The sequence below is a fragment of the Leguminivora glycinivorella genome, chromosome Z (genome assembly GCF_023078275.1).
Source record: "Leguminivora glycinivorella isolate SPB_JAAS2020 chromosome Z, LegGlyc_1.1, whole genome shotgun sequence".
Classification (NCBI taxonomy): domain Eukaryota; kingdom Metazoa; phylum Arthropoda; class Insecta; order Lepidoptera; family Tortricidae; genus Leguminivora; species Leguminivora glycinivorella.
The window spans coordinates 41071190-41143278 of NC_062998.1; the positions used below are offsets into that span (position 1 = coordinate 41071190).

The 72089-nt window shown below is 37.1% G+C and overlaps 1 protein-coding gene across 1 annotated transcript; it reads right to left on the minus strand.

Annotated features, from left to right (window-relative positions):
• Positions 1-499: 499 nt before the first annotated feature.
• On the minus strand, positions 500-59610 carry LOC125241343 (EF-hand calcium-binding domain-containing protein 1-like). The gene is made up of 5 exons (XM_048149764.1): positions 59370-59610; positions 49737-49806; positions 37305-37485; positions 36737-36847; positions 500-762 (listed from the first exon to the last, which is right to left on the minus strand). Exons 1-5 carry the CDS (start codon positions 59488-59490, stop codon positions 577-579), a joined length of 669 nt encoding a protein of 222 aa, XP_048005721.1. The 5' UTR covers positions 59491-59610; the 3' UTR covers positions 500-576.
• Between the last annotated feature and the right edge of the window lie 12479 nt (positions 59611-72089).

Below are 72089 nucleotides of genomic sequence, written 5' to 3' on the forward strand. Positions count from 1 at the left end.
GTAGGTAACTTGACAAAATGCTGAAGGAGACCTTTTCAGTGACGTTAATATCAATACCTATTAATAAATGCGTATCATAATAGACATAAGGAATCTTGTCAACGTCTTGAATAAATTTATTTTCTTTCTTTGATTCTTTCTTTCTTTCTTTAAATATATATGTTATGGACCAAGTGATTAATAAGGGTATTATGTATAATTGTATAATGTCCGGACATTATGAATAATGCCTAGCTGTATTGGGCAAAGTGATTAATCATTGTGTAGACGCCATTTTTTATTACATTGCCAGGTCATTATGATACTGCTACGTGATCGTTGGGCAATTTGATAATAAGTTTAACAGGTGATTTTTATTGAAGTCCCGATATTTCGACGCAGTTGCATCATGATCACGAGATATAATGTAGCTGGTTAAGAATATGTTCTTTTAAATCTTTATAATGATATGTAATTTAGGCAATAAAAAAATACCTACTCAATACCAAATTAACTTTTATGGAATAAAAATATATATGTAATTAGAATTTTCGAAATGTGAAGAGATATAAACCGTTTTCAGAAAATAAAAGTAGATCACATTTTTCCCCACGTAGGACACCAGGTGGCGATGAACGAGTAAACCGCAGTGCGCTCCGGCAGGCAGTAGCCCAGACTCTCCAGCAGCGAGGGCGTGTTCACCACGGCCGTGTGGAAGTCCTGGAAGTTGATCACCCCGTCCAGGTCCATGTCCATTCTCTTCAGCATTATATCCACGAATTCCTATAAAATCGGACTTGTAGTTAATAAAAATTCTAAAAATCACGCGCTTCTACTACTTGGTTTTGCTTCGTCTCTATCATAGTAAGGCGGCGGAATTGAAAAAAGTCGTCTAGTTTTGAAGTTGATGTGACTGGAGAGTATACTACTGACAAGTGGTATCGTTGTGATCGGTAGACTTTACTGAGTACGAAATAATGACTTGTCGCATTCTCAGACTGTGGGGGGGTTAACTATGACGTCACAAAGATCGCGGTCCCAGGTTTCAATTTTTTGCCAATTTGTCTAGAACCCCTTATCCAATTTTGAAAAATGAGGTGTCGATTGAAAGCGTATAACATGCTGATTAAGATTTCTTATATGTGAAAAGTATAGTTTTGTTAGTTATTTTTTAATTAACAATAAAGCAAAAAATACTTTTTTTTACTCTCTTTTTTGATTTTTGTGACTCAAAAAGGCAATGAAAACGGCCACTTAGCTAAAAAATATGTTATATAAATCATTTAACTACATTATTAAGCTATCTGTTGCTTTTTAAATTTCTACGATCTGATAATAAATAAGCAAACTACAACCACATACCTGTAGGCGGGGAGTACCGCTTGACACGCGTTCCCATACATTCGGCGTCTATCAAATTACACCTCGCGCAAAATTCGTTTCAAGCAGATATACCTCTAATCTTATTCATCGTAACCTACCAATATTGGTATCATTTGAAAGGACAATTAAAGTACTTTAAGAAACAATGTCAATCATTTTCTTAAAATCAATAATCGCCAGTCTGCGGTGGTTACAAAGGAAAAAAGTGGGTATGCAATTTGACTGGTTTCCTAGGTTTGATACCCTAGACGAGTTTAAAAGGGGAGGTAAAGGTGACATATGGGTTGTTCTCTGGCCTAAAAGCTATACAGAGGGTCAGGGAGAAAAAAACTAGGGTTTAAGTTTAGTTTTAAGTTATTTTTTCTTTTATTTGTTGATTTTATTGTGTTTAATTTTTTTGTAATTTTATCAAGGATACACGTTGGTTTCTTTTGCTGAAAATTCCCTTTTTTATGAGAAATGTTATAAATTTCATGGCATTTTCCGATAGAGACTAAAATTAACTTTCAAATAAAGCCACATAGTCATACTGATACATAGTCATACCCTTAATATTATATAAGTAAAAGTATGACTATGTGGCCTACTGATACATAGCCATACCCTTAATATTATATAAGTAAAAGTATGACTATTTGGCCTTATTTGAAAAGTTAATTTTAGTCTCTATCGGAAAATGCCATAAAATTCATAACATTTCTCATAAAAAAGGGAACTTTTAGCAAAAGAAACCAACGTGTATCCTTGATAAAATTACAAAAAAATTAAACACAATAAAATCAACAAATAAAGGAAAAAATAACATAAAACTAAACTTAAACCCTAGTTTTTTTCTCCCTGACCCTCTGTGTAGCTTTAAGGCCAGAGAAAAACCCATATGTCACCTTTACCTCCCCTTTTAAACTCGTCTAGGGTATCAAACCTAGAAACTAGAAACTACTTTTTTCCTTTGTAACCAAATGGCGATTATTGATTTTAAGAAAATGATTGACCTTAAAGTACTTTAATTGTCCTTTCAAATGATACCAACAGATAGCTACGATAATAAATTGTATATCTGTTGAAAGAATTTTGCGCGAAATGATTTATATAACGGTATAGGTATGTTTTAGCTTATTTAAGTGGCAATGAAATATTGTCTTTACGTTCCTTAAAATGGGCTGGGAAGTATCGCTTTTTGGGCGCAACAACTCGAGAGGACTGTAAAGGGATTTCATATTATTTTTTAGGCCTAGGCCTGCAAAGTAACTTTTTTTTATAAAATATTGTCCTTTAGAGCATTTTTTTTTATTTCATTGTATGTTTGAGAAAAGCACTTTTCATTGCCTTTTTGAGTCACAAAAATCAAAAAAAAAGAGAGCAAAAAAAAAGTATTTTTTGCATTATTATTAATTAAAAAATAACTAACAAAACTATACTTTTCACATATAATAAATCTTAATCAGCATGTTATACGCTTTCAGTCGACACCTCATTTTTCAAAATTGGATAAGGGGTTCTAGACAAATTGGCAAAAAATTGAAACCCGGGACCGCGATCTTTGTGACGTCATAGTTAACCCCCCCACAGTCTGAGAATGCGACAAGTCATTATTTCGTACTCAGTAAAGTCTACCGATCACAACGATACCACTTGTCAGCAGTATACTCTCCAGTCACATCAACTTTTTCCGAGACCCTCTCGCCGCTCTACTACTATTTGTTTCTTCAAGATTTTATTCATATTCAACTAACTATGAAGTTATTAATAAATAATACGATTTTGTTTCATATTTGTACCTCTTGTTTTTTTAAATGTTATATTAACAAGGCTAGGTTGTTGTATTGGAATATTGCTCCATATTATTTTCTTAATTTAAAACTGTACCTATATCTATTTAAAGTCACACACAGGTCGAACGCGATTAATTAACATTATTTTTACGTCGTGCGGTGGGAAATAAACAATAACTAAAAGCGGGTAGATTATATTTATTTGTCTACCCCGAACATTTATATAAATTAATATCGGGTAGTTTTGTGTTGTTTACATCTCCGGTGACACTTTGCTGGGACGTCAGTCTTCCGCGACCACGGCCAGTGCAACCTGGCCGAAACGTTGGGAAAAAAGGTAAAAATAATGTTAATTAATCGCGTTCGACCTGTGTGTGACTTTAAATATGTGTACAAAGCGCGAGAACTTAAAGTGTACCTATATCAATTCTTAAAACTTATTTTTTGTTTATTTGTTACTTAGTACCTAAAATTATTATTCCGTCAACATTTTTTAAATACTTACTTAGTAAATTAATTTTATAAACTATCAAAATGAGTTTAGGTAAGAAAACTAAAAGCTAGCTCGACATTTATAAAAAACTCAATGCTCTGATACCAACCGGTTAAATGAGCATTTCTTTTTTTTTCGCCACTTTTATGAAATGTGATATTTTTGGAAAAAAATATGCTACTTCTACTCAGAATCACTAGCTTTTTCAATCCTAGTACAATAGTTAAAAAAATTGTCCCATACGACTTTTCCTTATTTTTTTACCATTTTCCGAAACATGTCGCAGCAATAGCGATATAATAACGTGAGTACAACCGTATTTCAATTAATTATTTGAATATGTCTCACGGAAGTTTAACGTGCATGTTGTGTGGGGTAACAGAAGAGGAAAGTAACAAAAATGTATGGAAATTCTGGGACACTTTTTGTCTCCCAGTGAGATTGAAAGTACTCGTGATTCTGAGTACAATTGACCTAAAATTCCCTAAAAAATCAAAATAAAAAAATTTGATTTAAAAAAATAATTATATTATTCATACAACAATAATACTTAGAGAATAAATAGACAGAAGATTGAAATTACAAAAAGTTAGGCAATATTCACATAAAAAATGCACAAAAATATTTTTCTAATTAGGTAATAAAAAAATTGTCATAAGTGTAGAACGGGTGCTAGACCAGCCAAATTTTTAAGCGATACTTAAAGTTCGACACACTAGGCGCTTCAACCACATATTGCGGCAATTCACGTGTTTTGTCCTTCAATACCAGCGGGTAAAAACGCATTTCATCCACTAGTGGATAAAGTAATTAGACCTTGAATATAGTCATTTTTTATGCTTTAAAATTAATAAAAGTGAGTGAATCTAGTGATGACGATGATTTACCACCCGTGGAACTACTGGAAGCAGTGATAAACGCGCTTTTTGCGTTGTACTTTCCTCGCTATAGTGAGGGGAAAAGTTTTGTGTTACACTCGGGTGCAAATGTATTTTACTTCTCGTGTGTTAAAAAACTCGCAGGTTCAGGATTCTATTCTCGAACCACTCGCTTCGCTCGTGGTTCAACTATAGAATCCTTTCACTTACTCGTTTTTCAATTCCACACTCGCCGTTAAAATACAACTTTGCACCCTTGTATAACAAATAACTAATAGACGGCACATGTTGTTCGTTTTGTCACAGAATATATAATAGTACAAGTACAGAAGGCTCACTCCTTTGATGTTCACAAAATGCCGCCATTCTAAATTCTTACCTACATTAACAAACGGACCGCACGCGAGCAGCCAACATTGAATTTTATTGCGCCGCGCGAAGGTCGTCGCCAATGAATGGGCCGCGAACTCGCGGCCGCTGACATGTACACTGACATAACTCTAATACTAAATTGAATATACTCTAAGGCCGTTTTCACATTATCCGATCCGATATCGGATGTCGAACCAACATCCTACAGAGTGTCAGGCAAAATAAATAATTTTACATTCAACTATATAAATATATATATTGTTATATATATATTCAATATTATATATTGTAAATAATATTGCTATACTTGTCAATAGTTGTCATGCTTTCTAAATTTATTTTTCTCACTGCACCCACATTCGCGAATTTCTGTTTGGCCCTATGGTTGACTGGTAGAGAATGCCTTAAGGCATTAAGTCCGCCATTTGTACTTTTTTTCCAATTGTGCAATAAAGTTTAAATAAATAAATATATCTACTAAAAGATGAAAAAACTAGTATCCGCAATTCGGACCGATGCATTACAACCTTTTTTTTTTCAATGGAAATTGTCAACTAATTTGAATTTCGATCAATTAACAGCTGTTTAATAGACGCCATTTTTGTCACGCACACTACTACATACGTATACCTACATTATATACGCACACAAACAAATATTATCGGCCGACAACTGGCGGGGGGTCCGGCATGCCAAAAATACTCGGAAGCGTCCTGCCGATATCGGCAGTTCGATGGTGCCTCGGACAAAAACTGTTGTAGGAGAGTGCCATCGGCATTAAATCCGCAATTTTTGCGTTTTATATCGTTTTTTAGTAATAATGATGTATTAAATACATAAATGAAGACCTGGAAGCGCATAAATCTTACATTTTACGTCCTTCCTACATCCGATATCGGATCGGATAATGTGAAAACGGCCTAAGGTAGAGCAGAGTCTAACTGGGGAAGTATACCTCCGCTTTACAAAAGACCGCAGTCAAGTAGCACTAGTCCTTACTCATTGTTGTGTTCCTGCCGGTGAGTAAGGCAGCCAGAGCTCAACGAGGGTGCGGTATGCTGACAACGGAAGTAATTAGGACAATAGATTGTCCTTTGAGTCGTCGGCACCCAGGCCCCTTCTAAGTACATATTTGTACAAGTTTCTAATGAGTCGAGTCGGCAACGCATATGTGCCACCTTGAGTGGCAGGCGTCCATAGGTTACAGTGACCGCTTTCCATCAGGCGGACCGTATGCCTGTTTGCCACCTACGTGGTACAAAAAAAAAACTCGACGAATTCACCTTAAACATTAAAAACTAAATCAAAATCGATTGATTCGTTCGGGAGCTTCATAGCCACAGACATAACGCCGTGTGCCTGCTATACGGCCACAATTCAAAAAACCATTTTTTCGAGAAATCGCGTCTCAAAGTTTTGAGAGTATAGTTGAGGCTGTTAAATAGGATCTTACTTCTTGAGTTTTAGGTCTATGAATTTGAAATTTAGCTATTTTTACTCGGAATGATATAACCCTCCATAAGATCATGCCACTTTTCGCAAAAAAAATCTTTTTTTTGAGATACAATGCCTGAAAGACAGGTATTTAGAGTTATGGCTGTATTGCAGAAACGTTTTTTTATGATTTTGAGATGCGTCCAAAATTTAACGATATTACTCGATAAAGGTATCATGCAAATATATATGAAAAAACACCAAATAGTTAAAATAATTTTATTTACGAACTTTGACAGTAACGATAGCAATAATTATGTGTAACTAGCTTATAATCATCAACATTATATTACGTCATTACCAAATAATATTAATTATTTAAAATTGAAACAAATAAAACTTTGTAGCTTACGTATCTTGGTGTCACCCTGGATAGAAGCCTGAATTTCAAGGAACACCTGACCAGCCTCTGCGAAGGTCAAGACCCAGAACAGCATCATTCACAAGCTTACTGGAACTACCTGGAGTGCCAGCGAAGCAACATTTCGGACAACCGCGCTATCCCTAGTCTACTCCTCTGCCGAGTACTGCTCAGCGGTGTGGCTAAACAGCACCCATACTACCGAGGTAACGCCCAGCTGAACCAAACTATGTGACTCATCAGAGGCTGCCTAAAACCAACTCCCACACACTGGTTGCCGGTGCTGACTCATATTTTACCTCTAAACTTCCGCCGAGAAAAGTGCCTATTTCGTGAAATCGCCAAGATTCGAGCAGACACAAGTTTACCCATCCACCGAGACCTCGACGCGCTAAAGGCTCTCAGACTGAAGTCTCGACTACCCCCTCAAGGCCCCTTAGAGGCATGGATAATGGACTGGATAGCCAGAGATCTTCCTACAGAGCTGTACGAGTTCGATACTGGGGCCCGACCGGTGTGATTTAAGGAGCCTCGACAGGTTTGGTGTCGGCTGAACCGTATCAGGGCAGGCATCGGAAACTGCTCATCTTTGTGGTGCAGATGGGGATGGTGCGAGTCTGTGGAGTGACAGTGTGGCCACCCAGATCCGACGGTGCACCATATAGCCTTCGAGTGCCCCATAACCAAGTTTAGCGGAAAAAGGGCTGATCTTAAGACACTTTCGACAAATCATCATCCTCCTTGCGTTATCCCGGCATTTGCCACGGCTCATGGGAGCCTGGGGTCCGCTTTGACAACTAAGACACTTTCGACAAATGCCGTTGAATATCTGAAGTCTAGTTTTTTAATAATTTAAGTAGAGAACAACGTGTACTGACTGGTAAAAATAATTATGACCCTAGTAATGAGACATATTGAACTGCACTTGTAAGAAAACAAAGTTGAGATTTGTTTAATCATTTTGTGTAGTAGTTTCGGCGTCGGGCTGGTAATTTTGTAATAATAAAAGTGATACTTACTGTTTGACATAATATTTAAAGGGATTTATCGCAATTATCACTCAAGTTTTTAGGACGCAACTCAAAACTTACATTTAAAACGTGTGCTATACAGCCACAACTCAAAACGGCCGTCGGTTTACATGCGAACAAACTGGCAAGTGGCCGTATTGCAGGGAATCTTCTGACAATTTATGGTCAATTCCATACGGCCACTTGTGAGAAAAAGGCTCTTAAGGACCTTTTTTGCTATGGCTCTCGAAATAAGGTCGTAAATTGAACAATTTTGAATACGAATCTGCAATAATCCAGAAAATTAAAAATTTTGAGTTGTGGCCGTATAGCAGGCACACGGCGATAAACACATGTCAAGCGTCAAACCTATTATTATTATAACACTCCGTCGTTTTTGCGTTGGTGGTTATAAACAAGAAACCTCCTTCAAAACTATAATAAAACACAACTTTCTAAGAAAATTGGTCAAGTGCGAGTCGGATTTCGACATTTCCATACAAAAAGGTCATGAGCGCCTGACGAAATGTAATGGCAACGTACACTAAATTTCGTACTTTAAAAATTTTGCGTATATTTTGAAAACTATAAGAGATAGAGCAAATAGACTTCAGATTTTGGTTGTCGGTGGCACAATTTTTTTGTTTTCGTGTATATACACCTTTTTTTGGACCTATGTGGGCAATATTATGGTTAGTGAAGTTCTAAACGGTCTTAAGTGCCTCCTTTTTAGTAGGAACTTAAGTCATTTTGGAAAATGATTTTTTTTTTTAACAATTTCTTAAGCAAAACGAAACAAAAATTGATTTCTTTATACCTGTCCAACGCGCTTACACAATTTTAAGACGTTTAGTAACTACTTGCAGCGGCAGTGAGTGAAATTCGTAATCTGAGTTTTTTTCTCTTAAGTCCGACTTACGCTTGACTGTGGATTTCTAATAGGTTTTCCTGTAGTCTACAGGTAGAGGGCTATCTCGTGTATTTTTTTGAAAATTTTACGCTAAGTAGTTTCGGAGATAGGGTGTGCAAACCGGTTAACCGGTTAACCGAAAAACCGGTTAACCGAGACTTTTTGGCCTATGTTAAAAACCGGTTTTTATAGTCTCTAACCGGTTAATAACCGAAACTGTATTTATTTCTCAAAATTTGGAAAATTAGCCATAAAAAGGTTCAAAAATACGTAATTATTTAATGTTTTGTAATAATAAAGATTTATTCATTATAGCCTGACAAGATTTTATTTGACCCTGAAAGAGTGTCGCTACAAACCGCTTTCATATGGCAATAATGTGCCGAAGTCATACGTATTGGGGACAGCGTGTACTGGTTACCCGTTAATATTTGTAGAAAATTAAAACATGGTTTTAGAGAATCAAAATTTAAAAAGCAAGGTTTTAAGACTCGCTACTTCTTTCCGCACAGCCTAAAATCCATGAATCTTGTGCCTTAATCGAAGTCATCGATGTTTATTTTCTTTTTTCGTGGGACCTTGTTCTGTACTGGTGGCAGTTATGGAACGGCCTCCTTATTTCTATACATATTTTTCACGGCAGAGCTACAGACATCTTAAATTAGAACAAAAAATATATTAGGCTAAACGCGAAACCAAAAAATTAATACAGGAGAACCGCACTATAAACTGTCAGTCCCGGACTTGTCAATAACCAATTTCAGAACATTGGTATCGAAATGCTGTCGAATCCTTCATCCCTTTTTGTTGTAAGTAATTTATCACGTTTAGTATAATTATTTTCACTTTTAATCATATTATTTTGGACAAAATTGCGATGAAACCGTTAGAAAATTAAAAATATTTGCTTCATGTTTACATCACTGACATTCGATGACTTTCGACAACGGGTGTCAAATAGTAATTCTTGCCAGTAAAAGAAATTAGTTCAGCTGAAAATCCGCAACGCGGCGGGGGTCAAATAAAAACTTGTCAGGCTATACGTGTCATTAACAACATTATTATCTGTAATGATTTTATTTTAAAAATTAGTCCCGAGTCTACTCAATTATACATTTTATACAATACAGTAGAGTCTGGTTAGTTTATTACGACTCCGCATAGACCTAACGTCCAAACTCTTACAACGACATAAGCACAGGTATTTATTTGGTATTCGTATGTGATAGTATGAAAGTACATCCGTTTATTACGACTCCGATTTCAACGACCAGCCGCTTTTTACGACACATTTTACACAGAATACGTCCGTCAAGTCCGGTTGCAACGACGAGCGACAACGTTTTTAGTTTTACTAGTAAATTGAGGAAACAAAGCTACTTCCACCCGAGCACGGCCCCCTGTCTTGTCTACAACAAGTAGCAAGATGACATTGTGGCCATGTAACTTTTTGGAGTACTTATTGCTTTTAAAATTTTAACAATTTGTTCGCCTCAGGTCTAATCTTATTAAGCTAAATAGAACCCAATTTGTATTTTTCGATTGCGTATAAACTAGCTTTACTTACAAATGATGAGCAAGCACGCATACTAAAAATGACTTTTTCTAACTAAACTAGTCACAATAAAATAAGGTATTAATACTATGATAATAATACCCTGTAAATAAACCTATTGATTGAAATGTTTTAGTAATAGAGATGTAGATATTATTTTTAATTAAAAGAAATGAAATTCGTTTTGTACGACATCCGGTTAGTACGACGTAATATCAGCTGTCCCTTGAGCGTCGTTGTAACCGGAGTCTACCGTATATTTCAAACTATATTTTTTAAAAGAAAGGTAAAATGGAGATCTTGGTTGTCTTACATCAATTTCTTGTATTACTAGGGGCTCTGGGAGCTGTAGACCTTCGCCACATGCCTAGAAAACGCAAAACTGACGTCACATTCAAACCACACAAGCCTTTTTTTGCAATTTCCGCATTTTACAAAATTTCCAAAAACTGGAGAAAAATTATCTTCATCGTGCAAGTAATACCTGCTACGATATCATCAACATCAGAATTCTTAAAGGTAATGGTAATTATTGCCTAGTACGGCCATTTACTAAAATCCTCAAAACCGGTTAATAACCGAAAAAATGGCAAAAAAATAAGAAATGCTCTAATAAAGGTCGGGTTCGTAAATGGGTTCATGTTGATAAAGATCTTGAAAATGAACGAAGACGGTTAGCCAATGCTAATAGTCGCATGGCTTTTTTAAGAAGCCAAGAGAGTGCTGAGGAACATGAAGTAAGAATTGCTGCCAGCGCATCTCGCATAGACGACCCCTAGTGAGTCACTACCGTAACACGTATCTAAGAACTAGCACTAATCAACCAAGACATTATTAGGTAGGTACTGAAAACCGCATCAAAATTGGACCAATCGCAAATAAATGTTTACTGTAGCGCCCCCTAGTGAGTTACCACACTTATCTATAAACAAAATCTGCAAACCGCATCAAAATCGGTTGAAGATTTCTGTAATATTTTTTAACTGCAGCGTTTAATTCCCAGCGTACAGACAACATTCCAACCATCAAGGCGAGAAAAACTACAATTGTTCAAGTTTTTCGAAGAATTTATCAATGACTCAATAACCATAAGAATTAAGATATTCATTTCTTAGAGATTATATTACTGCACTTGACTTAATGACCATTTCTTTAAAGTTAACGGATGTTAATAATTCAGGTTGTAGGTAGAAATTTATATATTATTTATTACTATTTTATTTTATTTGAGCGGTAACCTCTTTATTAAGAAAGAAGGAAAATGCAATAATATAATTAGTAGGTAAGTACTGTAAGTAGGTATTAGTTTTAAGCATTCTAAAGCAAGTTAAAACATCTAATTTTCATTGTTCCATATATTTGTCCACAAAAATCTACAATCTGGTAAAAAACGCAGCAAGGCTAAAATAACAAAATTGGATAGTTCGCCCGCGGGGCAGTTGTTTCACTTGTTCTTTTATAGATTTCAAGCGCACGACTATTCCATAGCCGCCGCAGGTGGTTTCAATATTGTTTTATGCGCAAATTGTTTCCGAAAAATACTGCGTCACGGTAAAGCGGATATTGCATATTTTTCACAAAATGATATTGATAGACGGAGAAGGCCAAATCATACCCGGTACCTACAGATATTGTAGAATTGTTGCTTACGCGTAATGACGTATGGGACTTGGTTGATCAGGAGTTAGACTGGGTTTAAATAAGTATTAAATGTCTATTAATCTAAATACATTATATTGAATGCGGGCTTGAAGCCAATTCCGTTTCAGTTCAAATTTACAATTTATTTCTCCTATCGAGTCTTATTCTTCTTCTTAATTTATTAAAAACGAATGAGTCGACCCAATACGATACAAATAACCTGCTTTGCTTAAATATCAGTCACCTGTTTTTTCAGACGCTACCCAAATTACTAATTCCAAGAAGACGAAACAGTTTAAAAATAACACGATGCAAGGTTGGGGAGACTAATTAATTAAATTATTTATCCGTTACCTAAGGTCAGTCAGTCTGATCGGTAGGTTAACGACAACAGTTTAATTACAATTGCAAAACATCCCGGGCAACGCAAATAGATACTTAGTTTCCATGACCTGGCAGCGTTATATGAAGATGCTTTTTTTTTGTTGAACTCGGAACCGTGTTGAACTCGATGTTGAGAGATTGAATCACGAATCAAGTTGATTAACTACATAGGGTCGTTTCTAGGGATCTCTATTGAAAATGTGCTATACCTTCGAAAGTGTAAGAGGCATACCTACATAATTATAGGTACACAAAAATTATTATGAGTAAGTAGACGGACGGTCTTGCTTGATAGAAGATCCTCCCAGCATATTTACAGGAGTCTCCAAACTTTTTTCACTGAGGGCCATATATGTTGCCAAAAACACTACTTGAGCCAATGGGGTGTTTCAAGGCGGGTCGCGATTTTCAGACCTTGACGCAAATCAAAACGAGATAAAATTATTTCAAAATCCGTTTGATGCTAATTTAGACACTATCTCCAGAATAACTCCAAATGGATATCATTGAATTGCAGTGCAAAGATCTTCTGTGACACTCGCAGTGTTGTCACTCAACGACAATTTGTTCCCTGATCAAACAAAACAAATAAGGTAACGGACCCAATCATGGACAGTTTAAGAAAAAAATTCGCCTGTTTTTGATATTTCACTGATATATGTAAAAATTCTACCGCTAAGCGTGTTAAATCTTGAATTTCCTATCCTTCTTTTACATTTCAAGCGTATTGCAGAATAGATACTCCTATTGGTTTCTTCATAATTAACAAATTCAAACTAGGTGTTTTTTCTCCAATTATGGACGGCAGTTCTCCAGTAATGGATCCCCCATTATGGACAGTGAAATAAGTTTAAAATTTTACTTTTAAAGCCAACTGATACTCAATGTGTCAATTTTATACACCATAAATAAAATTAGTTCATTGGGTTATTTTAACATAGGATTGTTTCTTGTAAATTTTGGTTTTGTAAATTGTTCCTTGTCCATCATAGGAGGTGCGCAGTTTTTCGGTTCCAGTAATGGATACTCGCAAAATAACGCTATTTCTTTATATCTTTGGAGCAACAAAATAGTATATTTTATACCTTATCTCATTCAAGTTTACACCGAGTATTATTTTTTTATTATTTTATACATGAACTCAACTCTCTCAGCAACATTACTAAGAATTCGTCTGGATATTTTTTTCAGTAAACTGGTGAATTTTATCTTGTCGCCAAATCCTTCAGAAATAACCGAATTAAATGAAACTTCAAAATTAAGAAGCTATATGACTCTAGTTTATGTCAGTTTTTAGAAACTAATTTTAGATACTTATTTTTAAGGATTTGTGTTTTTTTGTCCGTCCATTATAGGATATTTTACATTAGGTAGGTACCCAGCGAAATAATACTGCCCGACTATGGCGTCGGCTCGCGGGCCGGGGTTTGGACAGACCTGTTCTAAGACATGTATTTAAACTGCAAAAAAATGCTTCAAGTTCCTCTGAAACCGTGTTGTTGTCATATTTAAAAAAATTATGCGACAAGTTATCACCATCAACATTGTGGACATACTCCATGTTAAGATCCACACAGTATATAAATACTCCCATTCATTATATGAAATAGGTAGGTAAGTAACCCGGGTTACCCTCATCTGGCAGAATAATTTTAGTCCGAAACACACTTCGCATAACATGTTTCGCAGAAACACTTTCAGTCGAATGGTAATTTTGCAGAAAACTTAGTTGGCATTATTACTGCCACGCATAAGACACATTTGGCAGAATATTGTTTTACAGAACATTACTTTGGTCGACTTTGATTTATCATAATTGTATGTACCATAATAATCTTATAGCATAATATTACATTAGCAGAATTATTACACGCCTATAAAAAAATAAAAACCGCCCCGGAGTCACCGTTAGGTACGACGACGAGCGAAGCGAGGAGGAGTGTTAGGTATCTTGCATCCCCAACACATCCAACTCGCTATCAAATAGCAAATTGCAACTTTATGCCGCCTAAATATTATGCACAAAAAATATCTGCAAAAGTATTGTTCGACTAGAAGACTATTTGCTCATCAACATTATGACAACAAACGATTCGGTATTACAAAAATCTGCGAAATGATTTATGCTAAAGCATAATATATTCTGCGTAAGGTGTTTCTGCCAAACGTGACTTCTGCCAAGAACTATTATACGAATCAAATAAATGCGTAAAGAGTTTCTGCCAGATAATAGTGAACCAAGTAACCCATTATATTGTTCCCGAATAGGTAGGTATGTTGATAATCGTAACATGATGAAAGGCTAAAAGTCTCGTACCTTAGTTAAACACGGTACTCAACTTTCATAGCCTTCATAATGTTACCGTTATATAATATACTATAATACAATACGTCTGGTGATCTATTAAACACGAGCAGTTAAAAATACGACCGCAAAGACTTTCCGACTGCAGTGGTAGGTAAAAGCAAGCAATACCAAAATACAAGTGCAAAATTACTTTTTTACTTTGAAAGACAGGTACGATACGACGACTACAAAAATACTTCAGCCAAACCACTGCCTCATTTGCTTCTGTATCGTTTGATACCTATGACTGACTACATAATGTCGTTTGGAAGCTTGTATATCTTTGACTCGGTTCATGAATACAATAAGAAAATTTACTAGTACATACCAGTCATATTAGCAGTTCGTTTGTAAACATCGTCTAAATCGAACAAAAGCCTCTCAGATTAAAGCTCTGCCGCGAGCACGTTACATTAACACGTTCCTTGTGCATGTATCATAATATAAATATTTATTGTGTCAATTTATCAGAGGTTCTATCGAAAAAATGGACATTAAAATAAGTGTGAATCAGAAAGGCAATCAGACATTGCATTGCTTCACGAATGCACTTTATTTTTAATAATGACTTTATTTTAATGTACAACGTAGGCCTGAATAACCCGAAAGATTTAACAGTGTATTCCCAACTACATTTAGAAACTATAATGTCATTATGAAATTATCTGAATTTGGATTTCAGAGATAAAATTCACGTCTTTCTCTAAAACTGTAATGTTTTCCGTCATAACTCAGGCAAAACCGCATTTTGGCTGAAGCCTACACCATTGTGTATTCTAGTCTTATCACATAAATTGACTGACATTATAGATAGAAAAAATAAATAAAAACTTTGTTAAAAACCGCTCACTCAAAAAAAATGAAAAATTACATTATTTATTGATTATGACTTAAAGACCATGTACGGCATGCCATAAATTGATTGCTTGTTTTTACATCAAAATAGCGTGCCTAAACCTAATAAAAAAAAATATACCTATAAAATTAAAATTAGGTACAGTAACTATTTAAATAGAAAAAAAGATATAGAATAGAGAGAAAGAAGCGCTAAAGTAAACCCTCGATATATCACATACCACATAAGTAAGAACAATGCTCTTCAAATCATGATTACGTTGAAAGGTAAATGAGTTCAAACTATTGCAAAATCACTGTCAGCTTTGTCAGTAAAGTTGCGGTAACTTAGGAACTAAACTAACCTCCGCTTATTAATTGCAAATCCCTTATCAATCTGTCAAGTGAACGTAATGACATGCGAATCGTCTGTCGCGTCGCGTCGCGTCGTAGCTTTCAAACGGGCGGAATATTTAGGATAAAAATGAACAGAGTTGATAAAACGCGTAAGGAGATGGTATTATTATTATTGTGTATCTGGTTACTCTATTATACTTACTTTAGGCATGGTCGCGCGATAAATGTTAAACATCAGGCCCTGGGAACGCCGATGGGACGGCCGGATGTTTTAACATTTATCGCGTGACCATAATTATTGCCTGCCTGTATTCAAAATATGGACTACTTTTGTATAAAAAGGCAATTTTGCGAGGCCAGTGGCCCATTTCTCGAAGCTACAAGTTACAATTTACAAGTGGTAGTCAATGTCTAATATGACAAGTTGGAAAGAGACTTCCGTTTGGAATTTGTAACTTTCAGTTTTGATAATTGGTCCCCCGGCCACCTTTTAAAATAACGCTTTGGTAAATTGTAAGAATTTCATTAGCGTTTTGCCTTTCCTGGGCACCATGCACCAACAGCTAGTTCCTGAAAAGAGTGATTTTCGCAAATTTAGGCGAACCCTGGTGAACACTGGAACCTTCTGCTAACCATTTTACCTCGAGAATTTATCCCGCTATCAAAAACATAAATGCCATGAAAAAATATTTTAAGTCAAGAGAACACAAAAGCTTTTTAAATTTATCTCACAGAATAATCTCATTTATTTAGTTAGGTAGTAGAACTTGAAATTTCCAAGCCTAATTCGCTGTTTTAAGTGTTGCGAAAGCTTGCATTTAAAGTCCCTTGAAATTATGTTAACCTATAATGAATTTACGGTTTTCACTCGGTTAAGATATGTTACAAAGGAAGATGTACAGTACACTTTTTCAATCACAAAAGCTCCTAACAACTTTAAAACATAATGCTATTTGACCGCTAACGCCATCTTCTGCCGCGATGCTAACTTTCTAACTTGCCGAGCACCCTCTTTTTCTACATATAGCTAAGAGTCTCCTTCAAGGAAATGATTACATTCACTAACACTTGAGGGCGTTAGTGAGACTTCTGAGGATAGTGAGGATAGTTATTAAGGTGGCTCGCTTTCCATACAAAAAACATCTACCATTTATTTAGTCACCGCACACTACAACTAAATAAAAATATGCGCATACATCTACTATACATTAGCCATCGTCGCAGTATTGAACGAAATACATTGTTTCATACAGAAATCATGGACAAATCCATGTGAATTTTTTATTAATTTTACGAAAATGTGTGTGCCAAATTTTGTGTACAGACACAGAGCCGTCATATTTCGCGCATTTTTAGTTGACACTGTCATCAGTGACACTTGGCTCTTGACAAGTAATTATTTAAAGATATTGGTTTACTTAACTCAAGCAGACTCAGAAATAATGACGCATTTTGTCAATAAAGATACATATCGTGTCTTTCAACACTGCTAGTGTAAATCGAAATGGCGTCTCGGTCAAATGCATTGACTATGAAACAGGAGATCTCGAGTTCGATTCCGGAGTCCTTTTTAATAATTTGAACTTTTTTTGGATTTACTAAGTTTTTTTTTAATAGAATAAATATTCTATTAAAAAAGACTCTTTCTATATTTCTTTCCTATTTTTTATTTTCATACAAAAATACAATACAATCTTTATTATGCCTTTGTTGATAAAATAAAATATTACACGTCAGGTCAGGTACATAGGTCATAGTGTGGGCATAGTATTAGTAATGTGCTGACTTCCTTACATTTACTGAGCGAGTTGACCTATGTTATTGTTGTGTGAATGTTTTTCTTCAACAACTAAATAGTTATATATATGAATATGTATGTAGGTATGTGGGTAGCTTTTGCACATTGTAATTTTTCCTGTCACCCGCTGAGCTCAGAGACCACGAACGATGTAGTGTTCGAAACGTCGGGATGAATTGTAAATTCATTATACACGATTTTTTTATTTATTTTTTTTTATTTAATCCGTTTTCATAGTTTTTATTTCATGAGTAACTATCGCGGTAACTGAAGACAATATTAACTAAATTGTTACAAATAATAATTATCATCAATATAATCTGGTCCAGGCAGGCAATTATGGTCGCGCGATAAATGATAAAACATCTGGCCGTCCCTATAATCGCACTTACTAATAGTGCGACAGGTACGGCCTGATATTTTATCGTCTATCGCGCGACCATGCTACCCGTGCTGTACTAGCTTTTGCCCGCGACTTCGCTTGCGTTAGAAAGAGACAAAAGTAGCATATGTCACTCTCCATCCCTTCAACTATCTCCACTTAAAAAACATGTCAATCCGTCGCTCCGTTTGGCCGTGAAAGACGGACAAACAAACAAACACACATTATCTTTGGTGAAACAACGAATTCTTCCACTTCAGATTATAGAGTAACCAGCTTTTCCCATTTATAATAAACTAGCTTTTGACCGCGGCTTCGCTCGCGTAAGAAAGAGACAAAAAGTAGCCTATGTCACTCTCCATCCCTTGAACTAAATCCCCTTAAATAATCACGTCAATTCGTCGCTCCGGTTTTGCCGTGAAAGACGGACAAACAAACAGACACACACCTTTTCCCATTTGTAATATTAGTATGGATTTGACATTATTATTTATATTTAAATAATTATATATGTATAGCCCAATTTCGTCGGTAACAGCGTGTTATGTAATGGCGTCGTTGGTGAACAGTCGTCTGTCACGCCGTGAAGGTGCGTTCGATTCCCAGGATTCTATAAACTTTTTGTATTTTTTTGGATATAAATTTCGTATGTTTTATTGACCGAGCAAGAATGGAGAGCCGAAGGTATCAATTTTATCTTAGAGAACATATTGATTTTTTTATTGTCATTTTGATTTTCTATTTATTAAGTTGAGATATAAAACACAACTTTTAATACCCTCGCTAAATATAATATTTTATCGAAATTACTCCTTAGATAAAAAAAGTCCACTTGAGTTTTAAAGCATTACGTTATCAATCAATCAATCAATCAATCAATCAAAATATTTATTCGTAATAAACTTAAAACTACACAATATGCAAAAACACAGTGTTACTAAAACTACAAACGTACAAGGGATTAATAAGTTTATTGCGAAAAGGTCCCGTCTCAGCATAATGCTGACCCGGAGGTCAGCGCTGATCTTCCGACGAGACCATTTGTGAGACCACGAACGCAGCCGCACGACACAGCCCCATCGCAATTCGAACGCATCCTTATTGAAGCGATCAACGCCATCTTGTCTTATATCTATGGCAGGGTATCATTGCGTCATTTTTGACAATGGTGACATCTCACATAATATCAATGGAGCCATGCCGCACAGCAAAGTAATTTAATTACGCTGATATGGCATAGAAGTTATACTATAACTAAATAAACATTGGTGGTAAAATATCATAATAAAGTGGCTATAATAGCAAAGATAAATGTTGGTACAACACAACGTAACATGGAGACTTAAATAGTAATATCTTTTCCTATACAAAGGAGAGAGCTTAAGTGGAGTGATTATGTTAGGTTTTCGTGATTAAAAGTTATACAATGCACATTAAGGGAGAAATAAAGAAAGAAAACAAAAACACGTAGCTTGGAAGAGAATTACAGGATACTAAACATAACCTCAATGTGGCACATCAGAAATAAACTAATCACAACTACAACAGCACGAACATTTAGGTACATTAAAATTGATAGCGAGGAAAGGACAGAAAAACAGGTATGCACTATTTAAGTAGGTATGCAGTAATATATACAAATAATATAATATCAGATATAACTGGTGTCATGCCGTAATGCTTCCTGTGACTGCTGGTGTTTAAGTATGAGTTCTTTTAGTTTAGTTTTAAAACTTGTTACACTTTGTAGGTTCCTGAGGGGAGGAGGGATTATGTTCCAGCACTTGGTCGCATTGTACTTGAAGCAGCCACGAAAAGCAGCTGTTGCATGCCGAGGAGTTATCAGCTGTACGCTACAAGTGCGTACTCCAAGAGACCTGCGAGTGGCCATCCATGACAGCTTTTCGAAGAGATATACAGGGGATTTATGTTTAACTATGCCAAAAAGGAGACTGGCTAGATGCAGTTTGCGACGGTGCAACATTTTGAGAATGTTATGCTTATTCAAAAATGGCGTGACATGAGCTCTGGGTGGAATATTGAAACAGAAGCGTGCGCAAGCATTCTGTACCCTTTGAATAAGCCGTTTTGTTTTTGATAGAAGCCGAGGGCCGTACACCATGTCCATGTAGTTTAATTTAGACAGAACTAGTGTTTCAATCAATTGAATGCGTAAGGTTTCGTTGATAAAAGGCCTTATATTGTATAGTAGTTTAAGTCTAAAGAAACAGGTCCTAACAGATTCCGCAACATGCTTCTCAAATCTTAGTTCGCTGTCCATAATTAAGCCTAGGTTACGAGCCTCATAAACTCTTTCTATCCGTTCACCTGATAGCATGATGTCTCTGGTGGGTCTGATCTTGTTTAACTGAGTTTTGGTGCCAAACATTAGGTATTTAGTTTTAGACGGATTGAGCATGAGACTATTGTCTAATGCCCAAGATGCTATATTTGCCAGGTCCATATTGAGTTTGCTTATGGCACTATCTATTTCTGAGGGTCTGCATGAGATATATATCTGTATATCATCAGCATAAATATGATAATTACAGTATGTAATGCGAGATCTGATGTCCGCTGTATATAGAGTGAAGAGGATCGGGCCGAGTATCGATCCTTGTGGCACACCTCTGGAAAGAGCAATCTTACCCGAAACTTTAGTTGACCCATCACTTTCGAACAGTTTAACATACTGGTGCCGTTACTCAGTTAACTATTGCATTTTCATTTACTAATTTAAGATTTCAAAAGCGATTTGAATACCCTTGCTCCATCAAAAATAAACAATTAGAAAAAAAAAACATTCGAATCGTAGTTTAGAAACTAAAATTTATCTATACTTTTTTGGAATTTTTTAAAATATCAGATTAGGATAATTATGTTAGAAATTCTGAGTTCGACAAACCCAAAAATTATTACCATGTAAGAGAATAGGTTTTTAATCTTTTTTGTGGAAAACGCTCAGTAACTACTGTACGAGTACATATACATTTATGTATAATAATAAAACAAAAAATAGTGTCTCATAGTATTGTGTTCCTGCCGGTGAGTAAGGCTGCCAGAGCTCAACGAGGGTGTGGGGTGCTGACGACGGGAGGACTTACGGAACTAATTTGTTCCGTCTATTGTCCTTTGAGTCGTCGGCAACCCAAACCCTCCTTTGAACTTGTACACTCCTTTTTGCTGTGCACACGCAGCAAAGGGGAGTGTACAAGTATCTAATGGGGCGGCAACGCGCATGCGACACTTTTTGAGTTGCAGGCGTCCATAGGTTACGGTGACCGCTTTCCATCAGGCGGACCGTATGCTTGTTTGCCACCGACGTAGTATTAAAAAAAAAAGAGAAAAAGTCCTGGATTCGAACCCAGTACTTCCATGCAAATCATGCGAATGCACGTATTTACCGCAAGGCTATTTAAACAAGCTGTCGCCGCGTGAAATGATCGACTAGAAGGAATACAAAAACACTGTTTGTATGTGTGAGTGGTACTTAAAAATAGTGTAAAATAGTAAATGTATCTACATTAAGGGGATTAACGTTACAATGAGAAGTTGAATGTTTGTTGTAATACGTCAATTTTAATATTAAATGTTCGCGAAGCATAATTGAAAGTATATAAATGCCTGTACGACTCCACAAAAAAAAATAAGACTGGTAATTTGCAGATTAACGCCATCTAACGCAGCCTGAGCTTCGGGTAACCTAAGCGAGCCACCTTAAATCGAACTGCAGCACGGGAAGCATGGTCGCGCGATAGACGCAGTCTTTGGAAACTCTTATATAAAAAATGATTGTATGGCGTTCGGGTTCTCAACGTGTCAACATAGAGACATCATAATACATTACTGGCAACACTGGTTATTTTGATGTCATAATTGTCAACCAGGCCATAAAAAAAAATAAAAATTTCATAAATGTCATTATGGCGGCATTTCAAATTTAATTTTACTTCAATTTTACAATCTTTTGTCTTTTTATTTTATAATCATATTTTTTTTTTATGTAATCTTATGTAGGTATGAATCACACTCATTTTTAACTCGTTGCTGTAAAACAGTCAAATGGTTGGCAAAAGCCGATATTGTGAGATTTGTGGAGTGAGAGAACGTCTCCGGGTTCTTGACGTAGGCCCTTGGTTTTAAACGTTTAGGGATTTACATATAAGTAATGTGCTCGCGTGCTGAGTGAGTTAATGTAGGTAAGAATTTGAATGGCGGCATCAAAGGAGTGAGCCTCCTGTACTTTTACTAGGTACCTATTATATATTCCGTAGTACTATAGTTGACTACGGAATCCTAAAAAAGCTTTCTTCACAATGTTCTCCTTTGTTAAAAATGATTGTAATGGTGGTTGATCCCAATTTTTATAATTATATGTATTATTGCTGGCATGGTTGATATACGAATCAAATAGAACGTAGTGATTATATTCTCTTTGGATAGACGATAAAATAGCAGGCCGTCCCTATCGCACTATTTGTAAGTGCGAGTGTAGGTATAGGTAATCAGTCTATAGAATAAAATCGCAAAACCAGAACGGGGTAAAAACGAAGGACGGGACGAGATGATGCCTTACAAACATCCAATAATTTTGTTGACACGTTTCTCTAATACGACGCAATTAAGGGGAGACAAAAAGTTTGCAAATATATTACTTATTTACATATGACAATAGAACAAGAGCTCAGAAGTTTTGGCTTCCGCTGCGTATTTATTTAACAATGGCATATAATTTACATTTGGGATTACAGACGTAGCTAACACTGCCGCCAAGCTCAAATGGAATTGGGCGGGACACGTTTGCCGGATGCCGGATGACCTGTGGGCAAAAACAGCCACCCGTTGGTTGCCACAAATTATAAGGCCAAGGGGTAGACCACGTCAAAGATGGCGGGACGAACTCGAGGCCTTTGAGACACACTGGTGGGAGACTTCCGAGGATAGGGATACGTGGAAGAGTAAGAGGGAGGCCTTTGCCCAGCAGTGTGGGCTAATTATATAATATAATTAACCGGGCAACTAAAATATTAAACGGGAAGTTATGTCGGGCATACAATAATATAATTTGGCTGTGTTTTAATATTGTGGCGACAAAAAAAATATATGAGCCTCAAATACTAAGCACCATTATTATTGAAAAAACGGCAGCAAATTTCAAGCGACAAAAATATTGCCGAGGAACATTAAACAATACTTTGGCGACTAAAATAATAATTGGCACCTAGTATTGTAAAGCGTAAGATTTTTAATATTTGTAGGCATATAGATGTTAGCACCTAAATAATTATACTTAGCTCATCGTTTAAAGTAGTATTTAAATGGCGGAGGCAACTAAAAAAAATTATTGGGAAGTAGGTTTTTTTAAACACATATAAAATCTGTTTTTTTATCATGCAGAAACGTCTGCGAGCGATATTACATATTGCGCAGTTGGTAAGCGCGATGGCCCCGGGAAATACGAGGGCTGGCTGATAAGTCACCGAAGTGAGTAATTAAAAAAAATATAATTAAAAAAGTTGTAATGTCATTCTAATCTTTAGGCTTTTACGTAAATAACAAGGCAATATTAGGTTCTTATAAATTGAATAATTATATATTCGAGAGACCTAAAGAAAAGCTGTATTGATTTTCATGAAAATGGAAAAATCCGAAGTGCGTGCGGTAATTAAGTATTATGTTTTGAAAGGTAAAACTGCAACACAAATAAAAACCAAACTGGACCGCGTTTTGGGCTCTTCTTCGCCATCTTTAAGCACAGTTCACACTTGGGTTACCGACTTCAGACGTGGTCGGCAGAGCTGTACAGATGCTCCCCGCAGCGGACGGCCTATAGAGGTAACGACATCGGAAATTATCAACAAGGTAAAAAAAATTGTACTAGATGATCGTCGTGTGAAATTGGTGGAAATAGCAGAGATGGTAAACATTTCAAAGGAACGTGTTTTTAACATTTTGCATCAACATTTGGAAATGAACAAGCTTTGTGCACGTTGGGTGCCGCGTCTCTTGACAGACGAGCAAAAACAAACCCGCAAGGATGTTTCGGACAAGTGTTTGGAGAAGTACAGGCATAATCCTAAGGAGTTTTTACGTCGATACATAACGGTTGACGAGACGTGGATCCACCACTACACGCCAGAAACAAAAGAGCAGTCTAGGCAGTGGACCAATCGGGGTGAACCTGCCCCTAAGAAAGCGAAAACGGTTTTGTCCGCCGGTAAAGTAATGGCTACCGTATTTTGGGATTGCAAAGGAGTAGTTTTTGTGGATTATCTTCAAAAGGGAAAAACAATAAACGCCCAATATTATGCCGATCTGCTACAAAGCCTCCACAACGCAATTCAAGAAAAAAGGCCTCACTTAAAAAAGAAAAAAATTTTGCTCCATCAGGATAACGCCCCTGTTCACACAGCCAAAGTTGCAATGGCTAAAATCGAGGAGTTGCACATCGAATTGTTACCCCATCCCCCGTATTCACCAGACTTGGCCCCTTGCGACTTCCATCTGTTCCCGAACCTCAAAAAGTGGCTAGGCGGACAAAAATTTTCTTCGAATACTGAAGTCATAGATGCTGTTAATAGGTATTTTGAGGGACTTGAAGAGTCATTTTTTAAAAATGGGATAATGGCCTTGGAGAGACGTTGGACTAAGTGCGTAGACTTAGAAGGGACCTACGTTGAAAAATAAAATATCACATTTAGATATATTGTCTTATTTCTGTGCCGTTTCGGATACTTATCAACCGACCCTCGTACTTGTCTTGCCTGTGTTCACGAATAAATGTTTATTCTATTCAAACATCGTATTTGAGACCCGTAAACCACGGGTAGTATTTAAATATTTCACATCCTATTTTCGAGCGAGTTGCAAGCGAGGGAACGCGTACCAAATCATTTTATAATAAGTACACAGCAAAAAGAAGTGTATAAGCTTCTAACGGGTCGGTAACGCGCATGTGACACCCCTTGAGTTGCAGTCGTCCATAGGTTACGTTGACCGTTTTCCATAAGGCGGATCGTATGCTTGTTTGCCACCGACGTGGTATTCAAAAAAATTACCATGACAATCGTATAGTATAATATTACAAGAGCAGAATTATTTTCTGCTAGCAGAAAAGTGGGTTAGGGTTTTAGGTTATTTTTTTTGTAGAATATAAGTCCTACCAAATTTGCTATGTCATATTCTCAGGTACTTTGTATGAACAAAACAACGATAGCAAAAAGGAAATGAAATACAGTCCCAGAGGCACCGTTAGGTACGACGACGAGCGAAGCGAGGAGGAGTGTTAGGTATCTTGCATCCCCAACACACATGACTCGCTATCAAAACAGAAATAGGAAGAAAATGGACAACTTTTTACCGCCTAAATATTATGCAATCAAAAATCTACGGAAGTACCTACTCTTAATCTAGAAGATTATTTTGCTCTTTAACATTATGCCAGCATAAGATTCGATATTATAAAATCTGCGGAACGATTTATGCCAAAGCATATTATGATTAAAGTTTTCCTGCCAAAAAAAATAATCTTTCAGAGTGATGTTAAGACTGCATAAGGCCAGCCTTAGATTCGATAGAGTAAACGTCATGAAAAGTTAAATTAATTGTATAGACGAAGTTGCCTGCACCCCCAAACACCTAATTTCTTACCCATAAGTATACTATTTTGTCGACCGTTATATTTTATAACAATCCTTTTTTTTATTAAATTGACAGCTCAGGTGATGAGTGCCGATATATAAATTTTAAATGTAGTTTTTATATTAATTTGCTATATAAATATTTTAAAAGAACTGTATATTTTATATTAATAGACAGCCGTTTTCCTATTAAACTGTATCTCTTAAATTGTTTCCAATATAATAATTCAGTTGCCAAATAAATAGTTGGTACTCGCGTCTGAATAAACCGTAGCCGTAATGACATTAAAATGCTACCTCATATTTAAATATTTTGAGGCCCCATTTTAGTCGCCAAACTATTATTTTTGATACCCATTTCTATGGTTATTCAGTCGCCCGGTTAAATACGTGCCTTTAACAATTAATGAAAGAAAGTTTCATAACAATCTCCGTTTTACTAAAATCGTCGGTCATTTTAAGCAACTCTCGGTTAGTTTCGGGTGGTGTTTGCGTGTCTGCGAGCCTAGCCGAAACGACAATCGTTGGCGCTAGACGCCGATCGATTCGTAGTCTAACTATGTCGCGCCAATACGGAAAAGCGATAGAGATAGCGAGCTGCGATAATGATACCATCGTAAGCGTTTGTGCATTTGGCTACGTACCCCGCTGTACTGTAGGATCTCTTAGTAAGCTACAAAACGGACAGGAGTGCCCATAATGGGCAAGCGAAGAGAGAGAGAGAGAGAGAGAGAGAGAGAGATGTATATACACTAATTTTTATTAGTTTTCAGTTTCTGACTGAGTTTCAACATTCAGATTGACTATCACGCATTCGGGAAGCATTGCCATCATTGTGGGCACTGGATGCCAAGAAAGGCATTGCGGAAAGAAGGTAAGATTTATTTTGAATTCAGTGTTACCTACAATCAAAGTTAGAATGTTCAAAATGATGGCTTTTCTTGTAAACAATAATGGGATGTATAAATTATTATTATTATTCAAATATATCAGGCCCATGCCCGTCGTGCAAAACATTTATTGTGGCCCGACGAAATGTTTATTGTAGTGCTTCCCGTTGCATTGAATGAGCGATGAAAAAAGCCGAAAAATCCCGTATTTTTCCATTTCCTTTGATTTTTTTCAGAAATTTATAGAAAAAAACCGCGAAACTTTCGGCTCTTATTTTTCAAGAAAAACGATCATTATGAAAGAAATTAGTCATTGTTTGGACGGACACATACCAGAGATAGAAATCGATTATTGCCATAGGGACTTTATAAAATTAATCTTTATTCGGGCGAATTTGCACCTAAGTACAAACGCGCTGCACAGACGACATGGAAGCAGAAATGGCTGAAGTACCTACAGACGGTCAGCCAAATCTTGGCACTAAAATATGGCGCGAAACCAAATTTTCTATGGGAATTAATAGTTTGCCCTTACATTTTCAATACAGTTTTAAGTGTTAAGGCTCGACGATGATTCCGCCAACGTGATTCGGTCAAACTGTGTTTTTTGAAAAATAATTAAATCCAAATAAAAAGTGTAAGGTGCTTTGCGCACACTAGCGTCCCCTCCCCCCACCTGACGCAACCCCCCCTTTCACCCTAAAATATGTCCCAAAATTCAGTATTTTTTAATTTTTGGGGAAAGTATACATTTAAGAAAAAAGTTGTTAATGAAAGAAATAATGCTCAAATTCCCAATAAGAAAGGTCATATAATATTTTTTGATATCATGTACTATTTTCATGTCATCTATATACAGGGTGGAAAAATCGAATGCCACATGGATGGCAACTACCTTAAATATTGTAAATAACACATTTTGTGTAAGGGAGACTTTCCTATGTTTTTAAAAACAATAAATACTTCATTTAAGGATTTATGAAAAATCGCTTGCCTCAGTCGGGACTCGAACCGGTCAAATGTGACAAAAAATAATGTACTGTATTTTATGATGCAGATTGAAAGGGTTACTGATATGGTTCATTTTTCTCTAAATAACAAATACAATCAGAATAACGGAAAGCCATGAAAATTAACAATAACCTTTTAAATTTGATTTCACCCGTCACGTGAATTAAGACGTAATCCTTGGAATACAAGGTAAATAAAGACGTTTAAATGACATGATAATGATGAGCTACACTTATGTTTACTTATCACTTTAGTTGCGATTACTAATGCCACTTTAGTAACCTACCTACTTCCTTTGATAGGAAAATTGCATCAATTATTCTCTAGTCATCATAGTAGCTAGGATAGGTAAATTTTTAAAAATGGAACATTTTAACGAACCGTTTTTGTTTTTTAAGTGCAATCTTTTTAATTTAAAACAAATAATGCCCGACTTGTTGAACGCATTCTTTTCTTTTTTTTTTCTAATTGTGTTTATTCCATTTTCAAATATTAGAGCTACTATTTTACGTAGATAAATTGAAATTGTGACTTGCAAGTGCTGTTTTTTACATTATAAATGGCTGACGATTATCAAGAACAGTTCGATTTATTAGAAACGTACTTTCTTAATGCAAAAAATGTAACACGAGCACTCCAGTGGTACGCGGAACAATATCCAAACAGGCAAATACCATCCAGGTTCGTCTTGCAACGCATGGTTAAAAACTTAAAACGCCATGGAAGACTTGAGAGCCGCCTTCGACGACTATAACAGCCGATTGGTTATTCCGATTTTGATTTAAGTGTCTTAACTTATTTTGAAGTCTACCCGAAAGCATCGAGCAGAAAAGCCGCTGAAATACTTGGTACTAATCATACTCGTGTGCTAAGCGTGCTCAAAAAATACAAGTATAAATGTTACCGTGAAGGTCGTTTGGTGCAAAAATTGCTTCCGGGAGACACTGACCGTAGGCTTTAATTCTGTCAAGATATCCAGGCAAAATTGGCTCAAGACGAAAATTTTTTGGATTACATAATATGGTCAGATGAAAGTAACTTTAGTAATAATGGTATGTACAATCGTCACAATAACCATTATTGGTCCCGTATAAACCCGATGCGTACACATGAAACTAATAATCAGATGAGATTCTCTTTTAACGTTTGGTGCGGGATAATGAAAAACAGGGTTGTTATGGTTCACATATTTGAAGGACACCTGAATACAGTAAAATACCTCGAAATCCTGGACCTATTGCGAAATGCATTAAATTATCTACCCGAAGAACACGACACTTTTATTTTCCAACAAGACGGTGCACCAGCACATAACAGCAGGTTATCGACTACATATCTAAATAACCATTTCCAGACATGGATCGGTACAAAAGGGAATATTAAATGGCCGGCCAGATCTCCGGATCTAACACCATTGGACTACTTTTTGTGGGGATTAGAGATGGGCGCTGACGGGTAAATACCGGGAAAATACCCATATCTACCCAATCTACCCGGTATTTACCCGTATCTACCCAAATGAGCGGGTATAAAAAATAATCTATGAAATTAAAGATTATTCTTAATTTACATACATACGCCACAATTTAACCCATATCCCACAGTCGACTTCTACGACACCCACGGGAAGAAAGGGGGTGGTGAAATTCTTAACCCGTCACCACACGGGACATACTTAATTTACATGACTGAAATATATTTTTCTACTATAATGAATATATATATATTTGACTAACTAATATTAAAATGTTAACAGAAATTCCAAATATGCCAATATATCATGTGTAATTTACCACATTCTTAAACTAAATATCTATAGACACACAGTCCCGATCAAAAAAGTCGAAAAAAATGGCCTCAAATGACATACATACATACATACATACATACAATCACGCCTTTATCCCATAAAGGGGTAGGCAGAGCACATGAAACTACTAAAGCTTCAGTGCCACTCTTGGCAAATAAGGGGTTGAAAGAAAACGAAACTGTGACATTGCAGTGACAGGTTGCCAGCTTCTCGCCTACGCCACAATTTAACCCAATCCCACAGTCGCCTTCTACGACACCCACGGGAAGAAAGGGGGTGGTGAAATTCTTAACCCTTTATTCAGATAGGTGCAAATAACGCTAACTTAAACCTAAAATCAAAATATATCTGTTTTTTGAAAACCGAATTTGTTATGTAAGCCGTAAGAATCAAATTCGTGAACCGTTCGATACGAGTTTTCAAATAAGTAACATATAAACCGTTTTCGTCCGATCACCGCGATACTGGCAACTACTGAAACGTCATTAGAAAAACAATCAATGTCAAAACTACAAGTCATCAGAATATCGGATGCATGGAGTCGCATAAATAATATTAGGCACGTTGAGTAATAAAAAACCTCGTATAACAAAATAAGTTTATTTACACTTTTTACATTTTATATACAAGGTTTGACTTAAGACATCTATTATAATAAACAAATTCACTTGTTTGCCAAATTGGCAGTATACCTAGGTTTTCATTGTAAATATAATCTTTTTTTATGGTTTCGTACCCAATGGGTAAAAACGGTACCCTATTACTAAGACTTTCCGTCTAGCCGTCCGTCTGCCTCTATCTGTCACCAGGCTTTATCTCAAGATTCTAAAATGGAATCCTGAGCTTAATGAGGGATTCAAGTGTTAACGCCCAAGGTGAAAATAATTAATATAATCAATGAATGCATCTTTCAATTAAATATTCGAAATTATAACTAGACTGAAATTGTAATAATCTTAATTTAATTGCTGTTACATAATTTTATTGATGAACGTGTAATATTTATAATATTATTAATAAAATGTCTATGTCTATGTCTAATTTTGCTACCGTGTGACACATACTGCTTTTCACACAACCCAAGAGAAAAATGAAGGAACATAGAGATGAAACAAATTTATTTAATACTATTAGATAATAACTCAGCAAAGCGGACCCCTAGGCTCTCCCTGAGCCGAGGCATAGGCCGGGAAAACGCTAGGGGGATGATGAGATAATAACTCAACAAATCAACAAGTTTATCAAAGAAATATATTTTATACCGGCAAATAAATGTCCTTGAACAGAAAAGTGCCACTTTGATCCCTCCTAGCAGGGAAGAAAAGTACCACTTTGATCTCTCCTAGCGGGGAAGAAAAAGTCCATTTAAGGACGGAAGGTGATGTGAATAAGTAATTTGTGCACTGGTAGGTATACTTTCTTCCAATTACGATAATGAAGGGATTCGGGATAGCAAGTAGACATGAGTCTTGAAACTAATACCTTCTGACAAAATAGATACAGAGTAATAGTATAAATGAAACTAAAAACTTAATTCTAATATAGGCCTATATTAGAGCCACTTAACCGAGGATGCTGATGGCATTTCTTAGTTTATTTTGAGTATATTTGGTTAAGTTTTAATTAGTAATGTCGACGGTGTTGTCACCACCTTGGGATCCCGAGGGAATCTTGAATTAAAATATGACGTTATTAAAGTACATAAGAGACAAAGTAATGAAATCTGCCATTTCAAGTTTGCTACACGTATTTTAAAAATATACAGTCAGATATATCGCAACGTACGAGTTACTCAAAGATATCAGAAAACGTGTGAGTGTATGTTCAGATATTTTTGAACATCTCGTTCGTTGCCATATATCTGATGGCTACTGTACACTGCCTACCTACTTTTTCGTCAATAGGCACATGTATAAGAAAACGCATGTAAGTAGATGTAAATAAAATAATAGCGACTCCGTACCTTTTTGTTCCATGAAAATCCTTTATTTTTGCAATTAATTAAATTTATTCTAAAACACGAAATTGCATCGAGTTTATACATAATTTGTCAATACATTTGAATTACTTACGTAAAAAAACTCATCCCACTGTCTTTCTTGTGTTTTTTTGTGCTATTTTTACAATTCTTAACCGAGCACGACGACATTGTCATTCGACGCCGGTCGGCGAATGACTAAGTCACCGACTCTGTACTTTTTCGTAAGATCTAGAGTTTGACTGTAGCCATTTTTTTCGCCTGACTGTGTATCTAGTACTAATGATACATCAATGCTTTAGTTTGTACTTAGCTAAACAAGCGCCATGTCCATGTGTGATTTTAATTAACACTTGCTTTGAATTCGGACTGTAATAATGCCCATATATCCCAAGTAACATTTTAGTGTTATAATTCTTGTTTTCGACGCTAAAAGCTACTATAGATGTCGTATAAAGGTTTTCGTCGTGACCGCCTGTCGTATAAAAGCCTCCAGTAACACCTTTTAGCTCTATAAGCTTATACCGCTAAAATTTGTTATTAGGAAGTGATGTAAACGTTTATATCACCATTTTATAGAGCCGCTATAGGCCTGGTCTATAAACAGGATCAAATATGACTACTATAGGTCTATATTATTGTATAATAGTGTTAGGAATCACTGCTATGCAATCAATTTGCGCTATTAAGGTTCCCGACAAGCCGCTATAGTTGTTGAGTTATACAGCTAAAAGGTGTTATTAGGAAGTGATGTAAACGTTTATATCACCATTTTATAGAGCCGCTATAGGCCTGGTCTATAACAGGATCAAATAACCTACTAAAGAACAATATTATTGTATAAGTGTTAGAAATCACTGTTATGCTATCAATTTGCGCTATTAAGGTTCCCAACAAGCCGCTTATAGTATTTTTAGTAGTTGTGTTTTAAGAGATTTAAAACCTAACTATACCACTATTTTGGGATATAGTGGCTTTGGAAAACACTGCTATAGTATTTAACACTGTAGTAGTGATATGAATACCATTATAGAGCTATTTTGCTGTATAATGAAGTTTTCAGGATACGTTTATATAGCTTTGAAAAGGTTACCGCGATAGTTATACTCATGAAATAAAACTATGGAAACGGATTAAATCGCGTATAATGAATTTAAAATGGGATGTATTTTAAATTCATTATACGCGATTTAATCCGTTTCCATAGTTTTATTTCATTAGCTTTGAAAAGGTTATAGTCATTTTCCAATGCCTTTTATATTTCATCGCCGTATACGCCACAAAGACTCTTTTATATCACAGACCTGTTGAATAATGGTTTCGGTATCTATTTTAAAACACAATAGCGTTATAGCTGAGTTTACTATATGTTTTATAAACCAAATCAGATATATAAGAGTAGAAAACGATTACTTTTAAATGATAATTTTGACCTTAAAAGGCTGCTTTATGGTGTTTATACATCGTAATTATGAAATCAGGCCAAAGATGCGGTATCTGGTTACGTACAGTGTTTTTCTAGAAATTAACTTTAAAAATACACATAGCGACCAATTGTAGTTTAGATTTGTCATACTAAAAAGAAAACAACATTTATTAATACTGTTTAAAAGATCTTTCTATAGTAAAACATTGAAAACAAGTATTGTTTTCTATATAAAGAACTTATAAGTTAAACTGGATCATAGTTAAATTCTCATGCAACCCTAATTGAATCCACGATGGCGGGCTTATGGCAGTGAATGCGTATGATAAGTGATATAGTCGAACTATAAAAGCGTATGTTTTACTTCTTGGATCCATAGTAGAAACTATGGTGCCAATAATTTTATTGTATTAAATTATATTTATTTATTTTATTCAAAACATGTGTAAATCGAGGGCGCATTTAAAATACTCCATTAAACTAATATTCTTTTAACGGTAAAATTTCCATCGCATACCTTTTTGCGGTAATGATGGAAGTATACGAAATCCAAATTATGTTAATTGACACTAAAGTTCACAAGTTCACATGCCACTTTTCATTAAGTTCCTCGTTTAGAACAGTTTTTGTTAAATATTACACACATTAAATTATTTTAGAAATTTCGCATTAAAAGGGACGGCAACTGCTATTATAGAACAAAATAACCTCTATAACGGAATCTCAAATGCTACTATAATATAAATTGATACTATAATAGCGTTACTGTGTCCTCTATGTCAACAAATTAGCACAATAGTCATCATTACATCACCATTATAGACCTTAAACGTCACGGATCATACTGCTATAGGCCTAATTATATCACTAAATGGCTGCATAATTGCGCCAAATCGGCTCTACAGTACCAATATAGACTATTTATAGGACCATTTAGTGTGATTTAATTTGGTGTCCTCGACCACTATAGGACCAGAAATTGTTACTTGAGAGGAACTATAATAAGCACACAAAATTTCATCCCCATCGGTTCAGCCGTTGGTAACAAACACACAAGCATGTCAATGATATTTAACAAATTCCTTATTCAATACGAATACTTCGATATATGTTTATAGAACTATATTAATAAAATATAAATATATTATACAATACCAAGAAAACATTTTTTCACGATTAAATTCAATTTATGACCCATTTTATTACAATATTTATTTATACCCACCCATTAGGGTAGAAAAGGTAAATATCGGGTAGATTGGGTAAATACCCGGTAAATACCCGATATCTACCCCGGGTATTTTCCCGCCGCCCATCCCCACTGGGGATACGTGAAGGATGTTATTTATAAAAGAACTTACGAAAACGTATGCGAATTGAAAACCGAAGTCCATGCAGCTATTACTAATATTCACCTCAATTCACTGCAACGAGCTACGAAAAGTCAATTCCTCAAAAGATTATATTTATGCAGACGCCGAAACGGGGCTCATTTTGAACAACTACTACTTTAGTTAGCAAGGTTTTAGTAAGGTTATTAAATGAATATTGTTTTATTTTGTGTGTTTTAATTTTTCGTTTACAATTTTCATGGCTGCGAATGCGTTCAACAAGTCGGGCATTATTTGTTTTAAATTAAAAAGATTGCACTTAAAAAACAAAAACGGTTAGTTAAAATGTTCCATTTTTAAAAATCTACCTATGACTAGAGAATAATTGATGCAATTTTCCTATCAAAGGAAGTAGGTAGGTTACTAAAGTGGCATTAGTAATCGCAACTAAAGTGATAAGTAAACATAAGTGTAGCTCATCATTATCATGTCATTTAAACGTCTTTATTTTCCTTGTATTCCAAGGATTACGTCTTAATTCACGTGACGGGTGAAATCAAATTTAAAAGGTAATTGTTAATTTTCATGGCCTTCCGTTATTCTGATAGTATTTGTTATTTAGAGAAAAATTAACCTTATCAGTACCTAACCCTTTCAATCTGCATCATAAAATACAGCACATTATTTTTTGTCACATTTGACCGGTTCGAGTCCCGACTGAGGCAAGCAATTTTTCATAAATCCTTAAATGCAGTATTTATTGTTTTTAAAAACCAAGGAAAGTCTCCCTTACACAAAATGTGCTATTTACAATATTTAAGTTAGTTGCCATCCATGTGGCATTCGATTTTTCCACCCTGTATATAAACGACAAAGTCCTGAGTGACTCTAAGGAAGGAATTTTTAATATTCATCCCCTAAGGGGGTGAAATGGGTGTCCAAAATTCGTATGAGGATCTACCTTTATTTTGAGAATATGAGCTTGAAACTTCGTATAAAGACTATAAACTAATTTCTCCATTTATTAATTTTTATCCTTTAAGAGAGTTAAATTGAGGCTGGTTGAAATTTGTATGGGGAATAAGTTTTATTTCAAGCTACATGCTTTAAACTTGTTAAAAAGATACTTCAGAAGGGCAAAAACTAGTAGTTTGATAAACTTTGACAAAATTCTGAAATTGACAACGTTTCAAAATTTTCAATGTCCCTAAATCGAAAACCATTTCGAGATATACGCTTGTAGATCACATAAATAATTTTTTTTATTTTTTTTCCGTATTTTTAGTATAAAAAATCCTAAAAATAGTTTAAAGGGGAAGTGACGTCAAATAGCTGATTTAGAGCTGCCACTATACCAAAAAATCTTCCTGTTGGGATGTCACTTGAGTTTGACAGTGACACTTATCACAGTTCGTAGCAAAGATATTAAAATTTTCATGGCTTAGTCTATGGTTCGTAGTCATTCATACCGGACTGTTTGAGCAGACTGTTAAAACTTTTTTTTTAGAAATGATTTTGTCGTTTCCTTAGGTGTATGAAACAACACATGTGACGTCACGAAGCTATGTCTTGACGTTTGTAACTTACGCTCTTTCTGCTCGAAGTAGTAATAAGAAGGGATTTTCTCATTAAAATAGCAGTTTTTGGAAAAATAAAAAAATATGTGTATCTTTAGTATTGAGTTCTTTCAAACCAAACAATAAAAAGTAGTACTCAAAAATATGAAATGTTGTCAATTAAACCACTAACAAACATAATTACTATTTCATTAATTACTGAGTTATATCGAACTTCAACAAGCTAATGCAGGAATATGGTAAGTGCTACAAAAAATCCATAAAACCTTTTTTGTTTAAAATTTAATAAGAATTAATTCTTTTATAGACACTTTTTTCGTCACCATGATACTTTTCTCAAAAATGAAGTAAAACCGTAAACCGGGACCTATTTCGTGCTAAAAGGGGGTGTTGCGTCAGGGGAACGGTAGGGGACGCTAGTATGCGCAAAGCACCTTACCTTAAGGTACTATACTACATTAAAATTTTGCTGGTTTTTTTTTTTTAAATTTCCCATACATTCGAACACAACTTGACCGAATCAAACGGCAAGAAGGCACGCGTTTTATGAAGACAATTCGCCGGTGAGCCCTATATTTTTCAAATATGCCGCCTTTTTTACTGCCAAGGTCAGTTGACCATCAGTATATAATCAGAGTGAGAGTGATTAAAAGAATACTAATTTTAATAATTTATTCGTTTTTCTCTTAAAAAACCCGAAAAAAACGAAAATTTCATACTTCGGAAGAAACATATGATTTTTTCCGGTTTTTTCAACGTTAAATGTGATGTAAAAATATTAGGTAAACACTTACTCTTAGTTTTTATACCCTGCCTTAGACGATTATGCTGTCGATGGTGAGGTTTGAACTCTAATAAATTTCTGCGGATTGGAATTGGAAATATCCTTATTCCTTATGCGAAATTTCTTTCGTATGCGCATTAACCCTTAAATGCATAGTGAATAATTGAATATAGAGATGTATATATGCGTCATATATTTTTGACTCTATTGACAGTATGTCAAAATTTGAATAAATCTTTCTCAAGGTCATGCATTTAAGGGTTAAAATGATCGGCTAGTTTTTTTCTGAACCACTTCTTGTCCTAGCTAGTGATTTTTATTCGATATAACAAAACCTACCTTAACTGCCTCTTCGACGTCGTCGTCTCGGGATGCTTTTGCCAGGCTTTTTTTCATGAGTTGGTACATTGTTTCTCTTCGTAAGTGTCCTTCACCCAACAAGTCGTAACACTACCGAGAAGTAATAGTATATTATTATTTATTACTTATTCTTACTAAAATAATATGCTGTGTAAGCTATGTTTTTAAAATAAACTGAGTGTCTCTTGGCCATTATAGATATACGTTATTGTAAGTTTAGGGACTTCTTCTGTCCAGAGGCACGTCTACTTAGGTACTATAATCGCAAGTACTTTAACCGGGTCAAGGTTTTCAAACAAGGTGCCATGCCCGTGTCCATGGTACGGAAACTATGACTCTACACGGAAGTACGCCGAGAAATTCTGAGTCACGTATGGACATGGATAGAGGCCCAAAGAAATGTAAACCACCGTTTGATAGAAGATATTTGTCGACACGGAAGTTGGAACGGGATGAATCGACGAGAAAGAGGCATTAAGTCCTAGCTATTTCGTATATTGGATAATCTGAAGGCCACCACCATGTCGAATTTAAGGTACATTATTACCGTGAATGCGTATGTGATACGCTCTTCCAGGGATCCTCGCAGGTAAAGAGACATCGCCTTAGCGAAGGTGGCCATTGTGACGAAAGGTGATGTGCCCCGGTCCAGCGCTACCATGACGCGTTCCATCATGTATGCGTCAGTCATACCTAACCCGGTATGAAGCACATCACGGAAGTGAACTCTGAAAACAAGTACAGTCGAGTTCATAAATATGTGTACATTTTGTCATCTTATTGCGACGAGTTAAGGTGAAAAACTGTACACATATTTATGAACTCGATTGTACTAGTACATTACTACAGAGGCCGGGACAAAAGAGGTTGCCGGTCGAAGTCATATAGACGATAGATCTGAGGCGGGCAACTCCATATTTCCCGCAGAGGTATGTATGCCTAGTGCTTTTCTCAAACATGGTAGGAAATAAATAAAAGTCAACTGAAAATAAAAGCTTTGAATAGCTGTATCTCCTAAACGGTGCGTCATATTAATAATCAAACCCCGTACAAAACAATTAAAAAAATAAGGCGGGTGGGTGGGACAGAACTCTACCTCTGGCTTGCCTTGGCTTGCCGTCCAGAGTGGAGTCGTTAGGGCTAACATGCCCCAGAGGTGGAAGTGAAAATTTGCGTAAGACGCGAGTTGGTACAGTGGCTTAACGGCCACTGGGCAGAAAGCAGTGTACACCTCTCGACACCCTTGAGTTCTAACACCGGTGTTACCCTTGAACCATCTTGGAAGTCGCTTTTTGTGGGGGCCCATCTTGTGGGGACGAGTCACCGTCTGCCAGAAATAAAATTGGATAGGTACCGTTTTATTAGGCAGGTCCGGATCTTTTATCCCATAGCCCAGTATTTAGTTCATCACTTTCATCCAATAGCCCAGTTCATTTTAGATTCCATTAACTCTCAAATAGTCCTTACACCCTGGCGGGTGTTGCCTCTGCGTGATACGGGCAAGGGCAACATCCGCTTGGTGTACCCCTTACATTTCAGTAAAGTGTCAAAAGGGCCTCTACGCGTTGGCATCGGCCCCGCGCACGTCTCTCAAAGGTCCGGAACACCATTGTTCCGTGATGGGAAAGACATACAAAAAAAAAAAAAAAAAAAAAAACAAAACCTAAATAGTTATTTGTGCAACAAGAAAAGAAAACTTTCATTTCATGTCGCATAAACAACTTTTCACCTCAGCAGTGACAGCATGTTAGAAGGAAATTTGTACCTTGAAAAGTGTAATCCCTCTTCGCCTCTTATTAATTAACACTTAATCTTAAGGTATTGCGTATAATAAAGTCTAAATGGCGCAATTAAACACAAATAAACAACGCAGAAAACTTTACATTTAAAGAGAGAAAATTAATTTGAAAATATCCAATTGTAATTGACAGTCCGACATTCAACTTTTTTTTTGAGAAAAAAAATAACGCCGTGAGAAACGGTCCGAATTGCGGATGCAAATATTGGTCAACAATATTGGACATCATTGAAAAGCAAAATAATTTATTTTGCGCGGTTATCTCCGTATTTCATTAATTTAGTTTCAACAATAAAATACTTAAAGTACCTAAATAAATTCTTATGAAATTCGCACTTATTTAAAAAAAATGTTTATTTTTGTAAATTTATAAATTCACAATTCATATGCGGTTTGGACTGGCGCGTTCTGTGTGATGATCGGTTCAATCAAGGTCTATTAAACCGTTAATATAGTTGAACGACATTTAAATAGTTTTGTCTCTTTCTTTTATATGACGATGTGAAAGGGATAGAGAGAATAGAATTAGAGTCTGTCGAACTTGTATTAGGCCCCGCACCACAGATTAATAATAAGTTACTAACGTCCCGCACGTATAAATGGCATAGTTTTTTTTAAATGGCTAAATACCTAGATATTATGTCACTAATTTAATGTCGGTGGCTGGAAATTCAAAAAACCGGCCAAGTGCGAGTCAGACTCGCCCACCGAGGGTTCCGTACAAACTTTCAATAACTAAAATAATCTCAAGTTTCTCAGATAACTCTAAAGACTGTATACAGTATGTACGAATGATGTGTATTATTGTGTACAGCGCCATCTCTTAGTGAATTTGCTAACTAATTTGTGAGACCTGCCGGTCTATCATGCTTCCAATTTTATCACTTATCCACGCGGATAAGACAACTGTCACTCTCACACTGACATACTTGCCAAAGCGTGACGGATGCTTTATCCACGTGGATAAGTGATAAAATTGGAAGCATGATACGCCGGCTGTATACTGTATAGTATGTTGGTGTTTCAGGGATAATTCTTTATAATGTTAACTGATTTTGACAGTTTTTATTTTATTTGAAAGAAGATATTTTACGTAATATCTCGTATTAATTTCAATAACGATATACATCCGCAAAGGTGGGTAAATTGAAAGTTAAAAACTGAAAGTTTTTTGTTAATAAAAAAAAAGTTTGCAAACTACAGACATGATTTTATTTCCCCTGTAATATTTAGCACAAAACTAATGTTTCGTAAAATTTTCTACATTTTTCGTCGGTAAACTTCGGAAATAAGGAGGTCGAACGGTATTTTTTTACACTTTTACCTTTTGTACCTTTTTGGTACGGAACCCTAAAAAGAGGAAATTGCCGGCCCAGGCCTGCAATGCTTGTATGAAATTCCATTATCGACCACTTCTCTTAGCCGCACCTGAAACGTCATACTTCGCGGCCAATTACTTATATAAGGAACACAACATCAATATTTCATACCATGTTTGAGAAAAGTTAATTAAATGATCAGCCGTTTTTGAAACTAATCTGAAAAAAATGAGACAGTTAATCATTTGGTCAGCATACTACAAATATAATGTCACTAAATCAAAATCGAGCCACAAGTCTTGTTCAGAAAACAATTCACAAATGGTCAACATTGTGCTTTATGTTGTGTCGTTTAATTTTAAAGTGGTTTAAATTATGAAGCTGTGACTTTTTTTAAAGTGTTTTAAATTATACGTATTCCTTAGTGAGTTATATGTAGTTTCACTATAATATACATACCTACAAGTTAATATGTAGTTTGACTTTGACTTCGAAAAAAATATTTTAACACAATGGCCACTCCATGGATGTTATAACTTATAACCATAGCGGGCATCCCAAAGTCCCAAGTCTAATTATGATTAAATACAAAATCTGCAAAGTTGTAGGCGGAGAGTCAGTCCACGTCACACAACACGAGCAGCTAACTATCAATTTAATGAGGGTGCATGCATATTAAATGGACAGAGTTGTTAGTAGCAGCAGACGTAATAAAATTATGGTAGTGTTAACAACTACCTATAACTTTTAGGTGTTTACTGTTCAGCCTGTAATCAGCAGTTTGTAAATCAGCCTTTAGGCCCACTTAGGTTTTAAAAACGAAAAGAAAAGTTACCTGATTATATCAGTAAGTATACCATCTTAAGTACCTATATCATTCATTACAATCCAAATATTTAAATCACCTTGAACTTTAAGATGTTTAGTTGTTTACTCACTAAAATCACATAAGAATCTTTTTAAACCTTTATTATGCCGTAAAAGGTTTTAGAAACGAAAAGAAAACTTACTCGTTAGGTAGTATAATATAATCCAAAACTAACCAGTAGGTAAACGTGATATGTATAATTGTTAGCACACAATTAAATTTTTAAATTAAATGGAGTGATTGTAAAAGAAGTAAACTGTATTTAATAAACAACAACTGAATAGTTGTTCACTCGCTACTAACTAGGTGGACAGGACACATATTGGCGCGCAATGAAATGAAGCGATTAATGTTTAGTATCGCAGCACGTGGCAGCGGAGAGATGAGCGAATGACAGGTATAAACCTGTTGGTCTTTGATTTGCGCCGCTCATGTCTCACCGTCGCGCTAGGTTCCGACATCCGCTATAACTTCCGTTTGAAAAATAACAGAACCGGAACAGAAGCGGATGTCTAAAACAAAACGGAAGTTCTGCAGAAACGGAAGCAGAAGCAAAGCTCCGTTACATCCCTGTTAACAACACTACCGTTTGTTTAATGTTTCTCAATGATTTCTCTACATTTCACTTAAAACCGAATCAGAGCACCTCACTAACTAACTGATTTTGTCTGTCCTACTCCTAGAGAGGATTGGCGTAATCGAAGGGAGAGAGCAGCCCTCGCCCGCTGTGACTGTGACCACAGTATAAAGCAGTAATAACTCTTCTAACAAACTTCACTCCGCGCGGTGTGTCGAAAACTACTCTCCATATGCACCGAATACATGCGAAACTGGTAAGTATTGGGCTGGACAGTCGGGGCCGCGTTCGCGCGCTGTGTTGACGTGTTGAGTTCCGGAGAAAATGACGTCAGCACCGAAGACATATTTTCGTTACTGTAGTGTTTATGGGTGTATGGAGAACAGTTCTCAAAATGCGGAAATGTCAGAATGTTCTTTAGAATTCCTAGACACCCAGAAAAGTAAGTGGTTGTTATATTTTTGCAGTGTTAGGTACATTATTGCTTACGTAAATGGCGTAAAAGTGAGATTTAAAGCTAGAATGACACATTAAAATCAATAAGGATTTATCTGTAACGACATTTAGGTAGATGCTGCGATCTATCTAGCTCGAAAGTTTGGTACCTACTTAAATATTGTGCAAACATCTATTCAAACCTTTTATGTAAATACGATTTCGTCAGTATTTAAGAAACAAACACGTACTTGAATCTTTATTAGATAAAAAGGTAGAAAGAGCGTTGGTACTAGCATAGCGCCATACACAGTTACTACGAGTAGGACAGTAGCACAGGTACAGGTACAACCCTGCGTGACCTTGCGCAGTAGTAACGACCGCGTCGCCGCTGCCGGAGATTAACTACTGATTTATCCTTATACTGTGCTGTGACGGAGCGCGGAAATGAGCGAGGACAGCCAGCGGCTGAGATTGCTCGCTGAAAATATATAATTTTGACGATCATGATGAGAAGATAAACATAACTTTGGCATGTAACAAATTTATAGTGTAATTTTTATTTATGAGACCGTTCGCTGAAACGACTATCGGAACAATGATCGTTGAATCAACATCCCACATGGCGGTTATCTCGTGAGCCAAGTCTAGGTACTTACTGGACTTGTCCTTCTCGGCTTTCACGAGATTCTCATCATGGGGGATGGTGATGTCAACGAGCACGGCCCGGCGTTGCGGTCGATCTATTATCACAATGTCAGGCTTATTGGCTAAAATAGTCCTGTCAGTGATAATAGATCGATCCCAATAGAGCGTGGCACGACCATTTTCAAGAACTGGCGCAGGCAAGTACTTGTAGTACGGTACTTCGCGGTCCACAAGGCCGTATTGAAGAGCAAGTTGCTGGTGAATAATCCTGGCTACGAGATTATGTCTGTGCAAGTACTCGCCGTTAGCAAGATGAGAACAACCGGAAATGATATGCCTGAGTGACTCTCCGGGACGGCGGCATGCCCGACAAATGTCGACCGTACCGTCCTTCAGGATATATTTCCGGTAGTTGTTCGTCATCATAACTTCGTCCGCAATTGCACAGGCAAAACCCTCGGTTTCTCCGAAGAGGTCCCCGAATCGTAACCAGTTCACCGATGCGAGCAGGTCTACATCGGGTCCCGTGAGGGCCTTGTAGAACCGCCCGTGTAGCTGCTTGCTCTCCCATACCGCCTTGCGGTCCGCAGCACTTAGTACCACAGGTTTGCGCCAGTTCTCTTTCGCCAAGGAGAGCGGCGTGAAGTTTCCGTCAACTGCCACCACATCACGATGCATCCCACACTCGTTGTTAAGGAAGTAATTCCTGAGATTGTACACCTCACGGTTGTGGAGATCTTTGGCGTTTAGGAAGCCTCGACCTCCGCACTTCCGTGGGATGTACAATCTCATAACAGACGAGCGCGGGTGTAACATACGATGTGTGGTAAGCAGTGAACGGACCCTCCGATCCAGGGCGTCCAGCTCAGTCTGGGTCCACCGTAGTATGCCAAAGGAGTATGTGAGTAGAGGCATTACCCAGGCGTTAAAGGCGCGCACTTTGTTGCCTCCTGACAAAAGACTGTTAAGGACTTTTGTGAGCCGACTGAAAAAGCGCTCCTTTACCGACCGTCTAATGCCAACATCCTCAATACCCAACGACTGTGACATACCAAGGTACTTATAGGTTTCTGATTCAGAGATAGATCTGAACGACATCGTCTCAGAAAGTTGTAAATTTTCTGAATTTACAACCTCCCCCGCTGTACATGCATGACCGCACACTTATCGACACCAAACTCCATTCTGATGGCGGTACTGAAAACTTCTGTGGTTTTCAATAGCACCATCAGGTCTTGGGTGTTCGGTGCAAATAGTTTGAGATCGTCCATGTACAGAAGGTGAGAGATGACTTCACCCTCTCTCCGAAGCCGGCAACCTAGCCCAGAATCCTTCAGCAGCGTGCTGAGGGGATTCAGAGCTAGGCAGAACCATAATGGACTCAAACTGTCACCCTGGAATATTCCTCGCTCAATCCTTATGAAGTCCTGCGGGCCAGGGGGGCCATCCCTGCCTCCTGGTTGACGAAGGACTGTGATCCACTGCCTCATACATGCAGCCAGGAAGGATATTAAAGCTGCATCAAGTTTATACAGCTCCAATACCCTTCCCAGCCATGAATGAGGCACCGAATCATAGGCCTTCTTATAGTCAATCCAAGCGGCCGAGATGGCTCCCTTGTTCCGCCGAACTTGTTGGCAGATGGTCATGTCTATGAGGAGGAGCTCTTTAGTACCACGGGACCCAACCCTACATCCATTTTGAGCGGGAGCCAGAATGTTGTTAGCGACAATATGCGCGTTAATTTTTGCTCTCAAAATGGATGTAAGGAGCTTGTAAAGTGTAGGCAAGCACGTAATGGGTCTGTAGTTTTTTGCTTCCGTGGTACTACCGGACTTATAGAGCAGGAAAGTAACACCAGTTGTTAGGGAAGGTGGGAGAGAACCAAGATCGAGGGCTTGTTGAAATTGCGTTGCCAAACGCGAGTGCGAGCATCGAAACCATTTTAGCCAGAAGTTGTGCAATCCGTCCGGTCCAGGACTTTTCCAGTTCTGGGTCGTACGGGTAGCACAACTTACGTCGTCGGGGCTGATGGTGATAGCCCCCATAGGTTCGATGTTCTCGCACTCGCGTTCGACAACGGTCATCCACTCACTCTCCGTGTGTTCGACGGGCACCGACCAGATGCTACGCCAGAAATCAGACATGGCAGTAGCATCCGGCAGCTGCACGTCAGACACACGAGGGTCGGTTTCCTCCCACCTTCGGTATACTTTCCTTTGGTCGCTTTGAAAAAGACGATTCTGCTGGAATCGGTCCACACGCTTTCTGTAGCGGCGAATACGGCTTGCCCATGCATAGACTTTCTGCTTCAGGAAGTCGATGCGCTCTGTGACATTGGCCAAATAGTCGCGGGGCCTGATGTCCGTCCCCGCGAATGCCTGGTTCACAAAACGCATTACTCGAGGGCGATTATTACCCCCTCTGAAGCAGATCAGCTTTGCAATGAGAGTCCTAAACGAGTTGATACGACGCTCGATCCGTACTTGCCATGCAGGGACACCTCCGGCGGTCCTAGTTGCACGGTCAGCGTCCGGAAACTTGACTCGAGCAACACGGCACGCCGCGATGGCTCCGCAGTACATGATCGAGTGTGTATCATCTAGATCTTTACTAGTCCGTATAAATGGCTCTAGTAAAGCGTTTAAGGCTCCCATTAACGCTAGATTGCGTCTATTCATAGGCAGACGTGGTAATCGTGGCCTAGGATTGTTTGTGGAGCGATACTGCGTAATCGCCTCTTCCAAAGACCTCCTCAGTTGCTCATTAGCAGGCTCACTCACGCTCTGACTCGCGAAGTCCCCGCCGTCGTTACCGGAATCAACCCGCGGCGCATCCGGTGCCAGGTCGGGTTCGGGCACCGGGTCCGGCGACATGGCGGGCAAATTCCGCCCCGAGGCGGGGTCCGCGCGAGCAGAATTTATAGTGTAATTTTTATTATGAAATAAAGAAAAATCTAATCTAATCTAATCTATGGGAAGGCTCTATGCTTGAATTTTTTGAACTCACTAATTATTAACGTTATGGTAAGTTACCATGGTTGTTCAAGAACCAATATGTCAGCTTTTTTTAAATAAATATACAAGAGAAGTGACGTGTTTTATTTTAACGAAAAACCAGTTTTACAGAAATAAGTATAAGGGCCTCAAACTTGATTTAAGTATAAGGTACAGCGTGGCAAATCTCGACTGGGGGGCAAATGTAACTGGTCCATTTTTTTCATGTTTTACAATGTTTGCATTATTACATAGAGTTTTCAGTGGATACATGTAGAACTCAACATCATAATATAATAAAAGAAAAAATGGACTAGTTACAATAGCCTTCCAGTCGAGATTTGCCCCGCTGTACCTTAGGTAAATATTTATTAGACATGGTTCAAATCTAAATGGGCTGAAGCTCATAACCACCGATACTCTGACGGCTCTTATCTTAAAAGACTAAATTTCTATCATAGAATACCCAATTTCCCATAATAATTGACTCACAACTCGCAAAACGGCATTTTCCCAAAATACAGCAAATTTTTGGCTATCATGTTTTTACTGAGAACCTGAAAGAAGGCCTTGCTCTGCTTTATGACGGGGACAGATATAATTTTAGTCACGACCACAAAAAAACCGAATAACTGGAAATGTGCGAACCGCACTACAGCATCCACGACATTAAATAAACTAAAGACATGGTGCTGAAGGTAAAGGACCATGTCTGTAAGAGGCACTACAATGAGAACATAATTTTGCAGTATTGCTATTCTTGTAAGAAATCAGTATTATAGAATTACGCCGGTAATAGTTATTTGTTTTACAAGGGGCCAAAGTTATTGTTTGCACGTGCCAATATTGATCCCCGATGTAATGCTATTGGCGGACCTTAAATAGCATGCTGAAGGTTTTAGAGAATTAAATAAATTAGATTGATTAGGATGTAGATGAATCTAAGGAGTCTGAGCTACTATATGGGGTAGTTGTAAGGAAAGGCACATGGCGATTTATAAAATTAAAATATATTATCGCAAATTCATTAAGGTATGGGCGTTCCTATCAAAGAAATCTATAAGGCATTCGTTATATAAAATGAAATCAATAATCTATGAATGCAAACTTGAATACACTACAGAAATACTTAAGTGAGGAAAACAATTTAGGCCTTTTTCACTTGAAATATTTATATAAATTAATAACCAAAAGTGTATACAATACAAGTCAACCTATAGCCCATACCTTTGCGGGGACAATATATTAAATCAGTGGCTCATGAAGTAAAGGAAAACCCGCTAAAACCCTTACTTCGCCTTATTAATGTAACGTCTACATACAATGTCTACATAACATCTATATGCTCTATATAAAAACAACAATAAAATAATTCGTCAGGAATTATAATAACAGAATTTCCAAGACAGTTTACTCTAAACACAGTTTGAGTTATAGTAAATGCACATGTTAGTTAATCCGTAGGATATAGGTAACAATAAAATATCAGCTGTCTCACTTCAATCGCTTTCAGGATCTACATAAGAATATATCAGGAGCTCGAATCCTGGTTTCAACAATATTATAGATCATAATATTTAACATAAAGGCGAGGCTTGAACTCGCACTAACATTTATCAATAAAGTATCATAAAAGATATGTAACACAAAGCTGAAAGAAACTGAAGAAACATTTTGCAGTTACTTTAGAATACTAATTAACCGTTACAAGGTTATAGGATCTATCCCAACAGTAAATCCAGATTAGAAAGCAAGAATTGAACTTGCCTTGCACTTGACAAAAGATAATTCAATATTTATGTTGTGTTACTTAAAATACAACTGGAGACGCCGTTTGGATAAAAGAGGTACTTAGCTCGTTTATCGCCGAATCCGGAACCACCGGCTTTATTTTATACTATAACTACTAAATTAATCTTTAACAATTAATACAATTATATAGTTATGATCAGGTAACAAATTGTAACAGAGTTGGAAAGACTTGGGTCTCCCTTCGAGTCTAAAATCAGAGTATCCTCAACTCCCGGCCTTCGTTCTAACTGGAGTCCCTGCAAACCCAACTTATTTTTAGTTACGCTAATATCATCTTTATTAACAATGATATAAGGATTTCGTCGCTACAATTATCCAATTGCGCCCACGCTTTCTCTATGGGACCTTATCCCTTCCAAGGCAATAGTTTCACTTCCCAAAGTATTGTTTGACAAAGGTAGCAATGAATTTGTTTGGTCAAATTATCATTTGCACAATTTTCTTAGTCAAATTTTATTTAGACAAAACTTTATTTCGCAAACGTTTTTAATGGCAAAACTTATATCCCAAAAACATGTTTGGTCAAAATTTCACATCGCAAATTTCGAAAATATTTAGGCATTTGCATTTTCATTTCTACGGGATTAATTTAATTTACCGAAGATTTTTTTGCCAAATTTAACTTAAAATTGTCAAATGATAATTTCAGTTTTATTCCCAAGAATCCCAAGGCTTCAGTTGGACAAGAAAAGTTTGCTCAACTTTATTTTTGTCAAATTAATTACTGGACAAAATTATTTTGTCAACTATTTTTTTGTCAAAAAATGTTTCTACAAATTACACCATGCAAAACCACGTTTGACTAAATATTACAAGGCATTAATGATGTAATAATTTTATTAGTATTGTAACAGAAAACTCGTGTGTGACAGGGTCAGTTTAGGTCGTGTTAGGTTGACAGTGAGCAAACTGGAAATGGCTTTTTAAAGTAATAAAAAAATAATAGAACATAATGGTCAGGTTTCTTTTTAATAAAATGTATCCGGACATGTAAGTGAAAATGTCATCCTTGACAGAAAAAAAGTACGACATACACATTATTTCACACAAATCTTGGACACAAAGTATAAAATCAACAAACAAATTTCTAGTGCGCCATTTAATTACCCTACGCTGTCACAAGTAAATATTTTGCAACGAATGTCAATTTGCGATAAGTTTTGCCAAACGGTCATGGTCAAATGCCTCTGATTACACATGGACTCTTCAGATGTCCTGGAAACGGTCAGTCAAATGCCTTACAAGGAGAGTTTAGACTTTGTATGGAATAATATACCATATTAGAGTATGATTACGTTATAGGTTTGGCGTACTGTGTATTGTGCGATAGCGGTTTTTCTGTTGTTCCAGTAAACTCATAAATAAATCTTATAATGGGTTTTGTTTTTAAAATTCTAAAGAATATCTTTTAACTAAAATATTGGGTAATCCGAGAATGGGAAACTGCCTGCTTTCTATTTTTATTGTCGCCGTTTTTGTTCGGCTAGCCATTTTAAATTTATTACTTATAACCGATGGAAATTTTAATCAACTATTTTATACCTAGCACGTATACACGTATGTGGAATACGGGTTGCCATCTCACCGAGCAAGCGAAAGATTATTGTGATTCTTGAGCGTTGCGAGGGTTTCAAGACACATTGAACAAATTTTGCCACCGAGGGAAACATAAAAAAAAATTACCACACCAACATGACGAAAATATGACATGTAAAACGTGGAACTAAATCAAATTCATCAATGTTATCATATTCATAATCGTTTATACATCATTGTAAACACAAGTTGTTACAAAATACATAATATAATACATAGCTCCTCATGGAGCGTGATAAGTATATAGGGTATTGCAAACATTTCCTTAAAATAATAAGAAGACTACTAATTAAACTAATATTGTTACTTTAGCGAGATAAATATTATTAAAAAAAAAAACGTTTTAACTCCAAAAAATTAAAGAATTTCGGGTTACAGTAATAATTGATCACAGAGTTGGGATGATTGGTGGCATCGAGGTGAACAAAGACCAATGGAGTATTGTGTTGTGTAAATATTGATTACATAAAAGTTTTTCGATACATACATTTGCTTGCAAACGTACAAATACCTAATAAAAAGTTTCCCGAGCAAAGTATTTTGAAAAAAGTATATTAAATTTCTGAAAAATATACGCGACCACAATTAAAATAAGATTTGCATTTTTTGATTGTACTCTATGGTAGGTAGATGAAACTCTTGACGCTCTTGGCAAGTTGTCGTGAATGTAATAATTGTGAAATCCTTGGAAAACACTTTACAAAGAGGGGGGTTATAATTTTGTGGTTAGGTTAGTTCTTAAACAAATAAATTGTTGAATATGAATATGAAAAGGCGTACCTACGTTTCGGTTTCTCCCATTTATCAATTTAGAATCAAAGCTCTCAAGGCAAACATAATTTACATATTCAGGCTACAATTTAAAGGAAGATATTGTTGTAAAGTCGGGCCTGAATACGTAAATAATTCAGCGTTACTGTAGGTACTAACCGTGAAATCAAGTCAGGTCCGGCTGGTTTCTCATCACGCTTTTGTATTTTAAAAAATATCACCATTATTTCTGAAACAAAACATTTCAGTGTTCGACAGGACAGTGATAGGTGACAGTTTGTAACAAAGAGTCACCCTATCCTCTTTAACAGAGGCATTTGTGTAAAAGGTTGTTCCATTGTGATATATTTCAAAAATAGTTTACTAATAATAACATCTACAAATACAAATAACTTCAATGGATAATCTTAAAGAGAAAATCATGCCTACGAAATAAATAGATGCCTACGAGTATATCTAATGCAGTGGAACCAGTATACATTGATACTAATATTATAAACGGGAAAGTGTGTGTGTCTGTTTGTTTGTCCGTCTTTCACGGCAAAACGGAGCGACGAATTGACGTGATTTTTAAGTGAAGATAGTTGAAGGGATGGAGAGTGACACAGGCTACTTTTTGTCCCTTCCTATCGCGAGCGAAGCCGCGGGAAAAAGCTAGTATTTAATAATTAAAAAAAAACCAGCCAAGTGCGAGTCGGACTCGCCCACCGAGGGTTCCGTACAAACTTTCAATAGTTGAATCATCAAATTTTATTCATATAACTCTACAGACAACTAAATCCCACAAAGCTCAATCCACATAAATAAGAAGTAATATTTAATATCGTCACTACTTTGAAAAAATCTCTGTTCCTAAAAGTTAAAACGCAGTAAGTAAAAATGCATTGCATACATACTTATTAGTAGTAAGTAGTAACTCTTTATTGTACAAAAACACATTAAAAATAACATACATTGAGATGCGAAGTACAAAGGCGAACTTATCCCACAGAGGGATTCCTTCCTTATTACAATTTTATTTTCATTGACAGAAGCAGATACAAGTTTTTTTCAAAGTAGTGACGATATACAATTTTATTATTAAACAACGTTGAAAGAAAATCAAGACTATTAGACTTCAATAGTTTACGTTACAATATGGTCGTCAGGATGCTCCTAATCCTAAATTCCCCCATCCCATTCTATCCCATTATATAAGGAAAAACGCGATGTAGGAAATGAGCGTTCAATGTACAGCGACATCTATCGGCAAATTAAGTAAACTAATGTGCGCGAGCTTAGAGTATGGAAGATGATTTTTATGGAATAATTATTTATTCCCACAAACTCCCCCTTTACCTCGCCTTTGTCGATTTTTCGAAGGCATTTGACAGTATATCGCACCATTCCATATTTAACACTTTCGCTACCAAGAACCCGACTGTCGGGCACACCGCTCGTAGAAGCGTAGCCGATTACATGGGTTTCCCCGTATGTAGCGAAAATGTCGTAGCGCCGCGTAGAGCCCGGTTTCGAAAGTGTTAAAGCCCTAAGACAACAAAAAATAGCTCCAAATTATATAAAACTTCTGGAAACCATTTATTCAAATAGTACCGCCGCCATTACGCTCCAGTCTTCTGGCACGCCTTTCGATATACAAAGAGGAGTTAAACAGAGAGATCCGCTATCGCCGAAGCTTTTCACCAGCACTTTAGAGCACGTTTTCCAAAAACTTATGCCGCGTTGGGAGGAGAAGGGCTTATCTGTCGGCGAAAGGAGGCTAACCAACCTCCGGTTTGCCGACGATATAGTCTTGTTTTCCTCAACTTCATCCGAGTTACGTCACATGCTAGAAGACCTTAGCAACGCAAGCCTCGAGGTTGGACTGAAGATGAATATGTCAAAGACTAAGATCATGACTAACAGCACAAATCGTAGGATTGAGATAAATGGAGAACACATCGCATATGTCCATGAATACCTTTACTTAGGCCAAATAGTCTCTTTCCAGGCGCGACAAGACAAAGAAGTTCAAAGACGCACTGAAAACGCCTGGAAGAGCTATTGGTCAATGAAACACCTAATGAAAGGAGACCTACCTCTGTCACTCAAACGTAGGCTCATGGACATGTGCGTACTTCCAGTTCTCACCTACGGTGCTCAAACCTGGTCTTTGATGAAAGCTCAGAAGTCCAAACTCGGGGTTTGCCAGAGAGCTATGGAGCGCAGCATATTAGGTGTGAAATTAAGGGATAGGATCCGGAACACCACGGTGCGCTCTAAGACTCAAATAATAGACGTAGCTCGGAAAGCGGCTAAGTTGAAGTGGGACTGGGCTGGCCATGTCTGCCGAATGCCGGACGACTTGTGGGCCAAGATAACCACGGAGTGGGAGCCCCACGAATCAAACCGGGGATCCGGCAGACCACACCGGCGATGGCGGGATAACCTGGACTCATTTTTGATTGGATGGCCAGAAATAGCACTAGACAGAGAAGATTGGAAAAAGAGGGGGGAGGCCTTTGCCCAGCAGTAGGACACAGTAGGCTCTGAATAATAATAATAATAATTATTATTCCCAGTATTTATTTTCTCGCCAGCAGCGGGGCAGGGCCCAAGCTGCCGGTGGTTAGGGCTGCAGAGAGAGGAACCGTCGGACTATCCGCGCCGTGTCCAAGATCACCGCCTTCTGCATCTGGCCCTTGATCCAGCCACCTAGCGAGAGTCTCTTAAGATGTTGGTCGAGACTCTTCGCTATGAGACCGTTCGCTGAAACGACTATCGGAACAATGATCGTTGAATCAACATCCCACATGGCGGTTATCTCGTGAGAGTCGTGAGCCAAGTCTAGGTACTTACTGGACTTGTCCTTCTCGGCTTTCACGAGATTCTCATCATGGGGGATGGTGATGTCAACGAGCACTGCCCGGCGTTGCAGTCGATCTATTATCACAATGTCAGGCTTATTGGCTACAATAGTCCTGTCAGTGATAATATATCGATCCCAATAGAGCGTGGCACGACCATTTTCAAGAACTGGCGCAGGTAAGTACTTGTAGTACGGTACTTCGCGGTCCACAAGGCCGTATTGAAGAGCAAGTTGCTGGTGAATAATCCTGGCTACGAGATTATGTCTGTGCAAGTACTCGCCGTTAGCAAGATGAGAACAACCGGAAATGATATGCCTGAGTGACTCTCCGCGACGGCGGCATGCCCGACAAATGTCGACCGTACCGTCCTTCAGGATATATTTCCGGTAGTTGTTCGTCATCATAACTTCGTCCGCAATTGCACAGGCAAAACCCTCGGTTTCTCCGAAGAGGTCCCCGAATCGTAACCAGTTCACCGATGCGAGCAGGTCTACATCGGGTCCCGTGAGGGCCTTGTAGAACCGCCCGTGTAGCTGCTTGCTCTCCCATACCGCCTTGCGGTCCGCAGTACTTAGTACCACAGGTTTGCGCCAGTTCTCTTTCGCCAAGGAGAGCGGCGTGAGGTTTCCGTCAACTGCCACCACATCACGATGCATCCCACACTCGTTGTTAAGGAAGTAATTCCTGAGATTGTACACCTCACGGTTGTGGAGATCTTTGGCGTTTAGGAAGCCTCGACCTCCGCACTTCCGTGGGATGTACAATCTCATAACAGACGAGCGCGGGTGTAACATACGATGTGTGGTAAGCAGTGAACGGACCCTCCGATCCAGGGCGTCCAGCTCAGTCTGGGTCCACCGTAGTATGCCAAAGGAGTATGTGAGTAGAGGCATTACCCAGGCGTTAAAGGCGCGCACTTTGTTGCCTCCTGACAAAAGACTGTTAAGGACTTTTGTGAGCCGACTGAAAAAGCGCTCCTTCACCGACCGTCTAATGCCAACATCCTCAATACCCAACGACTGTGACATACCAAGGTACTTATAGGTTTCTGATTCAGAGATAGATCTGAACGACATCGTCTCAGAAAGTTGAAAATGTTCTGAATTTACAACCTCCCCTCGCTTTACATGCATGACCGATGACCGCACACTTATCGACACCAAACTCCATTCTGATGGCGGTACTGAAAACTTCTGTGGTTTTCAATAGCACCATCAGGTCTTGGGTGTTCGGTGCAAATAGTTTGAGATCGTCCATGTACAGAAGGTGAGAGATGACTTCACCCTCTCTCCGAAGCCGGCAACCTAGCCCAGAATCCTTCAGCAGCGTGCTGAGGGGATTCAGAGCTAGGCAGAACCATAATGGACTCAAACTGTCACCCTGGAATATTCCTCGCTCAATCCTTATGAAGTCCTGCGGGCCAGGGGGGCCATCCCTGCCTCCTGGTTGACGAAGGACTGTGGTCCACTGCCTCATACATGCAGCCAGGAAGGATATTAAAGCTGCATCAAGTTTATACAGCTCCAATACCCTTCTCAGCCATGAATGAGGCACCGAATCATAGGCCTTCTTATAGTCAATCCAAGCGGCCGAGATGGCTCCCTTGTTCCGCCGAACTTGTTGGCAGATGGTCATGTCTATGAGGAGGAGCTCTTTAGTACCACGGGACCCAACCCTACATCCATTTTGAGCGGGAGCCAGAATGTTGTTAGCGACAATATGCGCGCGTTAATTTTTGCTCTCAAAATGGATGTAAGGAGCTTGTAAAGTGTAGGCAAGCACGTAATGGGTCTGTAGTTTTTTGCTTCCGTGGTACTACCGGACTTATAGAGCAGGAAAGTAACACCAGTTGTTAGGGAAGGTGGGAGAGAACCAAGATCGAGGGCTTGTTGAAATTGCGTTGCCAAACGCGAGTGCGAGCATCGAAACCATTTTAGCCAGAAGTTGTGCAATCCGTCCGGTCCAGGACTTTTCCAGTTCTGGGCCGTACGGGTAGCACAACTTACGTCGTCGGTGCTGATGGTGATAGCCCCCATAGCTTCGATGTTCTCGCACTCGCGTTCGACAACGGTCATCCACTCACTCTCCGTGTGTTCGACGGGCACCGACCAGATGCTACGCCAGAAATCAGACATGGCAGTAGCATCCGGCAGCCGCACGTCAGACACACGAGGGTCGGTTTCCTCCCACCTTCGGTATACTTTCCTTTGGTCGCTTTGAAAAAGACGATTCTGCTGGAATCGGTCCACACGCTTTCTGTAGCAGCGAATACGGCTTGCCCATGCATAGACTTTCTGCTTCAGGAAGTCGATGCGCTCTGTGACATTGGCCAAATAGTCGCGGGGCCTGATGTCCGTCCCCGCGAATGCCTGGTTCACAAAACGCATTACTCGAGGGCGATTATTACCCCTCTGAAGCAGATCAGCTTTGCAATGAGAGTCCTAAACGAGTTGATACGACGCTCGATCCGTACTTGCCATGCAGGGACACCTCCGGCGGTCCTAGTTGCACGGTCAGCGTCCGGAAACTTGACTCGAGCAACACGGCACGCCGCGATGGCTCCGCAGTACATGATCGAGTGTGTATCATCTAGATCTTTACTAGTCCGTATAAATGGCTCTAGTAAAGCGTTTAAGGCTCCCATTAACGCTAGATTGCGTCTATTCATAGGCAGACGTGGTAATCGTGGCCTAGGATTGTTTGTGGAGCGATACTGCGTAATCGCCTCTTCCAAAGACCTCCTCAGTTGCTCATTAGCAGGCTCACTCACGCTCTGACTCGCGAAGTCCCCGCCGTCGTTACCGGAATCAACCCGCGGCGCATCCGGTGCCAGGTCGGGTTCGGGCACTGAGTCCGGCGACATGGCGGGCAAATTCCGCCCCGAGGCGGGGTCCGCGCGAGCAGCGAGAGCCTCCTGGCGAAGCCGATCAAGTGTGGCGTCATCCAACCGCCTTGGCCGCTGAATGACGCGCACCTGATCCGATAGTCGCTGCTCCGATACGGTGGTGGTGGGTTCAAGCGTCTGAAACAGAAGCAGCATTCTTGGACGATACGCTGACAGCCTAGTTCCCCCCTCTGTAGCCTCATAGTACGCTCGCATGACGTTCTCGTTCATCAACTGAGACCATCTCATGCGGCGCACTACACCACCGGCAGCGGGAGCCGTGGGCGGGGCAGGATGTCCCGCAGGCCCCAAACGTGCCGGCAGCGGTGGCCGCCCTCGTCGCGCAGACGGCGGTTAATAATTATTATTATTATTTATTGCGTGAACCGATTTTAACTATTTCTCCTCTATTTGAAAGCAGGTATTTTTATTGTTATTCTGTAAAAAATTACAGGTGTAGTCAACCAATTGGAACCCTAGGCCACTGTAGAACTATGTGATAGTGACGTTATAAATCAGATTGTAAGAATTTTCTTACTGCTTGTCATTTTGACATGATTGTAGAGTGGCCTAGGGTTCCAATTGGTTGACTGTACAATAAACAACAGCAAAGGTGGTGAAATTGAAAATGTAAATCTGAAAGGTTTTTTTAAAATAAAAAAAGTTTGCAAGATACGTGTACGATTATATTTTTTCCTTTAATATTTATTGTAGTAACTATATTTTGTAAAAAAATCATAAATTTTTGTTGAGAAACTTCGGAGATAATAGAGCAGGCTCCAAGGGGATGTTCGTTTGCAAAAATAGCGCACCTCATTCTGACTTCAGATATACATTTTATACCTCCCGGACCACCAGGTTGAATTCCTAAAATGTTGAAATCCCGAAACGTTGACTTTCCCAGAATGTTGATTTTTTTCAGTTTCGCAAAATGTTGAATTCTCATAACGTTGAAATATCAAAAAGTTGAATTCTCAAAATGTATACTTTCAACATTTTAGGAAGTCAAGTTTATATTCCTGGAATCTTTTTTTAACATGGGTATTTTTTAATATGATTTCTACTCAGAATCGCGAGCTTTTTGGTCCTAATAGGAGAAAAAAATGTACCTTTGATGGTCATGAAACATGAATTTCAGTCTTCAGACTGTATTTAACCCATTGCTGTAACGGGGAACAAAATTTTAAGGCATTATGCTTCGAAAAGGCTCATCAGTGGAGTCTTGGAACTTAAATATGCCCTGAAACTATATAGCATGTAACAAAAGTCAAGCTCGGGTAATTTCGAAAGGGGAATCTTGATATGATGGAAATAATGGTGATTTTTATGTGACTTTCAAAATTAGACGACGTTCGAAATTACCCCAATGCACCCTACTTCAACAGCCGACAAGACCAATACCCTGATTGCTATTTAAGCGGAAAAAATCGAAACTCATTTTTTTTCGAACTACGAAATTTTTTCACTTGTATCACACTTAGGGTCATTAACTCATTAGTAACCCTATCAGCTGTTAAAGTATCACTCGGGACCTTTGCTACACCCTGTAGGTACCTACTGCAAATTCAATCTTATGGAAATTCAACATTTTAGGGTTCACCATACCGCAAAATCAACTTTCTGCAAATTCAACATTTTAGGATTCAACAAGCTGCAAATTCAACTTTATGCAATTTGGACATAAAAAGATCTCAACATAATGCAAATTCAACATTTTAACATTCAACATCCTGCAAATTCAACTTTTTGCAAATCCAACATTTTAGGAATTCAACTTGGTGGTCCTGGAGGATTTTATAGATCCCGGACACCATATAAACACATGTTGCCAACCAGTTTTGTGGTCCCCTTCCCCGCACCCCGGCAATCAAAAATCGCATACAAAGAAAAACATTTTTTTCATCAAACCATGCCGTGTGGGGTATCGAATGAAAGTGCTTACTGAGTAGTTCACGAATATATGGCATACTATTATATTTCTTACACTTCCTCTGAGAATTTTTATGAAAGTTTACTAAAATGCTCGATTTTCGAGTTAACTTTAAACCACTATTGCTTGAGAAGTTATGAATATATATTAATCATTATTATTTTAAATAACTAACAATAGTTCGTACAGTAAAAAAGTTGCATGGAGGAGCGGGGGAGCAATCAAAAATGGCGAGTTTCGATGTTTCAATTTGGTTCTTAAAATTCGGTTTCTGAGTGGAATTTGATTGCGGGACAATATAATTGACAGATTAAAGTAGGAGGAGGAAAGCAAAAAATATCTAAAACAACAGTTATACACAACGTTTGGCCACGAGAGAAATATCGAAACTCGCCATCTTTGATTGCTCCCCTCGCTCCCCCATGCAACTTTTTGACTGTATTAACTATTGTATACAATGGACTATTGTTAGTTATTTAAAATAATAATGATTAAAATAGATTCATAACTTCTCAAGCAATAGTGGTTTAAAGTTAACTCGAAAATCGAGCATTTTAGTAAACTTTCAAAAAAATTCTTAGAGGAAGTGTAATAAATGTTATAGTATACTATATATTCGTGAACTACTAAGTAAGCCCTTTTATTTGATACCCCACACGGCATGGTTTGATGAAAAAAATGTTTTTTTTGTATGCGATTTTTGATTGCCGGGGTGCGGGGAAGGGGACCACAAAACTGGTTGGCAACATGTGTTTATATGGTGTCCGGGATCTATAAAATGTATATCTGAAGTCAGAATGAGGTGCGCTATTTTTGCAAACGAACATCCCCTTAGGAGCCTGCTCTAATAAGGGGGGGGTGGGGTTATTTTTTTACATTTTCCTTCAAAACACGATTTTTTTTTCGGCAACAAAAAATTTTACAAATTGTTTTGATATAGGTACATACAGTTTGAGCCCTTTCTAACGATACCCCACTTGACCTAGTAGGGTTCCTTTTGTACCTTTTTGGTACGGAGCCCTAAAAACCGCCGCTTTTGGGGTTCTGGTGGTAAGTACCTTTCACCAGAACCCTAAAAGCGGCGATTTTTGGATTATGTAGAAATGTGCATTTTTTTAAACTGCTTTTAATGTAAATATATGATTATTTCATGAAAATACAAATGAGTATACGATACATGTACCGTTCAAGGTTAAGGAGTTGCCTCATCCCATGAATCCGATATCCAATTAAAAGAAACCGTGTCTTGAAAATCAAAATGCTTAACAAACATAACAAAAAGAACAAATCTCCTAACATGAGCTATGCGTCACTGAGGAGTTCCATTCTGATTATCATCAAAAGTTCCACTGCACCAAATATCACTGTTCAGAACGCAAATGCATGCTTTTCTCATAAAAATATCATAATCATTATAAGTGTGCCGCTCAGATTTGAGGAATTCCGTTCTGGTCATCATCAGCAGTTCCACTGCACCAAATGTTACTGTTCCGAACGTAAATGTATGCTGTTCTTATAAAAACACAAAAATCACTATATGTATCCCTTTAAGATTTGAGGAGTTCCCTCGATTTCTCCAGGACCCCATCATCAGAACTGGGTTCTGATAAAATTGGGACCAATCTATGTGTATACACTCACTAAAAAAATAAAAAACAAATCGGTCCAGTAACGGAGATATCGAATAACATCAAAAAAAACATACAGACGAATTGAGAACCCCCTTCCTTGAGACTGAGATTTGGGTCGGCGGTTAAAAAAAAAAGATTAAACATGAATACTCAATAGTAGGTATGACCTGTCCGATTTATTTCTAAGATCAAGTTAGCTATGCAATTACTATGACGTACTTGATCTTAGAGAAATGGAAAACTATTAGTTGATATTAGTCAGAGGTAGAGTTGCAATAATAAATCTGTGAACAGATGGCAAGCCGCAATCGCATGCCCAAACACTCCACTGACTGGGCTCCAGCCAATCTTCTTCGCCCTTGAGTACGTGTGAACGTGTGTGTAACTTTGTCATTGTTGAGAAATCTGAGTTTTGTCGTTCATAAGTCGCATACAATGAGAAGAAAGCGTAAGCAAGTCTACCTCTTCATACCTTTCAATGCTTGTGACAGTACATACGTTCTATTTCATCAAATGTAAAATGCGTTTCTTTCTGTATCTCTGCCCAGATTTGTCCATTTTTCTTTCGAAACCGGATTTCTTCCATAGGATCCAAAGATGAATCCAATGATGCTGACATTGTGAATAAATATCACTTGATAATATAACCACTATCAAAAACTAACGAAATTATTATTTAATTTGATTTAGCAGACTGCAATTTTATTTCAGGTTTGTAATAACTCAATTAATAACTATACGTAAGTCGTGATCGTTTTACTACTGTCAAATATTGGCAGTTATGTTACTAGACGTCAGTAAACAGTGTCAATGATGTACAGAGGTAATATAACTATAAACTCTTTTCTGAAATATAAAACTAAATAATGGAAGTAAGGTCAGTGCGAATAAGACCGCCGATACGCCGATACCTTATTTGAAATAAAGTTTGACTGGATAAAACTAGACAATTTAAGTAGTCTGGAGAAATCCGCATATTCCGCATGGTCCTATGGGCTAACAAATATTATATTTTACAAAGCTGAATACTTTGAGTAACCTTATATGATAAAAATCACTTTTTTTAAGGCTCGGCGGGTTGACCGTCCCCCCGCGCTGACACAAGACCGTCTAGTGCTCGTTGTCGCGTAATTTCATATGGGAATAAGTATCAAAATCTGTAATAAGAGCGAATAATGTAGCGATAGATTTTAAAACAAATAACGTTGAAATTTTCAATATATCGGCATTTTTCTATTTATAAGGCAAGAAGTATGAGATATCGGTCCGACATCCGATATCGGATCGGACAATGTGAAAACGCACTAAGATGTATATTATATTTATGAAGTGGAGCCATCCAAATTTTTTGTACATGTTAGCTGCAGGGGTTATGGGGGGCAAGGGGGAGTTAATGGTCAACTATGTTTAAGGTTGATAACTGTTTAATTTTAGTCTCTAAGGCAAGTTTAGTGGCATTTAAGATATAAACGTGATTATTCAAGTAATTCTGTTCATTTATAACTTATATTACGCCGTGGTTGGGTGGGCGTCGGTCGCGCGATGGTCGCGGGACGGCGATGCGACGCATACGAAATCAAACCTTATCTATATGGAAGTATGAGACGCGACGGCGACGGTCGCGTGACCGTCGCCCACGCAAGACACGGCGTTAGGTGCCTTATTCTATACCTGCACCTCTAGCACAACTCGCCTTGCGGCGGGGTGGCAGCACAACATAGGTAGGGTGACGTGTTTAACAGTTAACCACCTAAAATTCGGACTCTCATAAATCAGTCATATTTAAACGTATGCAAATATGTTTTTGCTGGAGTATTCCTTGGTTATCTAGCTATAATTTGGCATTCAAAATTTAAATCGAAATCTAAAAGAAGTTGACGTTTTGTACGGCTAAGAAAAAAAAGAGAAATGGATAACTGTGTACAACCATATGTACACAGTCAACCACAGCTAAGTCTACAATGAACCATTGCATTTAATAACCTTAAATATATGTATTTATGAAAACCAATATAGGATAATATTACGCTTGTAAATTATGTAATGTTTTTATTATGTGAAAAAGTTATGATGTGTATATTAATGGTGATAAACGGATATAAAAGCTGCTCTTATTTTTAATACTTTAATTTATGCCATTTATAATGCATGAAATCACGTGCTGAAGAACTTACATATTATTGTATTATTGGTATTTTAATATAGTACAAGTAAATACGTGATATCTTAACTTGGTAAAAGTTACACTAGTTTCTCAATACATTTGCCTGGTTAACTGTGTACCCTATCATTTTGACTCATTGTGCACCACCTACCAAACTGTATATTTAAAAATAAATAAAAAATAATCAGTGAAGGGTAGCGGCATTTGCGAAGGTTTCATTGGTACCCAAGAAGTTATTTTACAGAATATATATTTTCCAGGGTTTCAATACATAACAAGCAAGTAAAATAACGAAAAAATACAGAAAGATTTTTCTTCATTATGTTATCAAAAATCACTAATCACCTCACTTCTCAAGTAATGTTTGTGCTGGACTGTCATCGACTGGGGAACGTCAAAGGAGACTAATTTGCAACATTTTTTTGCTATTAGCACGGTTTGGCAACGTCGCATATTCAAATTAAAGCAATGGTTAAATGTGTACTACTGGTTAATTGTTGGACATCCGACCCTACGCGTGAGAGCCGCGACAAAGTTGCGGGCAAACTTCACTATCAAATTATCAATAAATTTCAACCGATCGCGACTTTGAACTAGAATTCGTAGCATAACTGCCTAAATTTTATGAAATGTCAAACGCCTACGTCAAACGGGGACACAAAATCTACGCGACTTGAAGACCGCGACTTGTAAAATTTAGAATTATTTCCGGAAAATATCTTGAAAAGGAAAGATTAAATATGTTAAATATAAATAATATTTAATTACAATGGCGTTGTTTTTCATCTTGAACGAAGAAAGGCGAGCAAGAAAAATCCAGTCAACTCGTCTTAGGGATTTAGTCAACCCTTTCGAGCTCCCGGTACAAGAATTCTTTCACAACCATAGAATGAACAAGCATTTAGCCAACCTCTTCGAGCTCCCGGAATAAGAGTTCTTTCACAATTATAGAATGAACAAGCGTATGGCTTTGTACTCGTGCCGAGAGTTGGAAGGTGCGTTGGCTCCCCGACAGTCACATAATGGACTCCCTGTCCACATAAAGGTATGCTTGATATAATAATAGGATTCATTCATAAAGTTCATTCTTATAGCAATTTCTACCATCGTAGGTGCTGGTAGCGATCAAATTTATGGCCGGTGGAAGCGCGAGGTCGAGGACCATACACTGTGCATACATTTTCTACTGGTTCCAGCGTCGATTGGAAAATGAAGTCTTGTGGATTACGTAAACTCTCGAAATATTTGAAATTTCATAAGGATAGTTGATGTATATTGTTTTGTTTCTTTTTAGTATTTTGTAAGGGTTACATTCTGGTGGCCTATAAACTATTGTCATATTTTCACTTGTCTGGGCACTATTTAGATCACTGTTCATAATAATCATTTAGTCGAAAATTTTTAATCATAAATTCTATACAAATATTTAATAACATTCATAATTTTGTGTTTAAGAAAATCATTCATCATAAAATTATTTAAAAAGTTTTGGGGAAGTTCTATGAAAAACTTGTGCCATTTATAGAAGCGCGCTTGAAGCTTTTACAGTGACATATACAATTTACATTAAAAATTCGTTTCTGGTTCGCTCACGGTCAACCTAACACGCTCCTCCTCGCTACGCTCGTCGTCGCACCTAACGGGACTGTCACATGTGATATCTGTTCTGTTCACAATAATATAACGATAAATTATATTACTCGCAATCGTTATGATCAATAAGTATATAAACATAAACATTAGTATAAAACGTATTTATGATGAATGACATTATGAACATAAGTCAGTCGAAGTTACGATAGTTATTAACATAAAATTGTTATAAATAATGATCGTTATAATGTAAAATTGTATGAGAAACATTTTCGGACTACCAATAATCTATATAACAATTTTATATGAACTTTGGCGCACCCGATTTACATAACATTGTATGCAATTGTATGTCAATTGACAACATTTCATATTTTAAAACTGCTATTTTAATGCGAAAGTCCCTTTTTATTACTGCTTCGAACACAAAGAGCGTAAGTTACAAACGTCAAGACACGGCTTTTTGACGTCACATGTGTTGTTTCATACACCTAAGAAAACGACAAAATCATTCCTAAAAAAAAGTTTTAACATTGAGCTTAAACAGTCCGAGATGTCTAACTGTCAAGTGTCACTATCAACAGTGTCAACACTATCAACAGGGGACTTCCGGTTGGGACGCCATCATAGCGGTTTCGTGTCGTGAATAATTTATTTTTCTTTTACTCATTAATGTTGTTTAAAGTGTAATATTGATAGCGTATTATGCAGTAAACTAATGGTGTAGTGAGAAGCTGATGAAGAATTGTTCTCGAAACGCGTTTAGCCTCTTTTTTGTCGTAAACGGCCGGTAGTCCACGTGCTCTTGTAAAATCTAGCTATCAATTTACAAGTGCTAAGTCACCGTACAATGTCGTACTTACCGTACAAAAATTACTAATATTAGCTCATATCACCTTGACACTGGCGAAATAGTCCCAATGGACTGAAGCCATTTAATTTTAAAAACTGAACTGAACACTATCAACAAACAAAATTTAATAACTATCGCATACCGCTGAATTTGTGCTTGTGTATATAAAAACAATATAAAATGCCTCGAATAAAGTATTGTTTCATGAAAAGTTGCAAAAACAACACTAGTTTAACGCCGGGCAAGCAGTTTTTTACCGCCCGAGACAAACTAAACCAGAGTGGTGTGCAGCAGCCGGTTTGGAAGGAGTACCGACGAGGGGATTGTTTATCTTACAATGTACAATTTTATATAAAAAAAAAGGCATTAAATTGACCACCGACCACCTAGTGTTTTTAAAAACCAAAAGCAATCCAAACAAGAAGTCTTACAAACAAAAGTAATAGCCAGTCTTCGGGTTCATATATAGACCCAGAGCCCAGGCCCGCCAGACCTTCCTCAAATTCTCAAGGATGAAACTTTGGGACAATGTAGAGTTCATATCGGCGGTTAATGTGTGCATATTTTCTAGTTCGGCCCATCGGCCAATTTTTTGCTATCAAGTGATGAAGGTGAAAAAAAAAAGTGCTTACTTTCCTTAAATTCTCAAGGCTGATTTTTATATATGTGTTAGAGCACGTTGTTAGAAATTGGTTATCATCAATGCCAGACTTTTACCAGACGCGACAAAGTTGGCAAAAAACGACTCAAACTTACCTCATTTTCTCAAGCCTGATTTTGGTATATGATACGCAGGGACCTGTAACTAGACCGTTTGTAAGCAGCCAGACCAATCGGATGGACCCAACCATCCGCCAGACCGACTTAAAGTTTCGATATGAGCATTAGTAGAATTGAAATATTCTGGGTCTATAAAAGCTAAAAACTTGAATTTTCTACATTAAGCTACGTGTATATTGTATACTTGACGTAATAAGCGACTTTCAAAAATTTTACTTCTAAGGAAATAAAAAAATGAAAGTTTATATGTGGTGCAAGATTAATTTTAAGCTATGAATTTTATTTACACTGCGTAAGTACATGTGTATTTTATTATAAATATAACTTTTACCAGACGCGACAAAGTTGGCAAAAAACGACTCTAACTTACCTCATTTTCTCAAGCCTGATTTTGATATATGATACGCAGGGACCTGTAACTAGACCATTTGTAAGCAGCCAGACCAATCGGATGGACCCAACCATCCGCCAGACCGACTTAAAGTTTCGGTATGAGCGAATGGTTGGGTCCATCCGATTGGTCTGGCTGCTTACAAACGGTCTGGTTACAGGTCCCTGCGTATCATATACCAAAATCAGGCTTGAGAAAATGAGGTAAGTTAGAGTCGTTTTTTGCCAACTTTGTCGCGTCTGGTAAAAGTTATATTTATAATAAAATACACATGTACTTACGCAGTGTAAATAAAATTCATAGCTTAAAATTAATCTTGCACCACATATAAACTTTCATTTTTTTATTTCCTTAGAAGTAAAATTTTTGAAAGTCGCTTATTACGTCAAGTATACAATATACACGTAGCTTAATGTAGAAAATTCAAGTTTTTAGCTTTTATAGACCCGGAATATTTCAATTCTACTAATGCTCATATCGAAACTTTAAGTCGGTCTGGCGGATGATTGGGTCCATCCGATTGGTCTGGCTGCTTACAAATGGTCTAGTTACAGGTCCCTGCGTATCATATATCAAAATCAGGCTTGAGAAAATGAGGTAAGTTAGAGTCGTTTTTTGCCAACTTTGTCGCGTCTGGTAAAAGTTATGGCCGGCGGAAACGGTCTGGCATTGATGATAACCAATTTCTAACAACGTGCTCTAACACATATATAAAAATCAGCCTTGAGAATTTAAGGAAAGTAAGCACTTTTTTTTTTCACCTTCATCACTTGATAGCAAAAAATTGGCCGATGGGCCGAACTAGAAAATATGCACACATTAAACGCCGATGTGAACTCTACATTGTCCCAAAGTTTCATCCTTGAGAATTTGAGGAAGGTCTGGCGGGCCTGGGCTCTTGATCTAATAGAACGAGTTATTAGAAGAGTTCGATTGTTTAAACTTTTGAAGCCACATTGCACAGTCAACAACAAATTAATAAACAGTCTTGATGCTGTTGTTAATGTTGCTTGTGACTTGATTAATTTGCAAAGTTCCATAATAAAAAGAGACTAATAGAAATATTGATATTGTAATCAAAATGAATTTTAATGTCTAAGCAATGTATTTATAACTAGGTCATACAAAAATGTTAGTTTTAAGGTACTCAATTGATTCGAAGAACCTGTCTTTTCGAGTTATAATTAAATAAGTTTATACAAAACTGCAATTTTATTTTACTATGTCATATGTGAGTGTGTTTAGTAAGACGTCCCACTTTGTCAGTTACCATTAAGGCGAGATTTACTTGTACATATATGTATATTAATAAACTGACGAAGCGGCTTTATAGCAATCGACAAAGTGGGACGTTGTCCCGTGCACACTCACATATTTTATTTCAACATAACTTCTCAATAAAATGCATACTACACATTTCAAAATAAATTTACCTATGATTCAAAATTGTGTCGCTTAACTTAAAACACGGGTAAATCCATTTTGCTACAAGGTTGATTCTTTTCCAGATTATATATATTTTTACACATATATGAAATGAAATAAAATGAAATGATATCTTTTATTTCAGACAAATGTCCATATTTACACAAAATAATAATCAACCTTAAAGCAGAATGGATTTACCCGAGTTTGAAGTTAAGCGACACTATTATTGTCTTGTCTGATTTTAATGCTTGGTTACGGTTAAGAAGATAATTTTTAAACAAATAAAAACAGATCTTTTACTAATATATATTTTAATAAGCACATTCATAAACTTTCTTAAAAATGAATTTTTCCCAGAAACTTTCTGCTTTCTTTATTAATTTTGTCACATATGTTTGATTGAAAACTACCCAATGCATGTGAATTTTCTTTGTAGTTTCAAAAGTTGGGTCTGCTATGCAAAACAAGCCTTTACTCTTTTTCGTTGCAAACATTTGTAATTGAATTTGGGCTTGGCATTTTTTGTTCATTCCGTTTTCATTTATATAATTTTTCATTGTTTTTTCTGATGAAAGGGGGACATTTCACCTCCACAATGAAATCATTGCTTATTCCATCTCCAGATGGTTGATGATTCACGTTTCACTTCTACGTAGCTAACATTTTGTACATATGACGCTCGCGAAGATAGCGAGGCTTTAACACCTCTAATACCCGCCAGATTATACTTTTCAGAGTTTTGCATAAACTCTATCATCACAATAGTCTCCACTCGAGGTAAGTTAGTGCTATCAGCCTTTACATATCCCGCGGTGTTTCTCATGTAAATATTCTTGTCTTGAGGAATCCGGGGTCGTTTAAAATATCAAAATTATCTGAAAATTCGTCAGAGAGTCGTCAAAATAAAATTGAATTGTAAGCGCCAAGTGTCACTGCCAAACTCAAGTGACATCCCAACCGGAAAATGTTTTTGGTTACCTATAGTGGCAGCTCTGAGGTAGCTACCTGACGTCACTTCCCCTATAAACTATTTTTAAGAATTTTTACTAAAAATACGTAATAAAAAAAATTAAAAAATATATTTTTGTGATCTACAGGCGTATATCTCGAAATGGTTTTCGATTTAGGGACATTGAAAAAACTTTGAAGTCAGAATAATTTTTGAACATACCTGTCATAGCTGTGTTATATCATATTTTTTATAGAAATATTTTTTTTTATTAAGTTTGCTGAGCATAATTGACTTTATTTCGATGTTTTACTATTTTGTATACAATATTAATACTATGCATATATTCATAGTGTTAATATTGTAAGGTCAGTGTCGGAAAGACCGTCTACCCAGAAAGACCGTCTACTGAATACAACTTTTGTATTTACATATCTATTACTTCTTACACCTCTGAAGGTATACCAGTTTTTCATCCTTAATACATTGGTCTCCAATAGATATCCCTAGGACGAACACTAGTTAACAAAAAACTTGATTCGTGTTTCGAACTCGACCATCGAGTTCAACATGGTTACGCAAAAAAATTAAATAAAATAGAAACAGTTGGAATATTTGTGCATTATGTATGTAACGTAGTAATTTAATAATCGTTCTTCCTGTCTAGTACAATTAATGCTCTTAAACGTATTCAATTTATTGTTTTATGATCTGAAATATCGAAATTGTGCCTAGTCGGAAAGACCGGCACAATCTCACCGGCATATAAGAGTAAGGCACCTTTTTTAGGCTTTATGGGAAATAAGTCGAGTTTAAACGGGTGTTGTAGGTTAATTTTGATTATAAGTTTCGGTTGTGCTTTTGTCTGGACCTGAAAAAAGAAGGTTATCAACCTCATTTACGGGACATATGACGGTCTTGCCTTATAAATAGAAAAATGCTGACGTTGAAAATATCAACGTTGTTTGTTTTAATATCTATCACATTACTCACTGTTATTACAGAATATAACAATGAACATGATTTTGATACTTATTTCCATATGAAATTACGGGGTGCGTATCGATCGATATAACTTTTTTTGATATATTTTTAGTCGTTATAACGATCTTTTGATATAATTATTGAATGATATAACAACAAATAACATACGAACAAATTGTATAATTCTTATTTAATATAATGATCATTTTTTCGAATAACATGTATTATAACATACTTTGAGTATAATGCTTATTTCCGATAATGAATAAATTGTATAACACAAATTCTTTCTAAAGCACAGTTAGAATTAAAAAAAGTTGTACAATAAATTAGATCTATCATTTACCAGAAAAGTAGATTAGGTTAGAACTGTGACCCCTACACACAATGCGCTGCTATCAGAAAAATAGGTTAGGTTAGGTTAGAACTATGACCCTTAAACATATGTACTGCTATCAGAAAAGTAGGTTAGGTTAGGTTAGAACTGTGATCCCTTCAGAAAAAGAATAAAATTAATTCATGAAATGTTTTATACTGTTTGCTAGTTATATTATACTAGTCGTATATCAATAGATAGTTATACCATATAACGTTTATTATAAATAAGTTTTATATGAAATAATGGTTATACAAAATAAAAGTAGATATTTTGTAGTTATACCAAATGTTAATTATGTCAAATGAGTGATTATATCCTTTAAATATATAACAAATGTTGTTATATCAAATGTTACTATACCAAAAAAAGTTATACCAATCATTACACACCCGAAATTACGCGACAACGAGCAATAGACGGTCTTTCCTTACTCAGCGCGTGGGGACGGTCAACCCGCCGAGCCTTAAGAAAGTGATTTTTATCACAGAAGTTTACTTTAATTCACCAAAGCATTATAAAAGCTGTGTAGAATATAAAATTTGCTAGCCTATAGGACCATGCGGATCACTCCAGACTATTTTAACCCTAAAATGCATAGTGATGTATATATGCATCGTGCATTTAAGTCTATTTACCTTGACTCTATTTACTGAACGTCAAGATTCAAATTTGAATAAATTTTGGTCAAGGTCATGCATTTTTATCACAGAAGTTTACTTTAATTCACCAAAGCATTATAAAAGCTGTGTAGAATATAAAATTTGCTAGCCTATAGGACCATGCGGATCACTCCAGACTATTTTAACCCTAAAATGCATAGTGATGTATATATGCATCATGCATTTAAGTCTATTTACTTTGACTCTATTTACTGAACGTCAAGATTCAAATTTGAATAAATCTTTGTCAAGGTCATGCATTTAAGGGTTAATAGTCTAGTTTTATCCACTCAAACTTTATTTCAAATAAAGTATGCCGGTCTTGCCCGCACTGACCTTACTTTTGACTAAAGTTTACGGCTGCTGCCGGAAAGTCTGTCATTTGTTTTTTGTATTCACTGATAGTGTAATAAAACGATGGATTCAACTGATAAGCCTAAATGTAACTTACAAACTTCAGAAATATTCAGCTTCAAACAAAAGTGTATCCACTGCAACCCACTCTCCCCTATTAGTATGCAATGCAACATGCAAAAGATATTAATTGTTAAAAAACGAACACCTCATCATCATTCTCCTTGCGTTATCCCGACATTTGCCACGGCTCATGCATGGGAGCCTGGGGTCCGCTTTGACAACTAAAAACGAACACCTAAATATTTATATTTAATCAATGTTCGATCCATTCTGAATTTACTAACACAATTAATCAACAGTTAATCTGCTCTACAAATGTAGCGAAACGTACACAACGTCAACAGAGTGTGTACTATTCGCAAAGCTTATCAAGCAACCATCGCCCACTCGTGCCGCATCGCAACTATGAGTAAACAGATTTCGCACGTATATACACGTGTAGTGGTTTGTCCGGAGTTTATTAATTCGTGGCCCGAAGCGAAAACTTTCTGAGAGATGGGAATCTGAATAACTCTGGATATACTTATTGTTCAGACTGCTTACCAAGCGTTTAGAAAACCACTGGTATCAGACCTCTAACTTTTTAACAACGGTAACAACCATCGCTAATATGCTCGTCGTGATTGGAGAGCGCATTTACAAAAGTAGCACATTAATTATAATGATGGAAAACATTAATATATGGAATATGGATGCTATATACGTTACGTTCAATACGTAAGACCCTTATTATACGAGACACATTTTATTAACGACCGGTGAAGTGGGTAAGTAGCAAGAACTTCACCCAATGAAGTCGGTAGTACAATTCGGAAATAAAAATATAAATGAAAAATCGATCTCTGTTTTTGGCTAAAAGTACGATGCCAGGAGGTGCTTAGGGTGATATCCCATCATAAAGTTCAGATTTTGATTCTACGAACTAATTTCCATCCAAATCAATTTGCATAATCAAAGTTCTGAGAAAAAACTACCGTATTTATCTCGCCTTTAACATCATAGTAGCGTTAAGCAATACGTAAGACCCGGCAAGCGACACTTGTTGCTAAACTATAATATACATATGTCCAAAGAGTACATATATACTTATATGCAAAAGAAAATGCCGATGCTGGTCCGCCTGAACGTCAAACTCACTTGCGTTTGGTAAGCGATTACACAGTTTATGCTCTGTAGACGCGCAACTCTGCTTAGAACCGAGTCGAGTGAAAAACTCTTCTCTGTATGAGTCAGACTCAGTTTACGTCTTGCCGCGAAAGCGCGCAGTACCTACCCGCTGTCCGCCCTACGACGACTGCCTGTTGCATCCAACTTTTACTACTCAAACAGTACGAGTAGCTACAACTAGACACTATTTTTGTCATATTGGTACTTAAGTGGTTGCACTACATACAAAGGTAACTAGATTCAATTATTATCGTGTCAATGGCAGATATTTGTAAAGATTTTCAAGGACTTTTTTTTATTTTAATTTGTAAGTTAATAACTCCAGAGACCTTGTTTATATTAGCTTAACGGCTTAATAATAACTTCTTTCTGACTTCACCGGACACGTTACTATTCCACAGGACAAGAACGTTTAGGTACATTTTAATGATTTTATTTTGAGTATTGTCATCATCCAGTACATTCAGTTTCAGCTTAGTAAAATGTTTATACACGGGTGTTGTATTCTCTGCAGCTGAGATTGTTAACTGTACTCATGTAAGCTGTAATTAGGTTGGAGGTATTAAAGGATAGGTACTTTCCTACTTACCTCAATAAGTAATTGTCTTTTTTTATAAGGACCGCCGCCGCTAGATTTTATCAATACTTACATATATTCTAAAAGTTGGAATACAATGTTCCAAATTTATGTTCGTCAAACATGTGATAACATCGAACATTATAGTAACTAACTTAATTTTCAACACACTTGCCCCTATTAAGATATTAAACACGCGTGGTATTTTCATTATATTATACACTAGCTATAAGAACTAAATGATGATACCACCGAGTTGAAGTGACAAAATTAAATTGCAAATAATATGTGTAAAGACGAAACCTCCTTAAGTAATAGGTAATAGTTTTTTTTCTCATTCTAGGCAGGGGGTTTCCATAGTTCAAAGAGGTTTTTATTTTATCTCGCCAGTCATAATATAACAAGTTAATGAATAAAATATATATTTATTTTCGCATAATTATCAACCCATCAATAATAGAGAATTTGCATTTTCACATTTTTATTCTGGCTATTTGTTGTTTTTTTCGCGCATTTAGCTTGTGCGCGCATCCAGGCAGTCAAGCATGGTCGCGCGATAAATGATAAAACATCAGGCCGTCCCTATCGAAGTTACAAATAGTGCGATAGGGACGGCCTGATGTTTTATTATTATTTATCGCGCGACCATACTTGCCTGCCAGGAGGTCTGGTGCACAGAAAAAAAATAACGCGCCATTTTCCATATTTTGTTTGATAACTTTGTTACGATTGTCATTATGTTAAGATCTTTAAATTTATTTACTGGTTTTCCCTACGACAATACAGATAATCTCGCAAAATATATAATTTTACTTTTTAATATTTTTGACCAATACTTCACCTCAGCCGTGAAAACGTATTGGAAAGGAAAATTGTA

What these genes read in the sequence shown, in the direction of transcription:
- LOC125241343 (XM_048149764.1), bottom strand. Translation starts at nt 59,490, where the DNA reads ATGTCAGCATCATTGGATTCATCTTTGGATCCTATGGAAGAAATCCGG. An exon ending in GTATCACATACGCATTCACG is followed by an intron (nt 36,848 to 37,304) that starts GTAATAATGTAC and finishes ACTTCTCGGTAG; the next exon opens with TGTTACGACTTGTTGGGTGA. An exon ending in ACGTCGAAGAGGCAGTTAAG is followed by an intron (nt 763 to 36,736) that starts GTAGGTTTTGTT and finishes CCGATTTTATAG; the next exon opens with GAATTCGTGGATATAATGCT.